Source organism: Phyllobates terribilis, unplaced genomic scaffold (assembly GCF_046119375.1).
Source record: "Phyllobates terribilis strain yellow unplaced genomic scaffold, ASM4611937v1 Scaffold_5__5_contigs__length_657084704, whole genome shotgun sequence".
Lineage (NCBI taxonomy): Eukaryota > Metazoa > Chordata > Amphibia > Anura > Dendrobatidae > Phyllobates > Phyllobates terribilis.
The window spans coordinates 223,090,473-223,162,561 of record NW_027362765.1 but is presented as its reverse complement, the minus strand read 5'-3'; the positions used below and the strand labels follow the sequence as shown (position 1 = coordinate 223,162,561).

The window sequence follows — 72,089 nt, the reverse complement described above, 5'->3', positions numbered from 1 at the left end:
TATTGAGTTTGTAGGACACTGTTTATTTTCACACTTTGGTCTGCCATTCAGTTGCTCAGGCATTGATCAATCTCACACCTTGGTCGGCCACAGGCATTGTTCAATCTCACACCTTGGTCAGCCACAGGCATTGTTCAATCTCACACCTTGGTCGGCCACAAGCATTGTCCAATCTCACACCTTGGTCAGCCACAGGCATTGTTCAATCTCACACCTTGGTTGGCCACAGGCATTGTTCAGTCTCACACCTTGGTCTGCTACAGGCATTGTTTAGTCACACACCTTGGTAGGCCACAGGCATTGTTTAATCTCACACTTTGGTCAGCCACAGGCATTGTTCAATCTCACACCTTGGTCGGCCACAGGCATTGTTCAATCTCACACTTTGGTTGGCCACATGCATTATTCAATTTCACACCTTGCTCAGCCAATATTTACGTTGTACGCATCACTAATTTAATAAAACTGTACTAATCCTAACTGCCATCTCAGGTGACCAAAGCTAGATGGTTTAAACTTGGGAAAATCACAAGATTAAATGGGTTTCACATACTGTTGTATTTGCTTTTTTTCCCACTAAAAACGCAGCAAAATCTGATACCTGTGTTTTTTGCACTACCCATTACTTTCAATCTAATTGACTTTGCTGGTACTGTAAAACACAGCTGAAAATTTGCATGAAAAAAGCATAACTAAACACTGAAAAATGCCTAGTGTGAAAATAGCCGAACAGTTAATTTTATTCTCTTTACAATACTAGTAAATAAGCATTGTCATTACAAACACTCCCGTGCGAACACCTGAATGGTGCAGAACTTCACTCTTTACTCACTTTTGATTGGTTCTCTAAACATAGTCAAGTGACCACAAAGTACTGTAGGGTTCAGGGTTATTTACACACTTTTAGGTCATTTTAATTGTTTTATATTCAAATTTTTTATATTAGATCATCCCAAAAGAGATAGGCACTGAGCGCCGGAAATTACATCTTGCTGAGGTACATGTCCATATACAGTACTATAAAATCCTGGTACTCTTCAGTTCAAATACTCCTGACGAAAATGCAGTGGCAGCTAAGCACATGTTGTCTATTCCTTTATTCATTTTGCTTATATAACGCCATTAATTTCCACTGCTTTTTATAGACCACATCATCCCCATTGGGGCTCACAATCTACATTCCCTATCAGTATGTTTTTGGAGTATGGGAGAAATCCAGAGAACTCGGAGGAAACCCACGTAAACACGTGGGAGAACATACAAACCCCTTGCAGATGTTGTCCTTGGTGGGATATGAACTTGAGGACTCCAGTGCTAACCACAGGAACATCTACTTTATGTCACAGGGTAAGCCTAGTACATAAATAATAAGTGCCCTGTTTTAGAGATCTGTATTATAATGTCAAATTATTTTTATTTTGTGCATCTGACTGTTCATTGGCGATATTGAGCCTATGTGAACTCTGTGTGTTTTTGGATATTGATTGATATCTGGCCCCCTAGATTGCTTTAGATTTTTTTTAGTCTTTTTGTTCTTGTGTTAGGGCATGTGTTGACTGAACGTTTTCTCATTTGTAGCTATATAGAGCGGGTGAAATAAGTATTGAACACGTCACCAATGTTCTAAGTAAATATATTTCTAAAGGAGCTATTGACCTGAAATTTTCATCAGATGTCAGTAACAACCCATCCAATCCACACAGGCAAAGAAATCACACCATAGATGTCCATACATTAAGTTACAGTGGGGAAATAATTATTTAATCCCTTGCTGTTTTTGTAAGTTTGCGCACTGAAAAAGACATGAACAGTCTATAATTTTAAGGGTAGGTTAATTTTAACATTGAGAGATAGAATATCCCAAAAAAAATCAAGAAAATCACATTGTATAAATTAGATAATTTTTCATTGCATTTTGCAGTGAGAAATAAGTATTTGATCCCTCTGGCAAACAACACTTAATACTTGGTGGCAAAACCCTTGTTGGCAAGCAGGGCAGTCAGACTTTTTTTTGTAGTTGATGACGAGGTTTGTGCACATGTCGGGAGGAATATTGGTCCACTCCTCTTTGCAGATCATCTCTAAATCATTAAGATTTTGAGGCTGTCACTTGGCAACTCAGAGCTTCAACTCCCTCCATAAGTTTTCTATGGGATTAAGGTCTGGAGACTGGCTAGGCCACGCCATGACGCTACTGTGCTTCTTTTTGAGCCACTCCTTTGTTGCCTTGGCTGTGTGGTTCGGGTCACTGTCATGCTGGAAGATCCAGCCACGACTCATCTTCAATGCTCTTACTGAGGCAAGGAGGTTGTTGGCCAAAATCTCACGATACATGACCCCATCCATCTTCCCTTCAGTACGGTGCAGTCATCATGTCCTCCTTGCAGAAAAGCACCCCCAAAGTATAATGTTTCCCCCACAATGCTTCACTGTTTGGACAATGTTCTTAGGGATGTACTCATCCTTCTTCTTCCTCCAAACACGACGAGTTTAGTTAATGCCAAAGAGCTCAATTTTTGTCTCATCTGACCACAGCACCTTTTCCCAATAACTCACAGAATCATCCAGGTGTTCATTGACAAACTTGAGACGGGCCTGCACATGTGCCTTCTTGAGCAGGGGGACCTTGCGGGCACTGCAGGATTTTAAACCTTTAAAGGGGTTTTCCCACGAACAAAAGTTCATTTTAAGAATTGGCTGTGTCTGACAATGTACGGAACATACCACATCTCCTGGACAGGGAGGAAGCAAAAGACAATACAGACATTACAGCAGGGGATCGCAGAGGATTCATTTTGTGAGGTAAAACATTCCACTGCCTGTTTTTAAACAATATTTTACCTCACAAAATGAATCCTGTAACATCCCTGGCGGTGTGCTTGCATGGTGCACCACCTCCCACCATGCAAGACCGCAATCTTACCTGTCAGTCCATGCTGCACTCTTTGCTCCAGTACCTGCTGTGTCCATGTCTCTTGTCTGATTGCTTAGGGCGTCGGCGCGGCTTTCTGCTTGTTTCTTATAGCTACTGTGTGCACAGTCCTAATGCGTCCCCAGCCTATTGCTATGAGTCACTGGATACTTAACCCCCCTCCACCCAGTAGGAGGTGCCTGAGCAACACTTTCACTCAGTTTGTCTTTTGCAACTGAGTTGCCAGGTCCTGTCCTGTATCTAGTCTGTTCTGCCACCCTGGGGGCTGAGTACCCAGGGACGCTATCTGTATCTCTGACTTCTAGTCTGTTTCCGCCACCCTGGGGGCTGAGTACCCAGGGCCACTACCTGTATCTCTTACTTCTAGTCTGTTTCTGCCACCCTGGGGGCTGAGTTTCCAGGCTCGTTCCTGTATCTTGTTCCCGGTTCAGTTCCTGTCTGAACAGTGTCCTAGCCCGTTACTTGTTTCTCTCTATGTCCGTGCCTTCCCTTTTCCTGCAGTGTCTGAACCTGCACCTAACTCCAACTCGTTGTCTCTGTACTTCTGTTTGTGAGTTTTGTGTCCACTCGCTACTTCATTGTAAGTAACTTGTGTGCATTTGCTTCTGCTTGTCCCCTTTCCCTGCCTCCGTATCTACCTCCTGTTTTCTAATGATCTTCCTGTATTTTCCAGTCTGTTCCATGTGAACAGAGCCCTGTCCTGTCTGCCTTCACCTTCTGCTCTGTTCTGTTCTGCTTGTTCACCGCTCCGGCGGTTCCGCTCTGCTCCGCTTGTTTACCGCACCTGCGGTTCTGTTCTGCTCTGCTTGTTCACCGCTCCGGCAGTTCCGCTTGTTTACTGCACCTGGGGTTCTGTTCTGCTCTGCTTGTTCACCGCTCCGGCGGTTCCGCTCTGCTCCAGCTTGTTCACCGCACCTGCGGTTTTGCTCCGCTTGTTCACCGCTCCTGCGGTTTTGCTCTGCTCTGCTTGTTCACCGCTCCTGCGGTTTTGCTCTGCTCTGCTTGTTCACCGCACCTGCGGTTTTGCTCCGCTCTGCTTGTTCACCGCACTTGTGGTTTTACTCCGCTCTGCTTGTTCACCGCTCCTGCGGTTTTGCTCTGCTAGTCCATTGCACCTGCGGCTCTGTTCCAGTATCCCAGTCTGTACAGGTCCCTATCCAGCCTGCGTTCATACCTGCCAGTATCTGCCTGTCTGCATTCCAGCCGTGCCTGTCAACACCCGCCTATCTGCATACCAGCCGTGCCTGCCAGTACCCACCTGCCTTCATACCAGCCGTGCCTGCCAGTACCCACCTGCCTTCATACCAGCCGTGCCTGCTAAGTACCCACCTGCCGTCATACCAGCCGTGCCTGCCAGTACCCAACTATCTGAATACCAGCTAACCTGCCTGTTCCTGCATTCCCCGGTGTGGGTCAACAGCTGTGACCGGGGTCTGACCTGGAGTAGCACCTGGTCCCTCTGCTCGGCTCCTCCTTGGTTCACGGAGTCGACTGAACCGCCGTGCGACCTTGGTCGGACCGGGTTGATACTTAGTTACGCCCCTCCAGGCACACCTTGGTTGACTGTCCAGTGGGATCACTAATCACGCTCACGCCAGTCAGTCCGGGCGCGAGCGTAACAGTTTGCTCAGGCCATGGTTCCCGTTGAGCCCCACGGCCCTTCGCTCTCAGACATTTGAATCCTTGTCTGGCGAATACGTGCACCAAGAAAAATTTTTTTCTCAAGCTGAGGTCCAGGCGATTTACGCACCAGCCCAAATGGAGCTATCAGCACTCGTTCCTGCGGATCCACCACGGTACTATGGGGATCCAAAACAAAGCCATGCATTTGTGGAGCAATGTATGCTGCATTTCAAATTCTATGCTCACTATTTTCCCACTGATCGGGTGAAAGTAGCATTCATGATGTCCTGTTTAGCGGGTGATGCCTTGAATTGGATCACCCCCCTATGGGAAGCATGGGATCCTATCGTCTTTGACCTGCAGGCCTTCCTGGTGGCCTTTCTAATGGTCTTCGATGACCCTAGCCCTGAGGCTTCTGCTAAAGCTTCCCTTCCCAGTATTCTGGAGCAGCCCCGATGGGTAATGTGTGTAGGTAGCCTACCAGTTCTCCAACCTGAAGAGACTGCTGCCCACACAGAATCCACACAGGATGACAATGCTCCACAGAATACTTTCCTTCCCAACCTCAAGAGGCAGTCCAGACGTGCACCTAACTCCAACTCGTTGTCTCTGTACTTCTGTTTGTGAGTTTTGTGTCCACTCGCTACTAGTGTTGAGCCACCCCCGTAGTGTTCGAGTTCGGTTCGGTTCGTCGAACACCCGTGTGTTCGCCGAACTGTTCGTCGAACTGTTCGTCGAACACCTTCGAACACCGTTAAAACCAATGGCAGGCAAACAAAAACACATAGAAACACATAGAAAACACCTTCAAAGGTGTCCAAAAGCTGACAAACTGCTCAGAAGACACAACTAACACATGGAAAAGTGACAAGTACATATAGTCATGCGAAAAGAAAAGAGGTGGAGGAGTAAAAGGAGGGGGAGACACAGATATAGGCATGTCATGCCCTTCTAAAATCCAAAAAGTGAGAAGCCGAGACGGCCAGTCCGCTCCTGCCCGTGCCACCTCCGTGTCGCCGGGTTTGTGCCAGAGCCGCGGTGAACCCTGACGGCCAGCCCCCCTCTCCCAATACTGGTGCCTGTCCGCTGGTGGGTCGAGAGAGCCCCCCTGTGGTGGAGGCAGCTCTAAGCTTTTTAATTTAAATTGTCCCTCTAATTTAAATGAATACACTTTAAATCCATTTACAAGGATCTATTGGAGGGCAAGTCTCATGCCAGCAGCCGCGTAATTCCAGCTCCAGTAGCGTCCACTAAAGCTGCTGCAGTTAAAAAGCTTTTATAAGGATCGAGCTCGGCTGTCCACCGCAAGGCATCCTAGTGCCAGTCCCAGCCCCTATGCCTTGGGGTGCCTCCTGATGCTCTTCACTAAGTATCCCGTGGTCCCGAAGCATTTCCTTTGAAAAAATTAAGTGTCCAAACTACAGGTGGTGTAGCTTGCTTAACAGCCGGGATAATCCGCTGACTAGCAGACACTGCTACTAGGCACAAAGTATTTCCTGGGCTAGATGCAGTTAAAAATTTGTAAGTAGATACTCTCGTTGGATGCTGAGAAAGCATTCCATAGAGTCTCCTGGCACGCCATATATGATTCTCTTAAAAACCTTGGGGTAGGGGTCTAGGGGACCCTTTTATAGCCAAAATCACGGCCCTGTATCACAATACGTCACCTAGGCTGAAGATAAATGGAACTGTAGCACTGAGGGCTCGGTTGCTACAGACGTATTGCACCTCACCCAGAGGTGTGATATCTCACTCTCAGATAAGGATGGAGTGTGGATCAGGACCCGACACCTGCATGCATTACACCACATTGCCGTGGGGCAGGGCGACCAATATGCCCCTGAGATGGGCACGACAGTCCCTGTCCCTGGCTGGAGTGGGGGGAGGGAACACTGAGGAAGGGGAACCCTGCAGTGCAGGAGCAGGGAGGAAGCAGTTCCTGGGTGCATTGAGAAGGGAGTATAAAAGGTGGGCACCATCTTAGTTCAGTGCAGAGAAGTCTGAGCAGAAGTGGCAGGGAGCAGGGGCTCTGCATGAGCTCTGCTCCGGAGGCGGGCCTAGTAACAGAGGCCCAGGCCTGCAAGAGGGAGAAGGAAGGAAGAGGAGCGGAGAAGGCTCCAGGAACAAGGAATGAAGGGATCCCAGGGGTGCGGACGGGCGAGTCGCCACCGCACGCCCGAATCCACCTGCGTGGAGGGGTCAGGCCAAAGGGGGAGACCGGTCCCCGAACTAGTGGAGGCAGGAAACGACCCTCAGCTAGAAACCGGAGGCTCTGACATTTTATGTGGCGCAGCCCCTTGCTCCACCCGCTAGGAAGGCACCACATAGGGTCAGGGAAACTGGCGCCAAGTTTACCAAGAGGAGGCCCGAGGCATCCGGACAGAAGTGTTGGTAAGAAAGGCCAGACAAAGGACACACAAAGGGGGTCCTGTGAAGCGCTCCAAAGTTATCTGGGAGTTGTCTGAGCCCCTCACCTGGTGAGCACAGTACGACGTGGGCAGCCGTTACCTGCAGACGTGGTCTGGATAATAAGAACTGTGAGTAAAGGCCCTGAACTGCATCACTGACTCCGTGTCGTTACTGCTGCTGCCCTGCACCATCACCCCCATCCTCCGCATACACTGCCCTGAGGCTATACTCCTCCCGTGGGGAGTTATGCTACGCTCTGCTGCACCCACAACACCAGCCTTAGCGGTCTGCCCTGTAGCGGCGGTTCACTCTGACCGCAATCCACGGGTGGCGTAGTCAGACATTTAAACATCAAAACCACATAAATAGTTCCGCCACTGGTTTGACCGCCCTGAGCCACGGAACCGGATCGCCGCCACGAAGACTACAACCACCAGCATCCACCAAAAAGGGTCCGGCTCCGGGTGTCCCAAGGCCCAGGGGGTGCGTCAGAACATTTTCATCACCTTTCACAATCACCAATGGGACAAGGCAGGGATGTCCTCTGTCCCCTCTCTTATACATCCTAGTGACGGAGCACCTGCTCTCATCAATTCGCCATAACCCCAATATTAGGTGGATTGAGGTGGGAGGCACCGAGTACAAGTGCTCTCTATTTGCTGATGATGTCCTAGTATATATCACTCAATCACATATATCCATCCCTGCTGTTATGGCTGAAATAGATCACTTTGTTACATGGTAAAATTTTAAAATCAATGCAGCGAAGTCTGAGGCCCTCGATGTCTCCCTCCCTAAATCCATATAGGATTCCATCCAGTCCAACTTTCCCTTTGCCTGGCCCTCACAGGGTATCAAATACTTAGGAATTCCTATTCATAGAGACCTCTCCCATCTATGTTATCTTAATTTTGGGCCCTTTATTGAACAATTCCATACAGACCACGGTTGGCAAGTTAGAACTGTAAGATTCACTACGTGAACCACTGGTGTTTTGTGGAAAAGCACATGTACACCGCGTTCCAAATTATTATGCAAAAAGTGTTTAGGAGTGATAAGGGAAGAATTTGTTTGTTTGTCAGTTAAACTCATTGATGGTGATGTGTGTCAGGGCTCTTTATATCACTGTAAGCAATTGCAGACACCTGTGCTAATTAGTTTGGCAGGTGTGTCCAATGAAAGGCAAGACTACTTAAGAAGGCTCTCTCACATTATTAAGCAGCCTACATTTTCTGCCAAAATGGGAAAGAAAAAGGATGTGTCGGCTGCTGAGAAGCAACAAATTGTGGAGTGTTTAGGTCAAGGCATGACTACAATCAACATTGTGCGATGATCAGGATGAAGTGTCTTGGCAATCAAGAAGTATGTAGCTGATTCACAGTACACACGTGTGCGTGCTGATAAGGGCAAATTGAGGACTCTTTCCTACAGGCAATTACGTCAGGTTGAAACAGCAGCGGCAAGAAAGCCTTGTCATAGCAGCAGACAAGTTTTTGAAGCTGCTTGTGCCTCCAACGTCCCCCGAACAACAAGATGCAGGGTCCTTCAGAGGTTTGCAGCTGTGCATATGCCATCCTGTCGACCTCCTCTATCCACTTCACACAAGCAGAAACGGCTCCAGTGGGCCAAACATTACATGAAGACTGATTTCAAAACTGTTTTGTTCACGGATGAGTGCCGTGCAGCGCTCGATGGTCCAGATGAATGGAGTGGAGGATGGCTGGTTGATGGACACCCCACGCAAACACGGCTACAGCGCCAACAAGGAGGAGGTGGAGTAATGTTTTGGGCTGGAATCATGGGGAGAGAGATTGTCGGCCCCTTTAGGATCCCTGAAGGCGCTAAAGATGAACTCCATAATGTATGTGGATTTTCTCAAACAGCACTTCCTGCCATGGTTCAAGAAGAAGAACCGTGTATTTCACAGCAAGATCATTTTTCTGCATGATAATGCACCATCTCATGCTGCACATAAAACATCTGCATCTCTGGCTGATATGGGCATAAAAGGGGACAAACTTATGGTGTGACCCCCATGCTCCCCTGACCTCTACCCCATTCAGAACCTTTGGAGCATCATTAAAAGGAGTGTCTATGATGGCGGGAGGCAGTTCACATCTAAGCAACAGCTCTGGGAGGGTATTCTGTCCTCATGCAAAACAATTGAAGCAGAAACCATCCAAAACCTGACAAATTCAATGGACGAGAGAGTTCAGAAGCTCCTTTCGAACAAGGGGTCCTATGTGAAAATGTAACATCACCTAGAATAAAGTTTTGAGTTGAAAACTGTTTGATTTCAGTTTCTAACAACCTGCTAATGCTTATAATTTCAAAAATGACCATTTTTTTGGTCTTTATTAAAATGAAAAGGTTGATCGAAAAGTTTGGGGGATCTAAGAGTGTGGCAACCCAGTAGTCATGATTACTTCGAATTCTGACAATATGAGGGTCATGCTGCAGGTAGTGCAGCAAGAAGGCACTCATGTGTGTTGCGCATCCAGGAGCACCAAGTCCCTGTTGTGTTGGTGGCGAGGTAGCAATCATGCTTCCTTCCTCTGTCCTCTCCCCCCAACCTCGCACAACAGAAATGTGATCAAGGTCTCCCTCATCTGATGAGTCTTCCATCAGTTCGTCCTCCACTTCTTCCTGGGCTCCTGCACCTTCCTCACTAGTTTGGCTGCTACCATGCGCCCTGGTAAAATCATCTCCCCCACCCTCACATGCCTGCCGCCTTGGTGCTGCCGACCGTCTGGACCTTGCAGATGTTAGCCCTTCCGCATACAACTCCTCCTCCTCTACTTCCTCCACCTCCTCTTGTGCCACCACCTGACTCCGAATTCTGTTTAACATGTGCTCCAGCATGTAAATCACCGGAATAGTCATGCTGATAATGGCATAGTCAGCACTAAACATCTTCGTCGCCATTTCAAAACTGTGCAGAAGGGTGCATAGGTCCCTGATCTGAGACCACTCCTCCAGCGTGATTTGCCCCACCTCTGAATCTCGTTGGCCCAGGCTATACGTCAGAACGTATTGCACCAGGGCTTGTCGGTGCTGCCACAGTCGCTGCAACATGTGCAGAGTTGAATTCCACCGGGTAGGCACATCGCATTTTAGCCGGTGAAGTGGCAGGCCCAACGACTTCTGTAGAGATGTAAGTCGCTGAGCTGCGGGATGCGAACGGCGGAAGTGAGCACACAGCGACCGTGCCCTCTGCAGAAGGCCATCTAGTCTGGGATAGTGGGCTAAAAATTGCTGGACAACCAGGTTCAACACGTGAGCCATACAAGGCACGTGTGTGACATTGCCCCGGCGAAGGGCCGCACCCAGGTTTGCAGCATTGTCGCACACGGCCTTCCCTGGTTTCAGGTCCAGTGGAGACAACCATTCATGAAATTGGTTCTCCAGAGCTGACCACAACTCCTCAGCTGTGTGACTCACATTTCCCAGACATTTCAATGTAAAAACCGCCTGATGACGTTGAGCCCTACTGCCAGCATAGTAAGGAGGTGTGCAGGATCCCTTCTGCGCAGTTAGAAAGCTTGTGGCATGACCAGACAGGCTTTGGGTGCAGGTGGAAGACCGAGAGGAGGTTGAGGAGGCAGAAGCAGTGGAGGAAAAATGACATAAAGAGGATTGACGCACAACTCGTGGGGACGGCAAGACTTGGACAGCAGCCCCTTGTCCTGCTGTCACCATAGTTACCCAGTGCCCAGTCAGCGACATGTAACGCCCCTGTCCATGCCTACTCGTCCAAGTGTCTGTGGTGAAATGCACCCTGTCACACACAGAGTTTCTCAAAGAAGCGGTGATGTTGTGTGCGACATGCTGGTGGAGCGCAGGCACACCTTTCTTTGAGAAGTAGTGCCGACTGGGCATCTGGTACTGGGGCACTGCGACGGACATAAGGTCTCGAAAATCCTCTGTGTCCACCAGGCGGAAAGGCAGCATTTCTGTAGCCAAGAGCTTGCAGATGGTGAAATTCAACCTCTTAGCTTTCTCATGGCTAGGAGGAAATGGTCTTTTACTTGTCCACATCTGAGGGACCGAGGGCTGGCTATTGTGCTTAGACGGGGTTGATAAGGGTGTCCCCGGCAAACTGCCGGTCTGTGAGGAAGATGCAGGCGGACATGTTAGGTTGCCTTGATCCAAAGGTGGTGCTATCGATGTCGGACAGCGCTCAAGACCAGCTGGTGTTACCACCTCCAAAGAAAATGATGACCTGCCAATCACGCTGGCTGTTGCGGGTAAAGAGGTGGCAGGTCTGCGCCCCAAAACAGGTGTGACTGCTGTCCCCCCAGTCACAGAGGATGAAGAGGCCGCGGATGCACAAGATATGGCAGACGGTGGTTGGCCCGGCCGGCTAGACCGCATTGTAGCACACTGAGCTTCCCACTGCAACTTATGCTTCATGTCCATGTGCCGGTTCATGCATGAAGTACTCAAACTATGTATTTTTTGGCCTCTACTTAGCTTTTGCTGACAAATGTTACAGATAACACGAGTTGGGTCATCTTTATCGATCTGAAAAAATGCCCAGGCTATGCAAGGCTTAGCACCCATGCGACCTGAAGAGCCACCACGACTTGTGGTGAGAGGCAGAGTTGTGTTTGAGGATGCAGTTGTTGACGTGCTTCCAGTACTACGTCTCTGTCCAGGAAGGCGCAACCTGACCTCGTCGTCACTAGCATCTTCCTCCACCTCCTCTGCTGACCTCATCTCTTGGCTGACTGTGGGTTGACAGTAAGTGGGATCTCCGACCTCATCATCATCACCCTGTGCGTTATCACACCCGTCGTCCTCAGAGCCAACCTGTTCCTGCCCTGACAAAAAACTAAAGTTGTCGCTCCAATCAGGTATTTGAGTCTTATCATCGTCTTCCTCATTGTCTCCACCAACAGGAGTTACAGTTTGGGAATGAGGGTCTACATTATGGTCAGAACCTTCTGCGTCTGGTCCTGGATCCGACTCATAAAGATTCTGGGCATCAGTGCAGATCATTTCCTCGTCTGGATTCACAGAAGCGCTGGAGTCGACCTCTGATTCCCAGGCTATAGTATGAGTAAACAGCTCTGCAGACTCAACCATCTGTTCTACCTCATACTCAGACGGGCAGCTGGAGATTTGGGAGCTGTGAGGAAGCAAGTGCGATTTGGGTGACACCTTTGAGGACTGGAGTATTTGTGATGTTGAAGTTGATGTGGAGGAGAGCCCACTTAAAGGAGCACTTGATATCCGTTGAAGCACCTGCTGTTTTTGTGCCTCATCTGGAATTTGTAGCGATTGGCGTGGCCGTAAGAAAGGGATCTTATCACATTGTCCGCTAAAAGAAGTAGACATTTTAGTTTGGCTGGAAGATGGTCTTTCTTCTGCACCTACCCCACGGACACAACCTTTTTTCCCCTTCCCAACACGCCTATTCCCCTTTCCACCAGCAGCAGGCCTTTTTCCACTCATTTTGGTGGTTAACTAATTCACAACTCTGGAGTTGTTTGCACAAAAAAACAATGGATGGTAACCGAGCAGAGCTGAGTGGCCAAACTGTGGTATTAGGCCAAAACTATTGGCTGGGTTAGATGCAGAAAAAAATTATTTTTAATTTGCAACCTGATGGAGGTCAGTATAGATGGACTAATAGACCAAGTCCCACACACCGCTAGATCCCAAATATTTTTTCAGAGCTAGATGCAGAAATTTTTTTTATTCAATTTGCAACCTGATGGAGGTCAGTATAGATGGACTAATAGACCAAGTCCCACACACTGCTAGAAGCCCAAATATTTTTTCAGAGCTAGATGCAGAAAAAAATTATTTTTAATTTGCAACCTGATGGAGGTCAGTATAGATGGACTAATAGACCAAGTCCCACACACCGCTAGAAGCCCAAATATTTTTTCAGAGCTAGATGCAGAAATTTTTTTTATCCAATTTGCAACCTGATGGAGGTCAGTATAGATGGACTAATAGACCAAGTCCCACACACTGCTAGAAGCCCAAATATTTTTTCAGAGCTAGATGCAGAAAAAAATTATTTTTAATTTGCAACCTGATGGAGGTCAGTATAGATGGACTAATAGAACAAGTCCCACACGCTGCTAGAAGCCCAAATATTTTTTCAGAGATAAATGAAGAAAAAAATTATTTTTAATTTGCAACCTGATGGAGGTCAGTATAGATGGACTAATAGACCAAGTCCCACACACTGCTAGAAGCCCAAATATTTTTTCAGAGCTAGATGCAGAAAAAAATTATTTTTAATTTGCAACCTGATGGAGGTCAGTATAGATGGACTAATAGAACAAGTCCCACACGCTGCTAGAAGCCCAAATATTTTTTCAGAGATAAATGAAGAAAAAAATTATTTTTAATTTGCAACCTGATGGAGGTCAGTATAGATGGACTAATAGACCAAGTCCCACACACTGCTAGAAGCCCAAATATTTTTTCAGAGCTAGATGCAGAAAAAAATTATTTTTAATTTGCAACCTGATGGAGGTCAGTATAGATGGACTAATAGACCAAGTCCCACACACCGCTAGAAGCCCAAATATTTTTTCAGAGCTAGATGCAGAAAAAAATTATATTCAATTTGCAACCTGCTGGAGGTCAGTATAGAAGGACTAATAGAACAAGTCCCACACACTGCTAGAAGCCCAAATATTTTTTCAGAGCTAAATGAAGAAAAAAATTATTTTTAATTTGCAACCTGATGGAGGTCAGTATAGATGGACTAATAGACCAAGTCCCACACACTGCTAGAAGCCCAAATATTTTTTCAGAGCTAGATGCAGAAAAAAATTATATTCAGTTTGCAACCTGATGGAGGTCAGTATAGATGGACTAATAGAATGATGCTATGCCCAAAAGATTTTACTTCACTAGGTGCAGTAAAAAAATTGGTATTCTATACACAGGTGGTATATCTTGCAACACAGATAGGCTACTCCACTGACTAACACACTCTGCAATAGGCCAAAAAGGATTAGCTTTGCTAGATTCAGCCAAATGCTGTGAAAAAAACTTGCACAGCACTGGCACAGACCTGCCTGGCAAAAACTGATAGGAACTGATGTAACCTAGTCCTGAAAAGGACTCCAATTACAATTAGTCTTTACTCCCACAATCTATCTATTTAAGAGCACAGACCTGCCTGATAAAAGTCGTAGGAAATGCTGTAACCTAGTCCTTAAAAGGACTGCAATCACAACTATTCCCTACTCCCAAGCTATCTGTATATTTGTGCGAAAATTGGCTTGAAATTAACAAGGTATAGCGCACACAGCAACAGCGGTGCCGTCTAACACGCAGCTGCAGCAGTGAGAAAATGGTGGCGACGGGGAAAATGGCTTGGTCTTATAGGGCAAGGACATGTGACATACACTGCCAATGACACATGCCCTTGCTTGTGTGAAAAAATGCACTTCGCTCCGTGTGTGCGCTGCTGATAGGCTGACAGATTGCACCTCCCCACTGCAAATGCGGGAAAGAGAAAAAAAAATGGAGATCTTCATTGTTCCTGCAGAGATCCATCCCCTGCCCCTCCCCCCGCCCCGCTGTACACTCAAACTGCGTATTAACATTAATTTTCATCATTACTGAGAAAAAATCCAGTTATGATTTTGGTGCACGAACAGTTATCGAACATAACCTCGAACAGCCGAATTTTTCTCAAATTGTTCGTGTTCGCCGATCGGCTCGAACACCGCCCAAAACAGCTCGAATTTGAGATTGGCGAACAGTTCGAGTAGAACAACGCTCATCTCTACTCGCTACTTCATTGTAAGTAACTTGTGTGTATTTGCTTCTGCTTGTTCCCTTTCCCTGCCTCCGTATCTACCTCCTGTTTTCTAACCATCTTCCTGTATTTTCCAGTCTGTTCCATGTGAACTGAGCCCTGTCCTGTCTGCCTTCACCTTCTGCTCTGTTCTGCTCTGCTTGTTCACCGCTCCGGCGGTTCCGCTCTGCTCCGCTTGTTCACCACTCCGGCGGTTCCGCTCTGTTCCGCTTGTTTACCGCACCTGAGGTTCTATTCTGCTCTGCTTGTTCACCGCTCCGGCGGTTCCGCTCTGCTCCGTTTGTTCACCGCACCTGCGGTTTTGCTCCGCTTGTTCACCGCACCTGCAGTTTTGCTCTGCTCTGCTTGTTCACCGCACCTGCGGTTTTGCTCCGCTCTGCTTGTTCACCGCACCTGCGGTTTTGCTCCACTCTGCTTGTTCACCGCACCTGCGGTTTTGCTCCGCTCTGCTTGTTCACCGCACCTGCGGTTTTGCTCCGCTCTGCTTGTTCACCGCACCTGCGGTTTTGCTCCGCTCTGCTTGTTCACCGCACCTGCGGTTTTGCTCCTCTCTGCTTGTTCACCGCACCTGCGGTTTTGCTCCGCTCTGCTTGTTCACCGCACCTGCGGTTTTGCTCCGCTCTGCTTGTTCACCGCACCTGCGGTTTTGCTCCGCTCTGCTTGTTCACCGCACCTGCGGTTTTGCTCCGCTCTGCTTGTTCACCGCACCTGTGGTTTTGCTCCGCTCTGCTTGTTCACCGCATCTGCGGTTTTGCTCTGCTCTGCTTGTTCACCGTGCCTGCGGTTTTGCTCTGCTCTGCTTGTTCACCGCACCTGCGGTTTTGCTCCGCTTTGCTTGTTCACCTCACCTGCGGTTTTGTCCGCTCTGCTTGTTCACCGCTCCTGCGGTTTTGCTCTGCTAGTCCACCACACCTGCGTCTCTGTTCCAGTATCCCAGTCTGTACTGGTCCCTATCCAGCCTGCGTTCATACCTGCCAGTATCTGCCTGTCTGCATTCCAGCCGTGCCTGTCAGCACCCGCCTGTCTGCATACCAGCCGTGCCTGCCAGTACCCACCTGCCTTCATACCAGCCGTGCCTGCCAGTACCCACCTGTCTGCATACCAGCTAACTTGCCTGTTCCTGCATTCCCCAGTGTGGGTCAACAGCTGTGACCGGGGTCTGACCTGGAGTAGCACCTGGTCCCTCTGCTCGGTTCCTCCCTGGTTCACGGAGTCGACTGAGCCGCCATGCGACCTTGGTCGGACCGGGTTGATACTTAGTTACGCCCCTCCAGGCACACCTCGGTTCACGGTCCAGTGGGATCACTAATCACGCTCAAGCCAGTCAGTCCGGGCGCGAGCGTAACAAATCCTCTGTGATACCCTACTGTAATGTCTGTATTGTCTTTTGCCCCTTTAAGGCGTAATGTGTTACCAATGATTTTCTTGGTGACTGTGGTCCCAGCTGCCTTGAGATCATTAACAAGTTCCCTCCGTGTAGTTTTAGGCTGATCTCTCACCTTCCTCATGATCCAGGATACCCCACGAGGTGAGATTTTGCATGGTGCCCCAGATCGATGTCGATTGACAGTCATTTTATATTTCTTCCATTTTCTTACTATTGCACCAACAGTTGTCTCCTTCTCACCCAGCGTCTTACTTATGGTTTTGTAGCCCATTCCAGCTTTGTGCAGGTCTATGATCTTGTCTCTGACATCCTTAGAAAGCTCTTTGGTCTTGCCCATGTTGTAGAGGTTAGAGTCTGACTGATGATTGTGGGGGCATACATGGGGCTGGCTGTGGGGACATTACAAGAGGGGCTGGCTTTAAGGATATAAAAAGACGGGCTGCGGGGGACATCATATTATATGGGTGACTGTGGGGAATATTATACTGGGAGCTATGGGTGACATTATATCTTGGCTGTGGGGACATCATACCATTTACGATATGTGGGGGGCATCATACTGTATACGGGGCTGTGGAGGGCATCATACTACATAGGGGGCTGTGGGGAACATCGTAATGTATAGGGGATTGTGGGGGACACTATACTGGAGACTGTGAAGACATCATACTATAAAGGGGGCTGTTGTGACCATATTGTATAGGAGGCTGTGGTGGATATCATGCTCTATATTGGGGGGCTGTGGTGGACATACTGCATGGGGGGCTGTGGTGTACATCATAGTGTATATTGGGGAACTGTTGTGAATATCATACTGTTTTGGCTGCTGTGGTGACCATTATATCATGTAGGGCAGGGGTAGGACATCTTTTTTCTGCTAAGGAACATTTGGGAGAACAGAATGAATATGGAGAGGGGGCAGTGTGAAATGGGGGGCACAGTATGGAAAGATTAGCATGGCAGGGAGACAGTGTGGATATCTAGAGATTGTAAGGGAGAACAGTGGAGAGGGGACAGCCATGGTTTATAACGGCGGACAGTGTGGTGGTTATATCTGATAATGGCAGACAGTGGGGTGGTTATAGCTGATTATGACAGACAGTGTGATGGTTATATCTGATAATAGCAGACAGTGGGGTGTTTATAGATCAGTAAGGCTAACCGTGTGGAGGCCATATACAATTGGAGGCTTATTTAGGGCATAGTATGGACAGATATTTTTATGCAGAGGGCATTTTAGTAACACTCTTATTTTTAAGGGCACCGTGTGGGGTTGTGCTGCAGAAGACTGGAGAATAGGGAATCTGGAGAGAAGTGCTAAGGATGTAAAAAGTCATCATGGCATCAGGACATGATGAAGACGAAGAGAAAGAAACGACTCAATCAAAGAAGATGTTACCTATAAGGTAACTGGATGTAAATGCTTACTTGTTAATACTGACTACATTTTATCACTACTGTGGTTCCTGTATGGTCCGCAGTCTGATAAAAACTGATAACAACAACCCAAGGCATCTTCTTTAGGCTATAGGCTATGTGCCCACGATGCAGATTTCAAGCAGAAATTTCCTGAGCATTTTTTCCTCTCCCTGGCAGAAAAAACACATGCAGATTTTACATGCATTTTTTCTGCCAGGGAGAAGCGTTTTTAAGCGTTTTTACATGCATTTATGCATGTGTTTTTTCAAGCACTTTTCCAAGCGATTTTGAGCATCACTTGGAAAGTGCTTGACAAGTTGGTCACACAATATAAATCCATGCAACTGGCATGGATTTATGTTGTGTGACTGAGATTTCTGCTTAAAATACTGCACTATTGGTAAAAAAAAAATTATAAAGTAAAAAATAAAAAAAAATATTCATACACACCTATCCGGCGGCCCCCGGTCTGCTCCAGGCGGCGTCCTCTCTCCTCGGCGGCCCACGGTAGTACTGGCAGGACCTGCGGTGACGTCATTTAGTCAGCTCATGGTCACGTGACCATCACCTGACTGCTGACGTCAGTGGTCACGTGACCATCAGCTGACTAAATGACGTCACCACAGGTCCTGCCAGTACACCACGGGACACCGAGGAGAGAGGACCACCTGGAGCAGACCTCGGACTGCTGGAGAGGTGTGTTTGAATATTTTTTTTATTTTTTACTTTATAAACTTGCAGGTACCATGGTACCCGGGTTGGAGGAGAGTCTCCTCTTCTCCAGACCCAGGTACCATCCGCGCATTGAACCGCATAACATCCGCATGTATACATGCGGATGTTATACGATTCAATGCAAGTCAATGGCAGCGATTTCGCAGCGATTACGCACAATTAATGGTAGTGCTGCGGATTTTTCCGCAATGATAATCCGCAGTGGAAATTTCCGCAGCATGTGCACAGGACATGCGGATTATCATTGGGAAACATGGCAGACATCTTAACAAGCGATTTTAATGCGTTTCCGCAGCGGAAATACCACCGCAGAAACGCATTAAATCTGCATCGTGGGCACACAGCCTTAAGGACATACTGGAAGTTGTAGGTTTTGAGATACAAATGTACAGTGGTGTGAGAAAGTGTTTGCCCCTTCCTGATTTCTTATGCTTTTGCATGTTTGTCACATTTAAATGTTTCAGATCACAAAACCAATGTAAGGCTATGTGCCCACGATGCAGAAATCCTCAGGGTTTTTTCCTGAGCGTTTCTGCATCTTCCTGGCAGAAAAAAACGCATGCAGATTGTACATGCGTTTTCCTGCCAGGGACATGCGGAAGTGAAGCGTTCTTCACTTGCATTTCCGCATGCGGGTTACCCTCTGATGGCCCGCGCTGTCTTGCTTCACCGTCCCGGCTGCCGGCAGATCGCGTTACACTGAAGGACCTGCCGACGTCAGCGTCGCGTGACCCGTCACATGACTCTGACGTCAGCGCAGGTCCTTCAGTCCATCACGAACTGCCGGCAAGTTAAGAGAAGGAGAGCGGGGGCCGCCAGAAGGTAAGTATTTATTTATTTTTTATTTTATTCTTTTTTTTTACAGTTTTCTATGGTACCCAGGTCCGTAGGAGAGTCTCCTCTCCTCTATACCTTGGTACCATCCGCAAATTAGAACGCATGGAATGTGCATCTACATATACAGTGATGCGTAATCCATGCGGTCTAATGAAAGTCAATGGCGGCGAAAACGCAGCACTTCCGCAAAATAATTGGTAGTGCTGCGTTTTTTTCCGCAGTGATAATCCGCAGCGGAAATTTTCGCAACATGTGCATAGCACATGCGGATTATCATTGGGGAACATGGCAGGCCTTCTACCATGGCAGGCCTTCTACATGGCAGAGCCAAAAGATAGAAAAAGCCGGTAACCCCGGCGAAACGCGCGTCAGGGACGTCTATCTGTTATGATCTGCTACAGGGACTAAGAAAAGACAGGAGAACTGTCCCTACAATAGAACTAAACTAGATCCCTACGATGTAACGGGGAACCTGATCCTGCGATCAGACCCGCTAAAGTCCTCGGCTAGTCTGAACGAAGACCTATAGATGTGAGGGAGGGATCCCTACAAGAACTAGGGACTGGGATAAGTTGGACACCTCCTAGCAGAAATAGTAGCAGTCAAAGACAAACACACAACGAAAAGCATAGAGGTCAGAAGACCTAGCAAAACTAGCAGAGAACGGCAACAGAGCACCAAGCTAGCTCAAGAGTAGTAAATACAATGAAGTCCAGCAAGACCAGGAGGGCGGAGCCGGATTAAATAGGCAAAAATGGTCATGTGACCAGCAAACTAAAAAAAAACTAACAGGAGAGTTCTAACACTATCCTGATTAGATCAATATGTCAGCACACTAAAATCTCATATACTATCTTTTGGCTCTGCCATGTGCCGTTGTCACCTCACTACAAATCTAATCTTGCCGGTTAAAATTATTAAGCGGCACTGACCGCGTGCGTACCACCTGCACACGATCAGAGTGAGAACGCTGTGGGAGAGACAGGGTGATTCATGCATGATATCCACGAGACTGTCTCTGCCGGACAAACCAGCGGCTCTGACCGCGTGTCTACTATCTGCACGCGGCCAGCGTGTGGGTTCTGTGGAGAGACAGGGAGATATATCGCTGTATGTGTCGGTTAATCTCGATACGCATGTAGGGACCTATCTAATATGGGACATTAGCTGCTTAAGTAGATACAATTGTGGCTTATGTTACAACTCCCTGTTATAGGATCACACCGCCATATTGTCATTGACTTACCAGTCATACAGGCACACTTGAGAGGCTAACAGTAAGCTGATCAATGGTGATTATACTGGTCGACTCTTGCATTTAGATTGTATCTAAATTTATGGCACATATACACTGTGTTCCAAATTATTATGCAAATAATATTTTCTCAGATTTTCCCAAGTTACCTATATGAATTGCAGTCATTGTAATTTTCCAGTCAAATAACTAATAGAGTACAATTGAAAGGTTTTTCTACAAACTGCCTATGATAACAGTATATTTTTAAAAAAATAAAAAACTCAAACTACACGCAAAATGCATGTTCCAAATTATTATGCACAGCAGAGTTTTCAACCTTTTCATTTTAATAAAGAACAAAAAATGGTAATTTTTGAAATTATAAGCATTAGCAGGTTATTACAAACTGAAATCAAACAGTTTTCAACTCAAAACTTTATTCTAGGTGTTGTTACATTTGCACATAGGACCCCTTGTTCGAAAGGAGCTTCTGAACTCTCTCGTCCATTGAATTTTTCAGGTTTTGGATGGTTTCTGCTTTAATTGTTTTGCATGAGGACAGAATACCCTCCCAGAGCTGTTGCTTAGATGTGAACTGCCTCCCGCCATCATAGACACTCCTTTTGATGATGCTCCAGAGGTTCTCAATGGGGTTGAGGTCAGGGGAGCATGGGTGCCACACCATAAGTTTGTCCCCTTTTATGCCCATAGCAGCCAGAGATGCAGATGTGTTATGTGCAGCATGAGACGGGGCTGAACACACCCATCTCACATCCCGCCGAGGAGCGCCCTGGAGAGCGGAGGTCCAGACGGCTCTCCCGCCCTCCAGAGCGCTTTAGGCACAGCACCCCGCAGCCTCACAGAAGAAGCTGCCGGCCACAAATTACTCAGTCCCCGCCCCCTCAACACACAGCAGGGGCTGTGGCAGAGCAGAGCTCCGGACAGGAATCCTCTGCCGGGGGCTGTGCTCTGCCTCCCCCCAAACACCCCCCCGCAGACACCCCTATAATAAAAATAAAAGAAAAAGTACCCAAAACAGAACACAAGACACTACACAACCAGGGGACATTGCGACCCCTGTAATCACCGCAGCCCATCTAGCGCCCAGTCACAGTATCAATGCCCCCCTGATGGACACTACGCGCAGCTTAAACCCTTCAGCGCCCATCCTCACCTCCTCCATATATCCTTATAATAGCGCAGCGACGCACGCGCTTGACACCGCTATAGCATCGCAGCGCCCATTTGATCATTTATTAGTTAATGTTCCCCTGCCGCCCTCCAGCTGGCCACAAATAGCACCGACATGTCCCGGCGGGACGATGGTAAATGGCGCAGAACCCCCCATACATCCTAACGGACAGAGAGACAACAGGCGTACTCGCTCCAGGTGAACTCGCTGTAGTTCCTCCGAGGACAGGTTAACACCATCTCACACAAGTCACCGGCGAAGGAAGCGGTCGTCACAAACAAAGCGGAGATCGGCATCCCACAGGAGGGGTCGCAGGTCAATGTCCTCAAGGTGGCGCTCACCATCCTCCATTTCAGAGATGTCGAGCGCATCGTCGAGCCCTAACAGCCGCTTGCAGCGATCCCGTTCTCCGGGGGACAGAAATGATACAATGGCACCCTCCAGAGCTTACAGCCTGCACGATGCATCGATTTCACGCAGGTCTACGAGCAGAGGCACGCCGCTCACCCCGATCAAGACTGGTGCCGGAGTTCCTCCACACATCGGAGACCCTCCCCCAGCCGCAGGAATGGGTGAGTGCAATATAAGTATAACTGAAATGGGAAATAATAACACCAACTTAACAGCGGCCCTTAAGGCCCTGGTTGAACAACTATCCGCCCCACTAAGCGCAATACATAATTCTACGAAACCAACTCCACCATTAGCCAGCGTACACAAGGACGCATTCTTTTGCGGGATTAGCCCATTGGGTTCACACATGGACGAGGAAACAAAAATTAAAATATGGAATAATGACTACATCGACATTTGGTCCTTGGTATCCACGGACCAACATACTATAGACAAAGAGAGAAGGATAGCCGACAGACCATTCGACAGAAACAGACAGAAGGTTGCAAAGACAATGAGTAGCTGGTTACAAGCGTTTTCTGTGCTAGGTTGTATAATGGGCCAAAAGCATCCGGAGCGCTGTTCGGAACTATTCATATACCAGGATACGGTGTATAACTCGTACAAAGCCCACAGCGGTTAAGCATGGTGGCTGTAACATACCTGGCGGCATCCTTGCATAGTGGTCCATCTCCCACTGTGCAAGAGCGCACACTTGATCTCAAGTCCAGTCTGCTAGCCTGGCTTCTCTCCATGCTGTTTGCTTGCCTCTGTTTCTGCTGCTTAAGGGCGGTGCCCGATCACTTCCTGTTTCTTGTACCTGCTGCGGGCACACCCCTTGTGCGTCCTCAGCCTATTGCTGTCTGTCACCTGCTATTTAACCCAGCTCCTCCCAGGAAACCCTGCCTGAGCATTGTGTTTCATTCAGTGTGCTCTTTCACTCTGAATGTGCCAGGTCCCTTTCTATGTTTGCTTGCCTGTCTTTCCTGGAGGCTGTATTTCCAGGCCTGTCTGAACTCACTCCTAGCCTGTTCCTTCCGCCTTCTAGGGGCTGCATACCTAGACTCGCTCCTGTATCTCGTCTGTCCTGTCTGAACACGCTCCTAGCCTGTTCCTTCCGCCTTCTAGGGGCTGCATACCTAGACCCGCTCCTGTATCTTGCTACTGTGTCTGTTCTTGTCTGTATACTATCCTAGCCTGTTCTTTCTGCCTTCTAGGGGCCGCATACCTAGACCCGTTCCTGTATCTTGCCTGTTCCTGTCTGAACACGCTCCTAGCCTGTTCGTTCCGCCTTCTAGGGGCCGCATACCTAGACCCACTCCTGTATCTTGCTGCTGTGTCTGTTCTTGTCTGAATACTCTCCTAGCCTGTTTCCTGTTTTTCTCTATGTCCGTACCTTCCCTTTTTCTGCAGAGTCTGAACTCGTACCTAACTCCTGCTCGTTGTCACTGTACTTCCGTTTGTGAGTTTGTGGTCCACTCGCTATTTCACTGCAAGTACCCTGTGGGTATCTGGTTCTGCCTTTCCCTTCCTGTCTGTTCCGTGTGTACAGAGCCCTGTCCCCCCTGCTCTGCCTTGCTCACCGCTCCGGCAGTTCTAGCCTGCTCAGCCTTGCTCACCGCTCCGGCGGTTCTAGCCTGCTCTGCCTTGCTCACCGCTCCGGCGGTTCTAGCCTGCTCTGCCTTGCTCACCGCTCCGGCGGTTCTAGCCTGCTCTGCCTTTGCTCACCGCTCCGGCAGTTCTGGCCTGCTCTGACCCTTTGCTCACTGCTCCGGCAGTCTCGCTCCGCTCTGACCCTTTGCTCACTGCTCCCGCAATCTCGCTCTGCTCTGACCCTTTGCTCACTGCTCCGGCAGTCTCGCTCCGCTCTGACCCTTTGCTCACTGCTGCGGCAGTTTCGCTCCGCTCTGACCCTTTGCTCACTGCTCCGGCAGTCTCGTTCTGCTTTGACCCTTTGCTCACTGCTCTGGCAGTCTCGCTCTGCTCTGACCCTTTGCTCACTGCTCCGGCAGTCTCGCTCTGCTCTGAACCTTTGCTCACTGCTCCGGCAGTCTCGCTCTGCTCTGAACCTTTGCTCACTGCTCCGGCAGTCTCGCTCTGCTCTGACCCTTTGCTCACTGCTCCGGCAGTCTCGCTCTGCTCTGACTCCTTTGCTCACTGCTCCGGCAGTCTCGCTCTGCTCTGACTCCTTGCTCACTGCTCCGGCAGTCTCGCTCTGCTCTGACCCTTTGCTCACCGCTCCAGGCGCCCTTGTCCTGCTCTACTCTCATACCGCTACTGGCGGTCTCGTCTTGCTCTGCTCTTGCTCGCCGCTCTGGGCGGTCTCACTCTGCTGTGTTTGTCCGCTGCATCTGCGGTTCTGTTCCTGAGTCCCAGTCTGAACTGGGTCCTATCCACTCTGTGTTCCAACCTGTCATACCAGCCAGTACCTCCCTGCCTGCATACCAGTCGTGCTCGCCAGCATCCACCCGTCTGTATTCCAGCCTTGTCTGTCTATACCCACCAGTCTGTGTGCCAGCCTAACCTGCCTGTTCCAGTATTCCCCTGTGTGGGTCAACAGCCGTGTCCGGGGTCTGACCTGGAGTAGCACCTGGTCTCTCTGCCCGGTTCCTCCCTGGTGCACTGGCGTCGTATGCCGTCGTGCGACCTTGGTCAGATCGGGCAGATACTTAGTTACGCCCCTCCAGGCACTCTCCGGTTCATGGCACAGTGGAATCACTACATACACACGCACACGCCACTCAGCCCGGGCGTGTGCATTACAGTGGCGTTACGATGAAGAGTTCCGGAGGCGGTTGGCCCTGCAACCACAGCTGGGCTGGGGGGTAAAAGCTACGGACGTCTGGTTGAGACTAATGCTGTCACAAAAACACCATCCCTTTCCAACAACGGCTACTGGACAACCGGCAACAGCAGGCCAAAATTCAGTGGTCGTACGTAGACCAGGGGCCTGCTGGCAGTTCAGCGAGGGACACTGTCGTTTTTACGCCTTATGCAGATACAAGGATGAATGCTCAGCCTGTGGGGGAGCCCACCCTGCAGCGAGATGTTCTCACCCCGCAAGCAAATTATCAATTAAACTCCCACAGTCAGAATCCAAGGACCCCGGTGAACGTAAACGCGATGGGCCCCTGGCTAGACCAATATCCTAAGCAAGACGCAGCGGGGCAGTTACGTTTTGGTTTCACATACGGTTTTTTCAGCCCATTCAAACTCAATAAATCATCCACCTTTGCAAATAACCTTAAATCTGCAAGAGAGCACCCCAAAATACTTAGGCAAAAAATACAAAAAGAAGTAGCCCTAGGCAGAGTAGCGGGTCCTTTCCCAACGCCACCATTCAGTAACCTAAGAGTTTCCCCTCTGGGAATAATCCCCAAAAAAAGAGCCAGGCTCATTCCGGCTGATCCATCATTTATCTTACCCAAAAGGAGAGTCTGTGAATGACGGTTTTTCGTCTGAAGACGCCTTGGTCTCCTATGCGTCGTTTAACAAAGCAGTAATGTTAGTTCGCAATGCGGGGCCCGAGGCACTGCTCGCTAAATCCGACATAGAATCCGCCTTTTGCCTACTCACGGTGCACCCAGATTGCTACCTCCTGTTGGGATGCCAGGTGGACAATGAATACTTCTATGACACTTGCCTCCCAATGGGTTGTTCAATATCTTGTTACTACTTTGAGCTATTCAGTTCTTTCCTAGAATGGGTGCTGAGGTACGAAACTGGCAATAGGTCCGTCACACATTACCTAGATGACTTTCTATTCGTCGGACCCAAAGATTCAAATCAATGGCAATCATTACTCAACGAATTCACAAACATCTCGCGACGGTTCGGAGTTCCATTATGCCCAACAAAAACCATAGGCCCCACAACAAAGCTGTCGTTCTTAGCCATCAAAATCGACACCACAGCAAGGTTGTTCCGCCTCCCAACAGAAAAAATACAAAAAACACTACACCTCATCGAAGGATTTTGCGCAGCACGAAAAGTAACACTACAACAGATGCAAGTGTTACTAGGGCTCCTCGTGTTTGCGAGACAGGTGATGTCAGTCGGGAGGGTTTTTTCTCGTCGTTTATCCTTTGCAACAAAACGTGCATTAAAACCGAGTCATAGAATCAGAATCACCAGGCAGCTTCGGGCGGACTTAGGGGTGTGGAAAACCTTCTTACAATCATTCAACGGTCACACGTTATTTATGTCAGCTGAGCTGTCCAACATTGAACTAAGATTATTCACCGGGGCGGCAGAATCAGGCGGATATGCAGCGATACTAGATAACCAGTGGTGCACAGGCTTATGGCCTCCGTATTGGACTGAACAAGGGTTGACAAAAAAACACACACTCCTGGAACCATTCCCAATAGTGGTAGCAATAGAAATATGGGGCACACACCTGGTGAACAAAAATATACGCTTCATAACAAACAACGCCAGCCTAGCCCACTGCATTAATAAGATGGCATCATCGTCTCTCCCAATGCTAGGCCTACTACGCCGGCTAGCATTCCTGTGCCTAAAACACAATATATGGGTCCGCGCGAGATACGATGCGGAGGGGTCTAACGCTGCTGCTAACGCTTTATCACAATTCAATTGGCAGGTTTTCAGAGAGCTCCTCCCCAATGCCGACCCGTCGGGCTCCAGTTGCCCCCAATCCCTCTGGGATATAGTGGCAAACAGCTGATGCCATTAATCAGAGCGTCAGTCACCCCGTCGACGTGGCAAGCATACGGTAAGGCATGGGAAGAGTGGACGCGACTAGTAGCAGGCAGACGGGTTGACCAATGTGAACAAGCCAGGTTATAAGTCACCATAGAATTTCTCCACCAGCTAAGGATGAAGGGCATATCAGGGGCATCGGCACAGCGGTGGCTGACCGGAGTAGCATTTCACTTCCAACTACTGAATTGGGGAGATGTGACAAAGAGATTCATCATTAGACAAGCCTTAAAAGAGTGGAAAAGGGCTCAGCCAAGTCAGGAGTGCAGACGTCCCGTGTCACTAAAACTGCTTTCACAAATCATATCCCTAACACCAGTAACATGCCACTCACAATTTGAAACGACACTACTGTCTACTGCATTTACGATCGCCTTCTTCGGGGCACTACGCATAAGCGAATTAGTCCCTCAATCCAAAATCATCCCCAATGGAGGCTTATTACACCTGGACGTAGTCATAGCTGTAGCGCCGGTGTCCCTGCCCTCTGCTAGGCAGGGACGCTGTTCCCCTCACCCCTCTGCTCCGAGCCCGGCGTCCTCCTCCCGCTCTGCTGGCAGCGCGCGCTCCTTCCCGGCCACTGTGCTTAGGGCGCGCGCGCGCTCTAAGCACAGTGGCCGGGAAGGAGCGCGCGCTGCCAGCAGAGCGGGAGGAGGACGCCGGGCTCGGAGCAGAGGGGTGAGGGGAACAGCGTCCCTGCCTAGCAGAGGGCAGGGACGCCGGCGCTACAATAGCCAATAATGCTATACGCATACGCAAATCGAAAATGGATCCAGCGGCTGGGGCACTTGGGTGCTTTTACAACCCACTAACTGTACACTGTGTCCGGTAACAATAGTAAAAACATATATAACCATCAGGCCACAAAGTAATTTCTTCCTATCACACATTGATGGAACGCCATTATCTAGATACCAGTTCCAATCTATATTTAATAAATGCCTAACATAAGCAGGGTACCACCCCAAAGATTACGGGACACACTCATTCCACATAGGCGTAGCCGCGGAAACAGCTAGAGCAGGACTGTCAGAGACGGAAGTGCAGAGGATAGGGAGATGGCGATCCCCGTGTTTTGCGGGATACATAAGACCGGACTTGTTATCCTAACGTGGTTTGTTTCTTTTACAGGTCACACAAAGCCAACAGTGTGGGTGATAGGCCACTCGTAGATATACTGCGCAGAAAAAAGGGCGAAAGTCCGCCCAGGCGGGAGGAATATGGGGTTTCATAACACATATTTCAACTGGAGAGGTATTAAAGGCCTGCGATGGCCACAGGTACTAATGGAGGTGATCGAGATAGGGAGAAAAGCGACAGGTCCAGTCATATTAGTTATACACGCCGGGGGAAACGACCTCGGTCATTACAAGAGCGCAGAACTAATGGCAATAATGAAGCTAGACACTGAGTGCTTCAAAGCATTTTTTAGAAAACTAACGATAGTATGGTCGGAGATTGTGCTGAGAGCGGTATGGCAAGGTGCGCGAGACATCACGGCCATCGAACGGACAAGGCGGCTAATAAATATTCGAATGGTAAAATTTGTAAAAGAAATAGGTGGTGTAGTAATACGACACCAAGAGCTGGAAGGAGATAAAGCAGGCCTCATACGGCCCGGCGGTGTTCACTTAACCGATATTGGACTGGAAATATTCCTGTCAGGACTCCAGGATGGAGTGGAACAAGCGTTAATGATGATAGGTGGGGGTCGGATTCCTGCTTATGAGTACGCAGGATCCTCCGTGGCCTGGAAATAGAAAGGACATGTTGGAGAGTTACACTTGTTGGCCAACTTGCCAGTGTGGAGACACAGGGCATGCTGCAACAAGCTGAATTATCTTGGAAATAAAATGCCTTTCTAATGGAATGAGTATAAAGAGTTAATAAAGCTGTTACCGATCCTCACCCATCCAGTTGTAAGAGTTACATTATTGTATTGTTAAGGAGGGGGGAGCGGTAGGGGGGCTGAGCGTCGGGGTTTGGTTGGTGGTCCTCACAGTCTTATACAACACTCTGGAGGAATTTTGGCCCACTCATCTTTGCAAATTGTTGTAATTCAGCCACATTTGAGGGTTTCCGATCAGGAACCGCCTTTTTAAGGCAGCATCTCAATCGGATTAAGGTCAGGACTTTCACTAGGCCACTGAAAAACTCTTATTTTTGTTTTTCTTAAGCCATTCAGAGGTGGACTTGCTGGTGTGTTTTGGATCATTGTCCTGCTCCATAACTCAAGTGAGCTTCAGCTTGAGGTCTCGAACAGATGGCCGGACGTTCTCCTTCAGGATTTTTTGGTAGACAGCAGAATACATTTACCAAAGCAAGTCTTCCATATACAGAATGGGAGGAATAGAGCTAAGCAACAGTACATGTGAAAAAGACTTAGGTATACTAATAGATCATAGACTGAACATGAGTCAACAGTGTGATGTAGCAGCAAAAAAGGCAAATACAATTCTGGGATGTATTAACAGAAGCATACAGTCTAGATCACGTGAAGTCATTATCGGTCTTTACTCCTCTTTGGTCAGACCTCATCTGGAATACTGTGTACAGTTTTGGGCACCACATTTTAAAAAAGACATAGACAAACTGGAGCAAGTTCAGAGAAGAGCGACCAGAATGGTGACTGGTCTGCAAACCATGTCCTATGAGGAACGGTTGCAGGATTTGGGAATGTTTAGCTTGCAAAAAAGAAGACTGAGAGGAGACTTAATAGCTGTCTACAAATATGTCAAGGGCTGTCACACTGTAGAGGGATCATCTTTATTCTCATTTGCACAAGGAAAGACTAGAAGCAATGGGATGAAACTAAATGGGAGGAGACACAGATTAGATATTAGAAAAAACTTTTTGACAGTTAGGGTGATTAATGAGTGGAACAGGCTGCCACGAGAGGTGGTGAGTTCCCCTTCAATGGACGTCTTCAAACAGAGGCTGGACAGACATCTGTCTGAGATGATTTAGTGAATCCTGCTTTGAGCAGGGGGTTGGACCAGATGACCCAGGAGGTCCCTTCCAACTCTACCATTCTATGATTCTATGATTCCAGGTCCTGAAGCTGCAAAACAGCCCCAGACCGTCACACTACCAACCCCATATTTTCCTGTTGAAAAAGATCGCAGGTCTGCACTGCCCCATAGTATAACACTGGGCCGAGTGCTATCCGATACAACATCAGAAAGCACTCGGCCGTGTTATAAACTAGTTTGAGCGAGCCCTTAAGCTAGTCATCTACATAATAACCCAATTTTATGTCATTCTCCAATTGTACAATGCACTGAGTGATCACTGCCTGCTCCTTGCTTACTCAACTGCCATTCTGTCTGAATTTGACCTCTGCCATCATTGACAAGTAAGCTAAATGACAAGTAGAAGTCAATCTATCATATTGTATCGACCCTAAATACAGCCATAGATTAAGACAGTGTTGAGTCAAGGAATGATGACACTCACATGTATAACTTTTTAAGGCCGGGGTCCCACAAGTGTATCAAATCAGATGTGAGAGCATCGGATGCGATATGCTAATGATACTCTGCTTCTGCTCTGCTTCGAGCGTGAGCCGAGTGTCAGTGCTCTGTTCTCCGATCCTCTCGCATGAGAAGATCGCAGCACAGCTGTGGAGGAGACGGAGAGAGTAATTTCTCCATCTCCTCTGTTGCTGGCGTCAGCAGGAATCGCACTGCACTCGGGTGATATCTGAGTGCGGTGCGATGTTTCACACTCACCGCACTCATAGACTTATATGGGTGCATGCGATCCGATTCAGGGATGCCATTGCAGCATGCTGTGATTGTTTTCACATTCCGAATCAGCTTGAGTAAATAGTAGCAGATGTGAGCTGCCCCATAGGGTAACATTGGAGTGAGTGCAATCCGATTTTTTTATTGGATTACACTCGTCCGATTGCATCGCAAGTGAGAGCACGCCTTAAGAAAAAAAACAGAACTCAATTATTCACGTATAATTAACCCGACATTTGCAGTATATATATATCATGGTCGGGACAGACTTCCCGACTAATAAGTATATATACGTCATGGTGATCGCCATCGGGTGTCAGCTGATTCTGATCACAGCATTTAGCTTGCAGACAGAGGGAAGAAAACCCCTTTACCCTTGGATTGGAGACCCCGCAACGTCATCGCAGGGCCCGATCGTTGCCATGGTGACCCGATGTCATCATGACGACATCCGGGTCACCAGAGCAATCAGGCTGCAAAAAGTGAAAGTCCCATAGTGTGAAAAATTTAGAAAAGGGGAATTTAAAAAATATTTATATAACACCCCCCCCCCGAAATAATAAAAATAATAAGTCTAATAATACAATAAAAAATCTAAATATATATATATTGTACCTATAAATAAATATTTTTCTGAAAAAAAAAATAACCTGGCCTATAAAACTGTTCCACAAGTTAACCCCTTCAGTGAACACCGTAAAAAAAAAAAAAGAGGCAAAAAACTATGCTTTAACATGATACCACCAAACAAAAAGTGGGATAAAACGCGATCAAAAAGCAGAGTGAAAAAGAAATGGTATCTCTGAAAACGTCATCTTGTCCCTCAAAAAACAAGCTGCCATAAAGCTTCATTAGTGGAAAAATAAAAAAGTTATAGTTCTCAGAAAAGAGCGATGCAAAAATAATTTTTTTTTTAGAAAACATAGAAAAATGATATAAATTTGGTATCACTGTAATCATAATGACCTGAAGAATAAAGCTGCCTTATCAATTTTACCACACGAGGGATGGCATAAAAAAACCTCAAAAAAACAATACCTGAAGTACTGGTGTTTATTCATTCTGCCTACCAAAAATCAGAATAGAAAGCGATCTAAAAATGTCACATGCCCGAAAATGGTACCAATAAAAACGTCAAACCGTCCCGCAAAAACAAGTCCTCACATGACTCTGTAGGCCGAATTATGGAAAAATTATAGCTGTCAAAATATGGAGATGGAAAACTAGTTTTTGCAATAAACACAAAAACCCGATATAAATCTGTTATCTTTGTAATCGCACCAACCCGAAGAATAAAGTCATCTAATCACTTACACCAATACGAAGAACAGCATGAAAAGTAAAAAAAGCTAATTCTTCACCTGCTGTTGATTTGTTCATTCTGCCTCCCAAAGATCGCAGTAAGTCTCAGCTCACATTTATCCTGCGCTCTACGATGTGCTCTTACACCTGGGTTTCCATGTAAATCTCTGAAATACGCGATTCAGACAGAACCCCCGGCGGAAGATTCCCTATAATGAGGCAGATGGAGGCACTGTCTGGCCTGTGATCCGGTGGTGTACGTCTTTTTAGGCAAACATAAAAGTGCCATCTGCCACAGTTTTGTGCACTTCTGAAAAGGACAACGGTGAACAGAGGCCAGATGGAGTCCAGAGTATCTCTGCTGCCTCATTATAGTGAATTAATCCCTTGGGGGTTTCATCTGAATCACATCATTCGGAGAATTAGATGGAACCGTAAAGATAAATGTGATCCTAAATATTATGTAAAATGTTCCCAATATAATCTTCAACTCAATCCACAAAAAAAGCAAGTCCCCACTCAGGTCCGTCATCTGTCAGTGGAAATAAAGGGGCTTCCATGTTACTGGTAGCACAAAGGCTCTGGAAAAGCGCTATGGCTCCTTGCCCCCCAAAAGAAATTCAGCAAATTCTGCAATCCCAAATCCAAATGTCCCCCTCCCTTCTGGTCTGCAGTGTGCATACACCACAGTTAGCATCCACATGTTTGGCATTTCTGTAGTAATGAGAGCCTGTCTATTTTTCAGGTGCATGTCTCCAGAAGCATGAGCTGGGCACAACGTACTGGTCACTACAATGTACTGGTCACTACAACATACCAGTCACTACAATGGCAGTTTGCAATTTTCACTCAGCAACATCCGCTGCTGCTTGTTTCTAGAAAAGACCCATGGAGTCAAAATCGTCACTACACCTGTAGATAAGTTCCCAAAGGGGTATCATTTGCAAAATGGGATCACTTGAGGGGGGATTCTGCTATTCTAGCACTTAGGGGCTCTGTATATGGAGTCTGCATACTATTCTAGAAAAATCTGTGCTCCAGGAGGCAAATAGCGCTCTGTCCCTCCTGAGTCTCGCTGAGTGGCTACTCAGTACTGTACAGCCACATATGGGGTATTTCTACATTCAGCAGAAATTGTGGGACACATTTTGGTGCCATTTTACCCATTTCCCAGTGTAAAAATGTAAAATCTGAGGCTAAAACAAAATTTTGGTGGTAAAAATGTAATTATTTTTTTCTTCACTGCCCAGTGGTATAAAATTCTGTGACCCACCTGCTGTGTCAATATGATCATTGCACGCCTATATGAATTCATTGAGAGGTGTAATTTGTAAAATGGGGTCTCTTATGGGGGGTCTGCTGTTCTGGCACCTCCTTGGCTCTGTGACATTTGACATGGCACCCTCACACCAGTCCAGCAAAATCTGAACTCCAATATGGTGATTATTCCCTTCTGAGCTTTGCACTGTACCTAAAAAGTAGTTTTCGACCACATATGGGGAATCGGCGTACACAGGAAAAATTGCACAACAAATTTTGGGGTCCATTTTCTCCTGCTATCCTTGTGAAAATGAAACAATTTAGGGCTAAACAACATTTTTGTGAGAAAAATATATATTTTTCATTTTTACAGATCCACGTTGTAAAATTTTGTGACGCACCTGTGGATTCAAGGTGTTCAATAGACATCTAAATAAATTCCTTGAGGGGTCTAGTGTCCAAAATGGGGTCACTTGTGGGGGTTTTCCACTGTTTAGGCACATCAGGGGCTCTCCAAGCACAATATGACAGAGCACTCCATCAAAGTCTGCGTTACAAAATGTCACTCTCTCCCTTTCTGAGCCCTGCTGTGCGCCCAAGCAATAGTTTTCCTCCACATATGGTGTATCTGCGTGTTCAGGAGAAATTGCAGAACAAATTTTGGGGTCCAATTTCTATGGTAACCCCTTTGAAAATAAAAAATTAGGGGCTAAAAGAACTTATTGTAAGAAAAATGGGATTTTTCTTTTTTCACGGTTCTACGTTGGGGGTTCAAAGTGCTCACCTCACATCTAGATAAATTCCCTGAGGGGTCTAGTTTCAAAAATGCTGTCACTTTTTATGAGTTTCCACTGCTTAGGCACATCAGGGGCTCTCCAAACGCGACATGGCGTCCGCTAATTATTCAAGCAAACTTTACATTCAAAAAGTCAAATGGCGCTCCTTCCCTTCAGAGCGCTGCCATGTGCACAAACAGTGGTTTTTCCCCACAAATGTGGTATCGGCTTACTCAGGAGCAATTGTACAACAAATTGTATGGTTCAATTTCTCCTGTTACCCTTATGAAAATGCAAAATTTGTGGTGAAAACATTTTTCTGTGACAAATGTGAAAATTTTATTTTATGGCTCAATGTTATAAACTTTTGTGAAGCACCTGGGTCAAAGTGCTCACCACTCATCTAGATAAGTTCCCTGAGGGGTCTAGTTTCCAAAATGGTGTCACTTGTGGGGGGTTTCCACTGTTTAGGCATATCAGGGGCTCTCCAAATGCGACATGGAGTTCTCTATCGTTTCCAGCCAAATTTGCATTCCAAAAGTCAAATGTCGCTCCTTCTCTTCCGAACCCTGCCGTGCACCCAAACAGTGGTTTTCTCCCACATATGGGGTATCGGCTTACTCAGGAGAAATTGCACATTTTGGGGTCCATTTTTTCCTGTTACCCTTGCGCAAATAAAAAAATTTGGGCCTAAAATAAACTTTTTGTGAAAAAAAGGTTAAATGTTCATTGTTTTCTTCCGCATTCCAAAAATTCCGGTGAAGCACCTGAAGGGTTAATAAAGTTCTTGAATGTGGTTTTGAGCACCTTGAGGGGTGCAGTTTTTAGAATGGTGTAATTTTGGGGTATTTTCTGTCATAAAGGCCCCTCAAAGTCACTTCAAGTCACTGTGATGTGCTCCCTAAAAAAATGGCTTTGTAAATTTTGTTGTAAAAATGAGAAATCACTGGTCAACTTTTAACCCTTATAACTTCCTAACAAAAAAAAAATTTGGTTCCAAAGTTGTGCTGATGTAAAGTAGACATGTGGGAAATGTTATTTATTAACTATATTGTGTGACATATCTCTCCGATTTTAGGGCATAAAATTTCAAAGTTTGAAAATTGCTAAATTTTCAAAATTGTTGCCAAATTTCCGATTTTTTTTAACAAATAAATCCCAGTGTCATATCAAATAAATTTTACCACTATCATGAAGTACAATATGTCACGAAAAAAGCAATCTCAGATTCAGTGGGATCCATTGAAGCGTTCCAGAGTTATTACCTCATAAAGTGACAGTGGTCAGAATTGTAAAATTTGTCCTGGTCATGAAGGTGAAAACAGGTTCGGGGATACCTACTATAAAAGCTACAGATCTCTCCATTCTTGTAGGTGTGAAAACTTGCAAAATCAGCAGTGTATCAAATACTTATTTTCCCCACAGTACATCTGATTGCTGTTGGTAACAATGGATTGGTGGGAGTTCCTGGTGTCAGACCCCCTCTCATGTGATATTGATATCAGGAGAACAGACACCATCCTTCTCTATAGCATTTATAGCATAAAGCTGAGAGTAAGTTCAGTTACTTTCCATAGACTAAAAATGAATGTATTGCGTTTTTTCCATATCACTGCTGTGGATTAATGGGAATTCTCAGACTATATGCATATTGTACTCAGAGCTTTCACATTGACAAAGCTATACTTACTTAATGCTATTGTGCAAAGTAAAGGGAAAAGTATTTTTACCTTGTTCGTGATCTAATGATGATGAGACTATCTCTGGGTATTGATCATGATAAATTGTATCTTCACCTTTCACAGTAACGTCTCACGTGACCGAGGTTTGTGCAAGTGGATAATAACCCTATAGACGTCACCCCCTCTGTTTGATCTCCCTCTTCTAAGCACCCCATTCTCCTCCTACCGGGGGGCTCTGGGTATATAAGAATGTGGTTTTAACTTGGAGTAGATATAGTCAAGCACATCTGCTGCCACATATAGCTGGTGCGGTGAATAACTAAGCAGCCTAAGTACCCAGAGAATAAGAAGAAGAGAGGAAATCACTGCTGCTGAGAATGTAAGTAACACTTCAGATGTCCCTTACTATGGCATTATTTGGAGCTACATCCTTACGATACATGGCATACATCACTTACCTACAGTCTGGTTATTGATAATCTAGATTACATTTGAAAACTAAATTGGGACTTCATAATCCTTACCAGATATGGGAGGAATGGGAAATGTCTGAAAGTAGCACTTTTTGTTCAAATGTGAATGGCTGCATTGTAGTAGAATACGATGAAGAAAACTAAACATGTCATTTTCGATCCGGATTGATGAATCTGTACTAATTTGGGATTGTTACCATAAATGCTTCTATAGAGTAGCATTTAATTTGAAGTCCAGTGAAGCTTTCCTTTTATGTCTGTTACAGATGATACATTAAATCCCTGACCTTATCACATCAGATATACCTGATGAGCTACACTTAAAGGAGCATTAAATCTATTTTCCATCATATCTCTCTATACTACAGTCGTGTAAAGAAATTGTCTCCCAATTGTCTTACATATGTTTTTTGTCAGTTTACTACCAGAAAATCTAGAAAAACTGTTGTTCCTCATGAATATTACTTTATCTCACATATCTTCAGCCCTGAGATCCCCTCGATGATATTAACAGTCTGACAATTTCAGGTTTCATACAGATTTACCATTTGTAACCATCCAGGAAAGAAAGAGTGCACAAGATATTAAATGAAGGTTTCAGTGTGGAACTCACATTCATGGCTACATATAAGACCCTGGGTCTTCAGATATGAATAATGACAAGACAAGGGTTAACAACGACGCTAATTTTGAGACCCTTTCTCCCTCAAGTTCGAGCAAACAGACTATAGCATTTCACTTTATTGTTCACATTCCACGAACACATAGCTGGTTGATATCACTCACACAATATTAGTCACTAGATCGGAGCTTTTGCAATTATTTGGTAATTATTCCAACAATCTCTTTGAGTGTCTCCCACACATCTGCTTTTGTTTCTCAGGGTGATGCACAGATTCCTGTATCTTGTGTTGCTGCAATTTGGGTTTTACGTTCACTGCTATTTGATGCATCCAAACTACAGGTAGGTAATTACCAGTCATTGGGTACTGATATCACTGCCGTGACTTTCTCTAAATGGATATATCTTCTTCTCAATCTTGTGTCTGAGATCATGAAATGATAAGGCTGGATCAGATGTTTCACTGCGCATGGTGTGGTAGGAGCAAATCATAATCATGTTTGATTGATAATGCTGAATGACGAGACATAAAATGGACATTTACATAAGATGTTTATTCATATAGTGGAGAAAATAAGTGTTTAATAAACTGCGAATTTTGGAAGTTTTCCCACCTATAAAGAATGGAGAGGTCTGTAATTTTTATCATAGATACACTTCAACTGTGAGAGACAGAATAAAAAAAATTCATAATATCACATTGTATGATTTTTATATAATTAGTGTGCATTTTATTGCATGAAATAAATATTTGATACAATAGAAAAACAGAACTTAATATTTGGTATTGAAACCTTTGTTTGCAATTACAGAGGTCAGACCTTTCCTGTAGTTCTTCACCAAATACACACACTGCAGCAGGAGTCTTGGCCCACTCCTCCATACAGATCTTCTCCAGATCATTCAGGTTTCAGGGCTGTCGCTGGGCAACATTGAGTTTCAGCTTCCTCCAAAGATTTTCTATTGGGTTTAGGTCTAGAGACTGGTTAAGCGACTCCAGGACCTTGAAATGGTTCTTACGGAGCCACTCCTTAGTTGCCCTGGCTGTGTGTTTCGGGTCAATGTCATGCTGGAAGACCCAGCCATGACCCTTCTTCAATGCTCTTACTGAGGGAAGGAAGTTGTTGGCCAAAATCTCACAATACATGACCCCATCCGTCCTCCCTTCAATACAGTGCAGTCGTCCTGTCCCCTTTGCAGAAAAGCAACCCCAAAGTATGATGTTTTCCCCACCATGCTTCACAATTGGGACGGTGTTCTTGAGGTTGAACTGATCCATCTTCTTCCTCCAAACACAGCGAGTGGAGTTGATACCAAAAAGTTCTATTTTGGTCTCATCCGACCCCATGACCTTCTCCCATGCCTCCTCTGGATCACCCAGATGGTCATTGGCAAACTTCAAAAGGGCCTGGATATTAGCTGGTGTGAGCAGGGGGACTTTATATGCCCTGCAGTATTTTATTGCATGACGACGTAGTTTGTTACTAACTGTAATGTTTGAAACTGTGGTCCCAGCTCTCTTCAGGTCATTGACCAGGTCCTCCCATGTAGTTCTGAGCTGATTTCTGACCTTTCTCAGAATCATCCTTACCCCATGATGCGAGATCTTGAAAGAGCCCCAGAGGAAGATTGACAGTCACCTTTCTTCCATTTTAATAATTGTGCCAACAGTTGTTTCCTTTTCACCAAGCTGCTTGCCTATCGTCCTGTAGCCCATCCCAGCCTTGTGCAGGTCTACAATTTTGTCCTTGGTGTCCTTAGCTCTTTGGTCTTGGCCATGGTGGAGAGGTTGGAGTGTGATTGAGTGTGTGGACAGGTGCCTTTTACACAGGTAATGGGTTCAAACAGGTGCAATTAATACAAATAATGAGTGCAGAGTAGGAGGGCTTCTTAAAGAAAAGCTAACAGGTCTTTGAGAGCCAGAATTCTTGTTGGTTGGTAGGTGATCAAATACTTATTTCATGCAATAAAATGCAATTTAATTATTTAAAAATCATACAATGTGATTGTCTGTTTTTTATTTTTAGATCCTGTCTCTCACAGTTGAAGTAAGCAAACTTGCAAAATCAGCAGTGTATCAAATACTTATTTTCCCTACTGTAGCTAGTCTTACCCTCACCCAGGGCAAAAGTTCGATCACTGCCTTATCCCCTGTTTGTAAATGCCTGGCTAATGCCGACTGGTTGGCGCCCCTGCAAAATTGTCGATTCACTTCATAGTGCATGAAACACATTTAATTCTAAAGAAAAACAACACACCCCCATAGAGCAATTCTATTAACGTGGGAGTTCTCATTATCTTTGCAACTCCCATACAATACAAATGAGAGACATACTTCCATCTTGTAGTGTCTAAGCAGTCAAGTTTAACATTACAGAGGGGAACATGGAAACTTTATTGTCCCAATACATAGGAGCCACACCTTTGAGGCATTTATAGGTCCTCCTATGGTTTGCCATAAATGCAATTTATTGGAATATCCGTTAAACTGCTTAACAATTCTAGCCCACCAGCCAGAGGTGTATCTGGTGATTTACCACAGGGCAAAACACACCTGATTGGGTCCTCAACCCAGGTAACTCATGGGTACAACTACAAAGGTGCTCCCTAATTGTAGTGGGTATAGTGGGCACCACAACAAATGACCATGCTGTTAATAAAAAGCACTATGCTAAACACCAATATGACAGCTATGTAGTGGTAGATACTAGTTCTGCAGACCATATACACTGATCGTTGAGCAAAAGGGTAATACTGTTTTGAACTTTTGACTTTCAGGCCCCATATCTCACCATCAACTACTGCTTTGAACATGAGACAACCATCATTTTATAGGCAATTATCTTGGCTAGCTCATAAATAAATTGGACTGTTTTGCTCCGGGTGGTGGAAAAATCTTCTTCCTGTAGACTACAAATTACAACCTGTTCTCACATTCCCTAATAGCTCAGTGTGTTATTAGGTTGATTCCCAAGCGAAATGTCACCGTTTCAAATCAAGGAGCAGCCACGAAGAAGATTTACCAAAAAGAGAGAAACAGCGACATAGAGCTCATGGATAGCTGTCTCTCGGCCAAGAAAATTGCCAAATTGCATCATGTGAGTGCCATGACAGTTGGAAGAATATGAAATGAAGTCCGTCCATCCATTCAAAAGCCAAGAGGTGGACATCCAGGCAAAATATCAGAGTCAACAAGTCAGCTCATCGCAAGGTCTATCAGTTCTGGCGTGACAAACACAGTGGAGGTGGCTGGTATGCTTCTTAATAGTGAGATCACAGATATCCGTGCAAGCGCTCTGCGACTCATGTTACACAAGTCTGAAATGGTGGCTCGAAAAAAAAGTAAAGAAGCCTCGATTTCAATATCGCCATAAGAAGCATAGGCTCGAATTTTCAAAAAAGTACAAAAAGTGGAAAAATAAGATTGGAAACAGGTGATTTGGAGCGATGAGACAAAAGTCAATAGACTAGGCTCTGATTGGTGCAAATGGGTCTGGAAGAAACACGGGAAAAATGAGGCTAACGGATTGGAATTGAAGGAACTGTGCAGGAATCCTGATGATATGGGACTGTTTCATAGCCAAAGGAGTTGGATACTGGACCAAGATTGATGTCTCAATGCTGAGCTATATGTATCCTACAAATGAGTTACTTTGTACACTCGAGTACTATAAGTATGAAAAGACGACATAGTGTTCCAGTAGGACAACGACCAGAAGCATAAGTCAAGATTTGTTTAATGACAATGACGTAAAGGTGCTTGATTGGCCCCCACAGTCCCAAAACCTCAAACCAATCAAACACTTGTGGGTAGAGTTGAAGAAAAAGCTGTATACATACCCAAATGAGTCGACCAATATGCACCAACTTTGGGAACGTGTAGATCAGATTTCAGTCGAGACATGCTTGAATCTGATCGAGAGCATGTCCAGAAAGATTCAGGCAGTGTTGAAAGCCAAAAGGTGGATTTACAAAATACTGACAAAATAATAATTACAATTTAGATTTTTAGGAGCAAAACAGTAACAATTCAGTGACATGACAAGAATCTGCATAACTAATCATGTACGAAATAGTTGCAAGTCAAATTTATGTACAAGATAGCCAAAGATGATTGTCTATAAAGTGATGGTGGTTTCAAGTTCGAAGCAGTAGTGGATGGTGAGATATGGAGCCTGAAAGTCTTAAAAGTTCAAAACATTGTTACCCTTTTGCTCATCAGTGTAAGACATTACTGTACAGCTAAATCCAGTTAACTTCCTTTCACCTTTCCCATTGTTTCCATCTGGTCGAGACCACTACGGCAACTTCTTTCAGCTACGACTTGTATGTAGTGAAAAATGTACAGACACATTTCACTTATCACATTTTCAGCACCCTTCTTTCCATTTCCAACCTACGCAAACTTGCTATTCTGCTAATTCCACTCCTATATTGTACCTTCTGCTGCCCCAATTTTTCCGATCACTGCACAAGCTGTATTATGAGGTAACCGAAATACCATATTTCAGAAATATTGATGTCATTACTAATACCTAACTTCGAAAAAAAATGCCACACAGACAGCAGCCCAGCACAATAATGTCAGAGAGTGGCAAATATATTGTGCCCTAGATAGTAATAGTGCACAATGAAGTAAAAGTGTTAAATAAAAGTAGTGTTCTTCTTAGTTCCCCCAAACAGTATTAGGCCTCATTCACACATCAGTATTTTTGCATTAGTGTTTGTAAGCCAAAGCCAGGAGTAGAATTTACAGAGAAAACTATAATGGAAAGATTAACACCTGTGCTGTGTTTTGGAGACGCTCCTGGTTTTGGCATACAAATATTGATCAAAACTATTGATGTGTGAGTGAGGCTTTAGTGCGCCTGTTAGTGCCCCACATAGTAAGAATAATTACCATTGCACCCCTAAGTAATAATGTCTCCTATTTGCATCCTAGAAAGTAATAGTTCCTCTATCTTTGTCCCCTTATAAAGTAATAATGCCCATTTGGGCCCATTCCCGAAGTACACCATATAAAGTAGTAGTGCTGCAAGTGCCCCTTATTAAGTAATAATTCCCAAGTTTCCGCTTATAAAGTAAAGATAAAATTCCCCAAATTCCCCTTCTAAAATAGTAATGACTCTTGAGAGCCCTTATGGCACTTAAGCTTACTTTAACAAGTAACAATGTCTTCTTAGTGACCTCAAAAATATTAATACCTTAAGTGTTCCCTTATCATATAATAATGTTTTCGGAGTGCCTCCTTCCACAAAAAAATAATCATGCCACAACCGGCTACTTCATAAGGATCATTGCACCAAGAAAAAAAATTGTTACTTACCTAACAATCCCCACAAGCCCATCAGCCAAGTTCTCTCCTACACAGCTAATGCCTAATCACAGTCATCAAAGCAGTCATCAAAGGAAAAGGTGGCTACTTTGAAGAACCTAGAATATAAGACATATTGTCAGTTGTTTCACACTTTTTTGTTAAGTATATAATTCCACATGTGTTAATTCATAGTTTTGATGCCTTCAGTGTGAATGTACAATTTTCATAGTCATGAAAATACAGAAAAATCTTTAAATGAGAAGGTGTGTCCAAACTTTTGGTCTGAACTGTATGTGCGGATGGTACCCAAGTCTGGAGGAGAGGAGACTCTCATCCAGAACTGGGTACCATAGAAACTGTAAAAAAAAGAATTTAAAATAAAAAATAAAGTTTATACTCACCTTCTGATGTCCTCCCGGTGTTTTGTCTGCTCCGTCCGGTCTATTGCAATGCTCCCGCTGTTGTGAAGGACCTGCCATGACGTCACTGAGTCATGTGACCCATCACATGGCTCAATGACGTCACCGCAGGTCCTTTACACCACCGCGAGCCGTCCAACACACCGGACGCGGCAGAGAGAACACCGGGAGGACACCGGAAGGTGAGTATAAACTTTATTTTTTTATTTTTTACCATTCTATTCTTTTTTTTAAACTAACTTGGTCACACTACTATAAATCCATGCCGGTTGCATGGATTTATATAGTGTGAACAAGTTGTCAAGCACTTTTCCAAGTGATGCTAAAATCGCTTGGAAAAGCGCTTGATAACCCGCATACAGAAATGAAATGCATGCAAAGACGCTTGACAAACGCTACTACCTGGCGGGAAAAACGCAAATAAAAAATGCATGCGTATTTCCTGCCATGGAGAAACGTAAAAAATATGCAGCATTTCTGCATTGTGGGCACATAGCCTTAGTGCAGGGAACCCATACCACTGCTTTTATCTTTATTGGTGTCATCACTCCCACTACCTCCATTAAGCATAGTGCAATCATCCCTTTAAACTCCATAGACCACTACTGATGCAAAAAATTATCTTGTCACGGGGATGAGAATTTTTTTAAGCTGCTATGATTTATCTGAATTTTGAATGAATGTTTATGTGGACACTGGCAAATTATTTCTGCCTCTTGGGTGTTATATAGGAATACAGTGGGGAAAAAAAGTATTTAGTCTGCCACCAATTGTGCAAGTTCTCCCACTTAAAAAGATGAGAGAGGTCTGTAATTGACATCATAGGTAGACCTCAACTATGAGAGACAAAATGAGAAAACAAATCCTGAAAATCACATTGTCTGATTTGGAAAGAATTTTTTTTTCAAATTTTGGTGGAAAATAAGTATTTGGTCAATTACAAAAGTTCATCTCAATACTTTGTTATTTATCCTTTGTTGGCAATGACAGAGGTCAAACTTTTTCTGTAAGTCTTCACAAGGTTGGCACACACTGTTGTTGGTATGTTGGCCCATTCCTCCATGCAGATCTCCTCTAGAGCAGTGATGTTTTGGGGCTGTCGCTGGGCAGCACGGACTTTCAACTCCCTCCAAAGGTTTTCTATAGGGTTTAGATCTGGAGACTGGCTAGGCCATTCCAGGACCTTGAAATGCTTCTTACGAAGCCAATCCTTCGTTGCCCTGGCGGTGTGCTTTGGATCATTGTCATGCTGAAAGACTCAGCCACGTTTCATCTTCAATGCCCTTGCTGATGGAAGGAGGTTTGCACTCAAAATCTCACGATACATGGCCCCATACATTCTTTCATGTACACGGATCAGTCGTCCTGGTCCCCTGACAGAGAAACAGCCCCAAAGCATGATGTTGCCACCCCCATGCTTCACAGTAGGTATGGTGTTTTTTGGATGCAACTCAGCATTCTTTCTCCTCCAAACATGACGAGTTGTGTTTCTACCAAACAGTTCTACTTTGGTTTCATCTGACCATATGACATTCTCCCAATAGTCTTCTGGATCATCCAAATGATATCTAGCAAACTTCAGACGGGCCTAGACATGTAATAGCTTAAGCAGGCGGACACATCTGGCACTGCAGGATCTGAGTCACTGGTGGCATACTGTGTTACTGATGGTAGGCTGTGTAACGTAGGTCCCAGCTCTCTGCAGGTCATTCACTAGGTCCCCCTGTGTGGTTCTGGGATTTTTGCTCACCGTTCTTGAGATCATTTTGACCCCACAGGGTGAGATCTTGTGTGGAGCCCCAGATTGAGGGAGATTATCAGTGGTCTTGTATGTCTTCCATTTTCTAATTATTGCTCCCACAGTTGATTTCTTCACACCAAGCTGCTGGCCTATTGCAGATTTAGTCTTCCCAGCCTGGTGCAGGACTACAATTTTGTTTCTGGTGTCCTTCGACAGCTCTTTGGTCTTCGCCATAGTGGAGTTTGGAGTTTAACTGTTTGAGGTTGCGGACAGGTGTCTTTTATACTGCTAACAAGTTCAAACAGGTGCCAGTACTACAGGTAATGAGTGGAGGACAGAGAAGCCTCTTAAAGAAGAAGTTACCGGTCTGTGAGAGCCAGAAATCTTGCTTGTTTGTAATTGACCAAATACTTATTTTCCACCAAAATTTGAAAAAAAATTCTTTCAAAATCAGACAATGTGATTTTCAGGATTTGTTTTCTAACTTTGTCTCTCATAGTTGAGGTCTACCTATGATGTCAGTTACAGGCCTCTCTCATCTTTTTAAGTAGGAGAACTTGCACAATTGGTGGCAGACTAGATGCTTTTTTTCCCCACTGTAGTTAACTGTTGATGTTTAGATTGCCCAACTCTAGTTATCTGGTACCTAGCTGACCCACTTACTAATCACAAACTAGAAGGAACATAAATAACAACTACTCTGGTTCTCTAATGTCTAGAAGGGATTGTCATCTTTGTAATTTTTGCCTGTGTAAGAGGCTGTGGGCCCAATTCATCAAAGCTTCTACGCCAAACTCCTGACATAAAAATGGGCAGCACGGTGGCTCAATGGTTAGCATTGCAGCCTTTCAGCGCTGGGGTCCTGGTTTCAATCCCACCAAGGACAACATCTGCAAGGAGTTTGTATGTTCTCCCCGTGTTTGCGCGGGTTTCCTCTGGGTTCTCCGGGTTCCTCTCACACTCCAAAGACATACTGATAGGGAATGTAGATTGTGAGCCCCAATGGGGACAGTGCCAATAATGTCTGTAAATTGTCTGAATTGTAAAGCGCTGCAGAATATGTTGGCGCTTTTGAAAAGTTACAAAATTTTGATGCAACTCGACGCTGCGCAATTTTTTTTTTGACTTTTGGCATACTCACGCCATACTCAAAGTGGGCGGAACTGGGTCGGGGTGGGGGTGTGTCGATTGCTACTCATCAAATGCATAACGAGTGGCGGCATTCGCTATACCACAAATCTTACTCCAGCAGCTAATAGAATAAGATTTGTGGCAAGGTGCATGCGACTCATCAGATGCTGCTAATTCATTAAAAGGCATGCGCTTCTCAATGAATCAGAAGCCTCTCATTTCACCCTGGCCCCCTCATCAAGACCAGTGTGAAGATCGTAAGTCTCGATGAATCATGGCCTGTTTCTAAATGATTTAATAAAATAATGAGAGACTTTAAATGAAAGCTGAAAACGTTATCACCATATTTTTCACGGATATGTAATTTTATAGCGATTATATTAGCAATTTTGTCAACAAGTTGGAAGATGTTTTCAGTTGGTCACATAATATTATTATTTATTTTTAGAGCACCATTCATTCCATAGTTCTGTACATGAGAAGGTGTTACATACATAATACAAATATAAAAGATGGTGAACAAACTCAATGACAGACTGATACAAAGGAGAGGGTCCTACTCTTGCGGGTTTACAGTCTATAGGATAATGGGTAAGGAGACAGTAGGGGGATGCGGCAGCTTCAGTGGTGGTAAAATGGCATGAGGGTCGTTGCAGGGTGTAAGTATTCCTGAAGAAGTGAGTTTTCAAGTTCCGTCTGAAGGTTCCGATTGTGGCGGATAGTCTGATGTGTTGAGGCACAAAATTCCCGACAATGAGGGACAATCACAAGAAGTCTTGGAGGCCATTGAGTGAGGAACTTATGAGAGAAGGAGGTCTTGGGAGGACCGGAGGTTTTGTGTTGTAAGATATCAGGAGATTAGTTCGGAGATATACAGAGGAAACAGAATATGGACATCTTTTTAGGACAGTCTTAGTTTGACCGGGATACGTTGGTGAATTGGGAGCCAATGAACGGATTTACAGAGGGGTGAAGCAGAGGAGTAGCATGGATTATTCAAGCAGAAGAGTTAATGACAGACTGGAAAGGTGCAAGAGTGTTAGCAGGGAGGCCACAAATGAGGATATTACAGTAGTCGAGGCGGGAGATGATGAGGGCATGTACTAACATTTTAGTAGATTCAGGGTTGAGGAAAGGACAGATTCTGGAAATATTATATAAATATTTATACAACATGAGTTGGAGGTGGCAGGCGGTGGCAAGAGCTTGGATGTGCGGTTTAAAGGACAGGGCAGAGTCAAGGGTAACTCCAAGGCAGCGGACGTCTGGTACTGCGGGAAAGGGTGGTGTCGTTAATTGTGATAGATTGGGTAGGAGGGTTAGTTGAGATAGAGGAAAGATGATAAGTTCCGTTTTGTCTACGTCGAGTTTTAGGAAGCGAGAGGAGAAGGAGGATATGACTGATAGACACTCTGGCATTCTGGACAGAAGAGAGGTGACATCTGGGCCAGAGAGGTAGATCTGAGTGTCATCAGCGTATAGGTGGTAATGGAAGACATGGAGCTTTATGAGCTCTCCTAGGCCAAAGGTGTAGATTGAGAAAAGTAGGGTCCCAGAACAGTGCCTTGAGGGACACCAACAGAGAGGGTAGGTTGAGGAGGTAGTATTGAAATAGGAGACACTAAATGTACAGTTAGAAAGGTATGAGGAGATCCAGGAGAGGGCAAAGTCCTTGACACCAAGGGAAGAAAAAAATTGTAGTTGGAGGGAGTGGTTGACTGTGTCCAAGGCATTGGACAGGCCTAGAAGGAGGAGTATAAAGAATTATCTGTTAGCTTTGGTGTTAAGTAAGGTGTTAGTAATTTTGGTCAGGGCAGTTTCAGTGGAGAGGTGGGGACGGAAGTCGGACTATAGGTCGTCAAAGAATGAGTTAGATGCGAGGTGGGAGGAAAGTTCAGCATGGGCATGCTGTTCAAGGACCAGAGATATGGGTTGAGGTATCGTTTCTTCAGGACAGGTGTGATTGTGGGGTGTTTAAAAGCAGAAGGGAAGGTACCAGAAATTAATGATAGGTTAAAGAGATCAGTTAGGACTGGGACAAGCGTGAAGGTGAGGTTGGAGAGGCGGTGGGATGGCATGGGGTCAAGTGTAATAGTGGTGAAGTGGGATTTAGAAAGGAAATGAGAAAGTTATCCTTTAGTTATGGTGGGGAGGAAGGTTATGGGAGAGTGGCAGTGGTCTGCTATATGTAGGAGTCGTGGTGGTTGTGCAGTAAAGACTTGTCTTGTTTAGTCAATCTTATTTTTGAAATATGTGGCAAAGTCTTCTGCAGAGATGAGGGAGATTGGAGGGGGCGGTGGTGGGCGGAGAAGGGAGTTAAAGGTGTTTTATAGATGTTTGGGGTTGTGGGATAAAGCAGATACAATGGTGGTAAAATAGTCTAGTTTAGCAGAGGTGAGGGCCGACTTGAATGTGAGAGTTGCTTTTTTTGAATGCGGTGAAGTCTTCTTGTGAGTGCGTTTTCTTCCAGGGCTGCTACGCAACCCTGGACACTTTCCTATGCTTTTTAATGAGGTTGTTGTGCCCCGATAGTCTATTGATTTTTCACCCTTGCCATGCATGAGACGGGGGGCCGAGTCAATAGCTGATGTGAGTGTGGCATTGTAGAAAACAATGGCTGTCTGTGTCATGGAGTGAAGGTATAGTGAAGCCAGGTGGAGAAGTGGTCAATAAAGGCAGTGGCCATGCCACTGATCGGTATATGACAGCCACTTGGAGGGAGAGTAGATACGGGCAGAATGCACTTCAAACGAAAGGATGAGGGAGGGTAGAGGTGGGATTGGGTTGTAGGTGCAGTTGTTAGAAAGAAGAAGATGCACTCCTCCACCATGTCTATTGCCAGAGCGAGGAGTGTGGATAATGTGAAGGCCACCATAACACAGCACAGCGGACGAGGACATGTCGGGGGGCATCAGTCATGTTTCAGTGAAGCCCAGGAAGGTTAAGTAAAGGATAGCCCAGGATACGAAAGGTAAAATGGTCGTGGATGGCGTGGAGCTTATTGTAGATTGAACAGGCGTTCCAAAGCGCTCCGGTAAAAGAGAGAGCCGGAGTGGGGGGGCAAAGGAAAGAGTTTTATGTTGCCGAGATTGTGATATTTTCTGGCAGGTGGTGGGTGATAAGAGGGAGAATTAATGAGGAGTAACAGCTGTGGAGGTCCCGGATTGGGAGATATATCGCCAGCAGAGAGAAGATGAGAGGAGAATGGCTGGCTTGTTTTGTGTTTTAGTAGAAGGGATCTGAGGTTAAGGATTAGGTCTGCTGTAGAGGTCAGGTGGGGAGGTAAGAGGGACGGTGAGATAAACATTTGTTTGGAGAGTGCTGAGGTTTGGGGGTAGTGAAGGAGAGTAAGGATTAGTGGAACAGAAACTGTAAGGGCATAAGGTAGCATGATTAAAAGTAAAGGTATATTCACATGTCCAGTAATCATCTGTTGAAACAGATCCAACAGCAATCCGTTAACAAAATAGTTGTGCAGACACTACTTTTTTTGTCCAGCTAAAAAAAACTGATTTCTACTGTATCCGTTTTTTTAACATTGAAGTCTATGGAAAACTGATTTGTTAAATAGCCTTCCATTTTTTCTTTCATTTGAAAATGATCCGTTTTTTGCTTACTGGTTCAGTTTCAAATGGAACAAAACTGATGGCTATTTAACTGATCAGTTTTCCATAGTTTTCAATGTTAAAAAAATGATCCAGGTGAAATCTATTATTTTTAGCCGGACAAAAAAAGTTGTACTTGCATATAACTGGCAAGCTGATGTCTGCTGCTGGCCTCTGATTGGCTTGGCAGTGTGAATTGCAGCGCAGGTTGCTGGCGGGTCTCTGCACTGCAAAACATTTTAGCTGAATGTGCATCTTAGGAAGCACAACCTGGTGATATTGGCGTCAGCAGGCCCTCATCCCACACAGGCCTGATCATGATCACACTCTCTGTGACCGCGATCGTTACACCCATGTTCATACACTTTAGATGGCTATCGGACGAATGGTGGCCCCCATATATAGGAGCACTCAAATGACTGAGCACTCCTATGTTCTCTATGAGACAGCTGCTGCCAAACATCTCCGGCATTGGCTTATCTTTCTGAGAGCAAAAGGTTCAGCAGTCTGAAATCAGACATACCGGATCCTTCTGTCCCCAATATTATCTGTTTGGGAAAAGTCGGAAGGCCTGCATATACATTAGACTGTCATGTGAACCCCTCAGAGTTGCTGATATCACTACTAGGGCGCAGTCAGTTGGCCATATAACACAGTCGCAATCCTTGGTCTGGCCGTCGGCTCTCTTGACTCAAGTGTGACAGCCTGTATTTCAATGCAGTTGTCACGCTCATGTCAGGAGAGCCGACGGCCAGTCCGAGCACTGGGATGCGATCGTTGTCCTTATTATACAGCCGTATGACTGTGCCTTTAGGCTTTACTTACGTGGCTTACTTTACACTTAACAAAAATGACTGGTGACATCATAAGTTGGATAGCAGTGTGGAGGCTGCTCTATTATTAACAGTTTCTTGGCATACCTTATCTACATAATTTCTTAGGGTAGATGTACATTATAGATTGGTGTTCTTCACCTGTAAGAGTGACTCCTGTTTAGCGGACTCAAGCCATCTTCAGGTTTCAAGGAAGCTCACATCTTCATGTTTCAAAAAAGCTCATTTATCTAAATGATCACCATGTTATACTGCCTGGCTGGCTGCTGATTCCTGTAGCTAAATCAGGTGATTGCCCTTGGGGCTGCACTCTGAAACGGGTAGTCAACCCCTTTAACTGAACAGCAAGCTTTTTAAGTGGTAAATTTTGCATAAAAGGCAAAAGCGACAACAAAAGACATTGAATTTTCAACCACTGAGCTCTTTAGATTGGTCAGCCTTGACTTTTTCTTTTTACTGTATTATACAAAAGGAAATAGTTAAAAAAACACACAAAGAAACAAAAACCATACTCAGTATGAGCTGATTATAGAACTGAGAAATATAGAGAAAAGAGTGCATTTATACCGGCCTATTACCAGGAAACAGGCATCTCTAGGAATGCTCGTTCTCTAAACAAGGTTGCCAATTGCCCAACAAATGAGGAAAACGCCGGTTAAAAGGATATTTAAGCATGTTTAAAAATCACTGTTCTCTACAGCACATCCTCCTGTGTAAAGAGTACAAGTGCTGCTGAGAACAATGATATTACAGATCGGTCATATTAATGATTGTTTAGATGTACATGGAATTGCGGTCGGCCTGTTTAAAGAGTAACCGTCATTTAAATTTTTATTTCATAAATCAATAGTACACATTGAAAATAAGCAACTTTGAAATATAAAATTCTGAGAGAAATCTGCTTCTTTCTTCTCCTGGACTAATAATTTATTCTCCATTCTTAGCTAAAATCTGTATTCAGTGGACGTATCATTAGTGCAACCTGTGCGGCCACACAGGGGCCCAAGAGGTAAGGGGGCCCATTTATACCTCCAAAGCAGATGCAATTTTGCATTTTTAGGCACTTTTGGGCTGCAAAGCGCCCATGTATTGTTCTTGCACAGGAGCCCATTTCTGTCTGTGTCCGCCAGTGGCAAGTCTAAATGCCAAATAGCTCACGTCTTTTCAATCAATCAGATGCAGGACATGGTGGTAGAATCTGGCTTGTTTACTTTTCCTCATAGAACCCCTTCCACGTAGACATTCATGAAGGCAAGAAATTGAGTTTTTCTTTAGTCATCACTAACCCCAGTATTACGATTATATCAGAACAGATGGGGCAAAGGTGAACCTGGATTATTTTATTACATTTGTGCAATTCTCCAGGATCTGTCTTTGATGGCACTTCGAGCTAAGTGCATCCTCATGATGCAGGTCAAGGTGTCCTCACCTAGTCCCTCTATTCTTTTTTGACTATTGTCTACTCCTTTCATCATCTGTGCTAAACTTCAGAAAGGGCAAGCCAATCAAATATTATTATGTGAAGATCTGGCTAGTTATTCATCATATCACTGAACTCAACAGCATTTCCATGGAGCAATAATAGGAAATATAGATGTGGCTCAACCAGGGCAGTAGGTGAAGGTAGCTCTTTGGTGTAGCTTGGTATCTGAAGTACTTTGATGTATATACACTATAGGGCCAGGAACCCGTCAGCTATCCTTTTATCTCCACTATGAAGAATACTTACTTTGGTTCTGCGCACATCTGGAAATGTATCAATAATGAACAGAGTTCAGAAACAAAGCAGTTTTTAAAGAACACTACCAGAACATGGACACCCAGGCTAACAGCTTCTTCCATTGCAGAATGCTTATGGTGGAGGTAGTCGTGTATTCCTGCAGCCTAAAGCCTCATTTAGATGTCTGCTTTTTAGGTGTGTGTTCTATCCATGGTCTTTACGGATAAAACACGTACCCATTATAGTTTATCTGTTTGTGTTTTTTTGCGGACCATTTTTTTAGTGGCATCACAGATTAAAATCACCCCTACAACTCTTGGGTGCCATGAAAATCATGTAAAGCGCACGTATTGCATCATGTCTATGATTAACACTGTAATGAGAAAAAAATTATAAAATGTAACAAACTAAATAAAAAAAATTCAAAATAAAATGTTCATAAATAATTAAATGCTAAATCAAGTAAAGCACAGCTTATAATAGAAGCTATTATAATTCATGCATTGCTCGCACTCTCAATGTAAGTAAATTTTCCTGGAAGGTTGATATTATTGCCCATGTGAAAGAATATGTGGTTTCAATAGGAACAGTCCTCCCATTAATGAAAGTTTACCTTGATAATCCTTTACTAATGACCTTACTCGACACAACAATAAGCCTTTTATATTTGCTCTGCAGTTATGACCAGACATCTAAATCCAGCAGAAATGTAAATCTTCCAGTGCTGAAGAGCAGCCCCATGCAAGACTGGTCCCTGGATGAGGCGCAGGGATTTGTTCGAGGTCTTTCAGAGAAAAGGTGAATTAATTGAACCATGGACAATGTGAATGCATGTGCTATATCTCATGTATTTTATATATGTACTTTGGTGTCTTACCCATAGAATGGAGAGACACGTAGATGCTATATTCACCAACACCTACAGAAAATTCCTGGGACAGATTTCAGCCAGGAGATACCTACAGAACATGATGGGGAAACGACTGGGGTAGGTATAATAGGCTAGAAGTTCAGAATATCTGTTCAATGGCAAAGATTTCTAATATTCTTCAAAATCTACAGACAGGATGACTTAGGAGCATTATACCCAAGTGATGGCGAGATAGGTCAGAGGACCCTGAGGGATACACTTGCATCAGTGTTGACGAGCTTGTAAGTATTTACCATTGTCTTACCAACTCTAATCACATATTGATTAAAAACGTCTTATGGATTTACTAGGAAATAGCGACTTTCATTCTTGGTCTTAGATTCAAATTGCATCGAAAAATAAAAAGACCACACTTACCAATACCTGGTCACAATACCAATGTACTGTATAGTGCAACTGGCACTGTTATGAAAAGGCAATCATGTTGCTGTTGTCTGACAACCCGGGACCAGAGGCTCCTACCCTGTCCTAACACTAGGGGCGCCCTATCTATCCATGTTCCCCAGGTTACTTCAGATGGCAAAGATGCTGGGCCCACATAGCGTGCTGTTCTCTTGAATCAGCCCTTATCTGTCCCTTCCCCCACCCAGGGAAGTGGGGAGGAATAGTGTTTATATATATATATATATATATATATATATATATATATATATATATATATATATATATATATATATATATACACACAAACCAGACAAACAAGGAAGGACGTACAGGGACAAATGAAAATACCAACACACACAAAATATGCACTCACAGAAAACAGAGAGGCACACCGAAGGAATGAGGAAGGTAAGCAAAAATAGAAGAGGATTGTACTATGCACACAACCAAAACTCCAAGCAACAGTCACAGAAAAACTAAATGCCTCTACCAAACACCAACATCTCCACTCCACTCCACTTCACTACTCACCAGGCTTTACAAGACATAACACTGGCAATCCCAGATAGCCAGAGCAGAGACTATATAGGAGAGGGGAGTGGCTGATGCTGCACAGCTGAGAACTTCCAAGTAGAAGCTACAGAGACTCAAAGCTGAGCAGATTAACTCCTGCACTGCTGAAAGGAACTAGCACCATTTAATACAAGGGAGAAGTGCTTCTATTCAATGCAAGAGTATGTGAACTCAGACCCTCAGTCTTCTGTCTCCTGTCTGTTGCCGTAAATACGTGACAGTACCCCCCCCCCATCTATGAGGGACCTCCGGAAGCTCAGAGTCGGGTTTATCAGGATGTGCCATATGAAAGGACCAGACCAACGTAACTGCATGGACGTCAGATGATGGTACCCACATCCTCTCTTCAGGACCATAACTATATACCAAATACTGAAGGGACCGACAAACCAAGCGTGAATCCATGATCTTAGCTATCTGAAACTCCAAAGTTCCATCAACCAAGACCGGAGATGGAGACAGTGGTGATAGTTCAGAGGACGCAACGTATTTTTTGAGCAACGACCGGTAAAACACATTATGAATCCTAAAAGCAGGTGGCAATGCAAGGTGAAATGCTACAGGATTGATGACGGCCACAATCTTGTAAGGACTGATTAACTTGGGACCCAGTTTCCAAGAGGGAACCTTCAATTTAATGTTTCTAGAGGACAACCACACCAAGTCACCAACACACAGATCCGGACCCACTACACTTCTTCGATCAGCCACTCTCTTATATTTGGACCCCATCTTCAAATTTTTAAGAACCCCTTGCCACACAGACGTAATACAGTGGTGGCCAAAAGTATTGGCACCCCTGCAATTCTGTCAGATAATACTCAGTTTCTTCCTGAAAATGATTGCAATCACAAATTCTTTGGTATTATTATCTTCATTTAATTTGTCTTCAATGAAAAAACACAAAAAGAATTGTCCTAAAGCCAATTGGATATAATTCCACACCAAACCTAAAAAAGGGGGTGGACAAAAGTATTGGCACTGTTTGAAAAATCATGTGATGCTTCTCTAATTCGTGTAACAGCACCTGTAACTTACCTGTGGCACCTAACAGGTGTTGGCAATAACTAAATCACACTTGCAGCCAGTTAACATGGATTAAAGTTGACTCAACCTCTGTCCTGTGTCCTTGTGTGTACCACATTGAGCATGGAGAAAAGAAAGAAGACCAAAGAACTGTCTGAGGACTTGAGAAACCAAATTGTGAGGAAGCATGAGCAATCTCAAGGCTACAAGTCCATCTCCAAAGACCTGAATGTTCCTGTGTCTTCCGTGCGCAGTGTCATCAAGAAGTTTAAAGCCCATGGCACTGTGGCTAACCTCCCTAGATGTGGACGGAAAAGAAAAATTGACGAGAGATTTCAACGCAAGATTGTGCGGATGGTGGATAAAGAACCTCGACTAACATCCAAACAAGTTCAAGCTGCCCTGCAGTCCGAGGGTACAACAGTGTCAACCCGTACTATCCGTCGGCGTCTGAATGAAAAGGGACTGTATGGTAGGATACCCAGGAAGACCCCACTTCTTACCCCGAGACATAAAAAAGCCAGGCTGGAGTTTGCCAAAACTTACCTGAGAAAGCCTAAAACATTTTGGAAGAATGTTCTCTGGTCAGATGAGACAAAAGTAGAGCTTTTTGGGAAAAAGCATCAACATAGAGTGTACAGGAAAAAAAAAGAGGCATTCAAAGAAAAGAACACGGTCCCTACAGTCAAACATGGCGGAGGTTCCCTGATGTTTTGGGGTTGCTTTGCAGCCTCTGGCACTGGACTGCTTGACCGTGTGCATGGCATTATGAAGTCTGAAGACTACCAACAAATTTTGCAGCATAATGTAGGGCCCAGTGTTAGAAAGCTGGGTCTCCCTCAGAGGTCATGGGTCTTCCAGCAGGACAATGACCCAAAACACACTTCCAAAAGCACTATAAAATGGTTTGAGAGAAAGCACTGGAGACTTCTAAGGTGGCCAGCAATGAGTCCAGACCTGAATCCCATAGAACACCTGTGGAGAGATCTCAAAATGGCAGTTTGGAGAAGGCACCCTTCAAATATCAGGGACCTGGAGCAGTTTGCCAAAGAAGAATGGTCTACAATTCCAGCAGAGCATTGTAAGAAACTCATTGATGGTTACTGGAAGCGGTTGTTCGCAGTTATTTTGGCTAAAGGTTGTGCAACCAAGTATTAGGCTGAGGGTGCCAATACTTTTGTCTGGCCCATTTTTGGAGTTTTGTGTGAAATGATCAATGATTTGATTTTTGCTTCATTCTCTTTTGTGTTTTTTCCTTGCAAGCAAATTAAAAGAAGATAATAATACCAAAGAATTTGTGATTGCAATAATTTTCAGGAAGAAACTGAGTATTATCTGACAGAATTGCAGGGGTGCCAATACTTTTGGCCACCACTGTAGATGATGAAAAATTTTCATTTTCCTCTTCAGGTATTCTTGAGGAGCGATTCCTATTAAACGAGCAAAACTGAGGATGAAAACCATAGGCCCCGAAGAACGGGGACTTACCCGTAGACTCATCACAATGGTTATTTACCGTAAATTCAGCTAGAGGTAAATAAGTAACACAATCCTCCTGATTCACAGACACGAAACACCTAAGATAAATCTCAAGATTCTGGTCAACGTATTCAGACTGCCCATTATACTGTGGATGAAAAGCCGAAGAAAACGACGGATCCCTAACCGAGTGCAAAACACTATCCAAAACTTGGAAATAAATTGCACCTCCCAGTTAGAAACAATATTGGTAGGAATCCCATGTAATCTTACGATTTCCTTGATGAAAATTTGCTCCATGGTTTTGGCGTTGGGTAAGGCGGATAACGCAATGAAATTAGATATCTTGCTGAACCTGTCCACCACTACTAAAATAACTGTATTATATACAGATACTGGTAAATCAGTAATGAAGTCTACTGATAAATGATTCCAAGGTCTATTGGGAATTGCCAATGGTTGGAGACCCAGACGAAAGAGTATGAGGGGTCTTAGAACGTGCACACACACTACAGGCCGTGACATACTCCCAAACATCCTGATGGGCCCCTAGGCCACCAAAAACACCGGGTAAGGAGATCTGTGGTGTCATTACTTCCAGGGTGTCCGGCTAAGACCGAATCATGATGTTCACTTATAATCTTAAGACGTAGATTCACAGTTTACCTAAAGGACAGGCAGCCGGGGTGTCCCCCAGAGTCTCTATAACCCCTTTCTCGAGGTCAGAACTTATAGCAGCAATAACTACTCTTTTCTTTAGTACAGGTAACGGCTCACAATTACCGTATTTTTCGGACTATAAGACGCACTTTTTTCCTCCAAAATTTTTGAGGAAAGTGGGGGGTGCATCTTATAGTCCGATATACATAAATACTTTGGCTGTGGGTGGTGGGGGAAGTAGGGAGAGTGACAGCAGCGGAGTAGCGAGGCACAGGAGGCAGCAGCCGCCTTCTGCAGCCTACACTGTGCCTGCTACTAAAGAAAATGAATATTCACTGCTCCCCACGCCCATTAATTTTCCTTAATAGCCTGCACACTGTGCCTGCAGCGTGGCTCCTGGCAAGTATGGCACCATTCATCCCTGTATGTATGGCCCCCCTCATACCTATTCCTGGTTGGTATCCACCCATCATCCCTGTATGTATGCCCTCCCCTCATCCTGGTATGCTTGGCCCCTCTAATCCTGGTATGCTTGGCACCCCTCCATCCTGGTATGCTTGGCACCCCTCCATCCTGGTATGCTTGTCCCCTTCCCCCCCCTCGCCCCGATCCCCATCACGCTGCACACAAAAAAAATAAACAATCATACTCACCTCCTCTCTCCTCCAGCGCTGTGTCCCCCTGCTGCCGACAGGGTACACACTGTGTGAGCCATGCATGGCGTAACTGCCATGCACCCTCAAACAGTGATCTGCTGTGCCGGAATAGTCACTGCTCCCCACGCCGGGACTGTGTGCGTGGGTAGCAGTGACCATTCATTCTCCCTAATAGCGCGCACACTGTAGCCGTAGCGCGGCTCCTGCTGCCGCTCTGCAGTCATGTGTGACCGCTATTAAACTCCATGAATATTCACCACTCCCATGGGAGTGGATTGTAGTGAATATTCATACATGTCACACTTGACCGCAGAGCAGCGGCTACAGTGTGCATGCTATTAGGGAGAATGAATGGTCACTGCTCCCCACGCACACAGTGCCGGCGTGGGGAGCAGTGATTATTCCAGCACAGCAGATCACTGTGAGAGGGCGCATGGCAGTCACGCCATGCGCGGCTCACACAGTGTGAACCCTGTCGGCAGCAGAGCGGGACGCAGCGCTGTAGGAGACAGGAGGTGAGTATGATTGTTTATTTTTTCTTGTGCAGCGGGACGGGGATCAGGGGGGGGGTCAAGCATACCAGGATGAGGGGGGCCATACATACAGGGATGAAGGGTGCCAAGTAGTGATGAGCGAGTATATTTTGTTAACCCTTTCACCGAGTATACTTGGGCGAGCACCGAGTAGTTACAGCTGCTCGGTAATATGTTTGAATCACTCCCGTGTGCATGATTTGTGACTCTTTGATAGATTTAATACATGTGAGGAATGTGTAAGAAGCAGACATTCCTCACATGTATTAAAACTGTCAAACAGTCGCAAATCATGCACACGGGAGTGATTCAAACATATCACCGAGCATGCTGTAAATACTTGGTGCTCGCCCGAGTATACTCGGCGAAAGGGTTAACAAAACATACTCGCTCATCACTAGTGCCAAGCATACCAGGATGAAGGGGGGAGCAATACATACAGGGATGAAGGGTGCCATACATACCAGGAATAGGTATGAGGGGGGCCATACATACAGAGATGAAGGGTGCCATACATACCAGGGTGAGGGGGGCCATACCTACAGGGATGAAGGGTGCCATACATACCAGGATGAGGGGGGCCATATATACCGGGATGAAGGGTGCCATACATACCAGGATGAGGGAGGCCATACATATCGGGATGAAGGGTGCCATACATACCAGGATGAGGGGGGCAATACATGCAGGGATGAAGGGTGTCATACATACCAGGATGAAGGGGGCCATACATAGAGGGATGAAGGGTGCCATAATACCAGGAAGAGGGATGAAGGTGCCATACATACCAGGATGGGGATGAGGGGGGCCATGCATACCAGGATGGGGGATTGGGGTGCCATGTATACCAGGATGGTGGATTGGGGTGCCATGCATAACAGGATGGGGATTAGGGCCACGTATTACAGGAAGCAGGGGGCCATATATACCAGGATGGGGGATATTAACAGAATTGGGGGGACATTACCCCAATACCAGTGTCAGCAGCAGACCTCCACCCCCTTAACAGGGCATCATGATCACATTTTTTGCTTAAATTTTCTTTTTCTATTTTCCTCCTCTAGAACCTAGGTGCGTCTTATGGTCCAGTGCGTCTTATAGTCCGAAAAATACGGTATCTCCTCCCCCAGGAAAACAACGGGATAAGGCATCCGCCTTAACATTCTTATCCCCTGGCCTATACGTCACGAAAAAGTTGAATCTGGCGGAGAATAGAGACCACCTTGCCTGTCTAGGTGTCAGACGCTTAGCAGATTATAAATACAATAGATTTTTATGATCAGTGATTACCATGACTAGATGAACTGCCCCTTCCAGAAAATGACACCACTCTTCAAAATCCCATTTAATTGACAAAAGTTCCCTGTTACTGATGTCATAATTTTCTCAGCAGATGATAGTTTCTTCGAAAAATATGCACACAGTTGCCATTTGCTAGGAGATGCACCCTGCGGCAACACAGCCCCCATCCCCACTTCACACGCATCAACTTCAACAATAAATGGCTAAGTGACGTCAGGCTGTATAAGCATTGGCACAGAAGAAAAATGTTTTTTCAAGGTATCAAAAGCCTCCCGGGCCACACTGGACCAATTGGAAAAGTCCACTCCTTTTCTGGTCATATCCGTCAAAGGTTTGGCCACCACCGAAAAAACCTTTTATGAATTTTCGGTAGTAATTGGCGAAACCCAAAAACCTTTGTAAGTCTTTTAGGTTGTCAGGACGATCCCAATCCAGTACCGCCCGAACTTTCACAGGATCCATGCGAAAGCCGGTGGACGACAAAATATAACCCAGAAAAGGGATCTCCTGAACCGAGAGCATGCATTTCTCCGGTTTGACAAATAATTTATTGTCCCTGAGTATCTGAAGGATCTGCCTGACATGAAACTAATGTGACTCAAGGTCAGATGAATCAATTAAAATGTCATCAAGGTAGATCACAACAAACCGATTAAGTTTGCAAAAGTCTAAATAAGGGCGTAACCCTCTGTAACTTTCTTGAGAAAGAAATAATACCCTACAGCCACGGGAGATGAAGACGGTCTAATATGACCGTTTGCCAGACTTTCAATGATATAGTCCTTCATGGCCTGCCTCTCTGCACCAGAGATAATGTATAACCTGCTGTTTGGCAACTTAGCCCCGGAAATAAGGTTAACGGCGCAATCATAAGGATCGTGTGAAGGAAGTTCCTGACACCCCTGTTTTGAAAACACATCCCCGAAGTCAGACAAGTATTCAGGCCGAGATTGGGTATCCACCCTGGCTAGCCGGGTGCCCAAGCAGTGTACCTGGCAATAGTCGCTCCATTTAACCACCTCCCGAGTCTGCCTGTCTACCACAGGGTTGTGTAACGTAAGCAAGGGTAATCCTAGAGCCACAGGAGAGGGCAGGCTCTCTAGCACATAACAGTCTATAAGTTCAGAGTGCATGGCCCCTACCTGTAGATGCATCATCTGAACCAACTGAGTAAAATACCCCTGGGTCAAGGGTGCAGTGTCAATAACAATAATGGGTATTGGTTTAGATAACACTTGTAGTTTGAGGCCGTTGGCCTGGACGAACAAGGCGTCGATCAAATTAACCCCCGCCCCACTGTCCAGAAAAGCAGAAATGACCACCTTCTCTTTTCTGAAATGGAACTCGTCCGGTAGAAAAAATTTGAGATCTACCAAAGGAGGAAATAAGTATACCCGCTTGCAAACCTCTCCACAACTCAGGCTCCTTAGTTTTCTGGCTGCTGTTTACGGGGGGATATGGAAAGACACGTACCCACAAAATGACCCCTTCCACCACAGAAAAAGCACACTCCACCTTTACTCCGAACTACCATTGCACCTACAGAATGTGCCCCCCCCAACTGTATAGGTTCCATGATAGACTGTGTCCCAGATTCCCTTGACTCTAAAGTGTCTCCTTACGTCTCTTGACAAAACTGGTGGTCTACCCTGATGGCAAGGGACATGCCGGCGCCACTGAGACCGGGGACTCATGTAGGGCAAAAGGATCCTTTACCCTTACTGATAACCGTTGAATGAACTCGCTACAGAGTGCGGGGTCATTCCACTTAGTGTCTGCGGACCACCTCCGAAACTCGGAGCAATACTCCTCTGCCAGCCGGTCTCCCTGCCGAAGCTGACGTAGTGTCTTGGCCAGGGAGACACAATCAGGGTCATTGTATATGTGACCTAACGCCTGAAAAAATTCCTCAACTGTCCGTAGCGACAGAGTCGTCTGGAAGAGAAAATGCCCAGGCTTGTGGGTCACCCTGGAAGAGCAAAATTATGATCCCCACCCATTGCTCCTCAGTACCAGAGGAGTGAGGCTGCAACTTAAAGTATAGTTTACGGGCTTCTCTGAAGACCACAAACTTACCACGCCCCCCAGAGAAACTGTCAGGCATAGCGACCTTGGGCTCCACTAGAGATTGATTGTGAGTTGCGGTCCCCAAACCGGACATGTTCGGTTGCTGCAAAACAGCAGAGCAAACATCTGCCACCTCTAGACTGAACTGCTGCAGTTGCCCAGCCAGAGCAGTAATAGGATACATGATGGATCAAAAAATAGTATGGGCCAGTGTTACTGTCATGTTGCTGTTGTCTGACAACCCAGGACATACCCTGTCCCTAACATTAGGGACGCCCTATCTATCCCTGTTCCCCGGGTTACTTCAGATGGTGAAGATGTTGGGGCCACGTACCTTGCTGTTTTCCTGAATCAGCCCTTATCTGTCCTCTCCCCCACCCAGGAAAGTGGGGAGGAATAGTGTATGTATATATACAAACAAGACAAACAAGGAAGGACATACAGGGACAAATAAAAATACCAAACACACGAAATATGCACTCACAGACAACAATGGGAAACACCGAAGGGATTAGGAAGGTAAACAAAAATAGAAGAGGATAGGGCTATGCACACAACCAAAACTCCAAGCAACAGTCACAGAAAAACTCTCCTTAAACGCCTCTACTGAACACCAACACCTTCACTCCACTCCACATCCGGCTGTACAATACATAACACTGGCAATCCCAGATTGCCAGAGCCGAGACTATATAGGAGAGGGGAGTGGCTGATGTTGCACAGCTGAGACCTTCCATATAGAAGCTACAGAGACTCAAAGCTGAGCAGATTAACTCCTGCACTGCTGAAAGAAACTAGCACCATGTAATACAAGGGAGAAGTGCTTCTATTCAATGCAGGCGTATGTGAACTCAGATGTTGCGGTCTTCTGACTCCTGTCTGTCGCTGTAATTCCGTGCCAGGCGGGAGCAGTACAGGCCCAAATCCTGATGAACAACCACTCACATCATCAATCAGGCGGGTGGTGGCTTAGTATTACAGATTCCGACAGATGAGGTTTGTATGAAGTGGCAGTTATAGATACGTGTAGTGCACCATGCCGATTTATAGCCTATTAGTGACACCTATACTAAAAGATCAGTCGGCTGCCCCACACTATATTTGATTTAAATTGTTTCTGCCCCACTGAAATAGACGTGAGAATTTTCCATAGCATAAAATATGTAATTAAAGTTTAATAACTGTATTGTTTGTTTTCAGGATCTCTGATTGTTATCTGTACATTTTCAGGGAACATTCTAGTTTAACTATAGAGGCTAAAATCCTGACCTGATCTTGTCCAACAAAGGCTGTGTTTTCACAACATTTACAAACTACGTTCAGTGCGTGCCCTGAACATTTCCATAGAGTCCAATTCACCTTTTTTTGTTATACGCCGGATCGGTATGGAATGGCATTGAGTAGTACACTATGGTAATCTATGCAGAGGGATGCAGTAAAAATCTATATTATTATTGAATTGGCATCCTTTCACATAATGTACAGATTTTCTGTTTAAATTGGTAAAATGAAATGTATACCTCTGAAGAAAGGCTCAAACTTGATGTGAAAGGAGCCTAAGATGGCTGCATTGCTCATTTATATAAATAATAAATAAATGTAACATGTGACTCTAAGGCCTCATTCAGACATCAGTGATATTTGATCAGTGTTTGTATGCCAAAACCAGGAATGTCTCCAAAACACAGAACAGATGTCAATCTTTCAATTATAGTTTTTCTCTATATGTTACACTCCTGGTTTTGATGAAATACTGATGAGGGTGGGCATTAGACCTACCGGTAATGGGGTGTCCAGGAGTCCCTCATGACAGCACCCTCAGGAGGACGTCCTTCATATCTCTGATAGGGACAGGAAACACAGAGGAGTTTAAAAGGCCCCCCCCCCTCACCCATACCTTCAGTGATTTTCCAAGTACCACACCAGGATGGATGCAACGCTATTTTATTTAGCTTCCTTCTATCTATGTTAAGAATGGAATATAAGGGAGGGAATATAATAGGTCCTGTCATGAGGGACTCCTGGAAACCCCATTACCGGCAGGTCTAATGCCCACCTTCCAGGACGTCCCTCCTGACAGCACCCTCAGGAGATTACCAGAGTATATATTCAGGGAGGGATTATAGCTTGGAGGACCTTCCTTCTGAAAGCCATTTTCTGGTTAGACAGAATGTCCAGCTTATAGTGTCTGCAAAAGGTGTTTAAACTTGTCCATGTTGCAGCTTTACATATTTGGTCCATAGATGCACCTGCTCGTTCTGCCCATGATGTGGCCATTGCACGGGTAGAATGGGCTCTGATATTACCTGCAGATGTTTTCCCCTCTGAAGAATAGGCTAGATGTATCACGGATGTGACCCATCTTGCCAGAGTCATTTTTGAAGCCTTTTTCCCTTTGTTTTTACCTGCAAACTGTACAAACAGGTTAGAGTCAATTCGCCAGTCTTTTGTTGTTTCTAGATACTGAAGAACTACCCTCCTGACATCTAGGGAATGAAAGGCTAGTTCTTGCTCATTTCTATAGTCCTGACAGAACGAGGGTAAAACTATTTCTTGATTCATGTGGAAAGGTGTTACTACCTTTGGCAAGAATGCTGGATCCAGTCTGAGGATGATACAGTCGTCCAGAATCCTTAGGTAGGGATCTTTTATTGAGAATGCTTGTATCTCCCCAATGCGTCTTGCTGTGGTTATAGCCACTAGAAAAACTGTTTTGAAGGAGAGAATTTTTCACTTGCCTCTCCGAGGGGGTTCATAAGGATGTTCGCACAGATTACTTAAGACTGCATTCAAATCCCAAGGGGGGATATGAGTTTTTACTGTCGGTCTCATTCTCATTGTGGCTTTCATGAATCTCTCAATCCAAGGATGATGTGCTAGGGGGAAGTCCATAAAAGTACTTAAAGCTGCAACTGCACCTTTAGAGTGCTAAGTCTTAGACCTTTGTCAAAACCAGCCTGCAGAAATTCTAATACCTCTGGGATGTTAGGACTTGAATTTTCCATTGCAGACTCCCCGTATAGTGTACAAATCTTCTTCCATACTTTTGTGTAGATTGCTGATGTTACAGGTTTTCTACTATTTTTCATTGTTGAGATTACCGCGTCTGAGAGTCCTTTGGACCTTAGGATCTTCCTTTCAGGATCCAGGCTGAAAGTTCTAGAAATTTTACCTTGGGGTGGTATAACGGTCCTTGGAAGAGTAGATCCTGTCTTTCTGGTAGAATAATTGGATCCTCCAGGGCCATCCTCTTCAGTAAAGGAAACCAGCTCCTCTTGGGCCAGAAGGGTAAGATTATTATTACCCTGGACCGATCTTCCTGTATCTTTCTTAACACTAGTGGAATTAAGGGTAGAGGAGGAAAAGCGTAAGTCAGGTCCATGTCCCACTTCTGGGACAGAGCATCTACTCTGGCTGGTCTGTCTCCTGGGTTTCGGGAGAATTTTTTTTCTGTTTTTGCGTTTTTCCGGGTGGCAAATAGATCGACTTGAGGGGAACCCCATCTGAGTTCTATGCGATGGAACTCCTCCCAATTCAGCTCCCATTCTGTTTGTTGTAAGGTTTTTCGACTGAGGAAGTCGGCCACCGAGTTCTGAGACCCTTTCAGATGTATCACTGTTATTGAAAGTACTGTTTTTTCTGCCCACTGAAAAATCTTGTTCGTTAAGGCTTGCAGCTGGTGATGTCTTGCCCCCCCCCTGATGTTTGAGGAAGGCCACGGTTGTCATATTGTCTGACAGGACTCTGACATGTTGATGTTTCAGATCCGTCTGACTTGCCTTCAAGGTTTTCCAGACTGCTAGGAGCTCTTTTAGGTTCGATGATCCAGGAAGGTATTGTGCGTGCCAGGTACCTTGTAGGTACTGATCTTCCACATGTGCTCCCCAGCCTCTGCTGCTTGCGTCGGTGGTAAGGGTGATGAAGGGGATCAACTTCCACATAACTCCCTTTTCCAGGTTGGTTCTTGAACTCCACCACTTCAGAGATTTCTTTGCTGTTCCTGACAAGGTTATCTTCTTGTCCAGACTCTCTAGCTTCCTGTTCCAGGATCCTAGGATCTGATGTTGAAGGTGCCTTGAATGAAATTGGCTCCACCGAACCGCAGGTATGGAGGCTGTCATCAGACCCAGGATCTTCATGCACTCTCTGATTATCACCTTCGAGTTTTTCCTGAAAACGATGATTCTGTCTTTGAGATCTGTTCGTTTTTTTTCTGGAAGAAAAGACATCTGTCGTTCTGAGTCAAGAAGAATCCCTAGAAACATCTTTCTTGTTCCCGGTAACAAATCTGATTTCTCCCAGTTTATAATTCAACCTAGATTCTTCAGAAATAAGGTGGGTGAGGATAAACTGGCTCTTAATTGCTGAGGAGAGTCTGCGATTAGTAGGAAATCGTCCAGGTATTGGACAATTAGAATTCCTTGTTCTCTTAGAAACGCCATAATCTCGGCTACAAGTTTGGTGAAAATGCGTGGGGCCGAGGAGAGACCAAACGGGAGGCAGCTGAACTGATAATGTTATATGTTCTGCCCGTCCTTCAATGCGAATCTTAGATATTTCTGGCTGTGAGGATGAATGGGTACATGACAGTAAGCCTCTTTGAGGTCTAACGTGCACATCACCATGTTCTCTCTGACCAGGGGAATCGTGGATCTGATGGATTCCATTTTGAATTTTTTGTACACCACTGATTTGTTTAATGACTTTAGATTTATAATTGTGCGGTAATCGCCTCCTGGCTTTTTTATCGAGAACAGGTTTAAATAGTACCCCGAAAACTGTTCGGCCACTGGCACCGTTATTACTATGCCTGCAAGTAACAGCTTCCCGACATCTGTCCGTAATCTCTGCTGGACTAGTGGAGACTGAGCAGTCGTTAGATGGAATCTCTCTTGGGGAACTTTTACCATCTCTATTTTGTACCCATCTGCAATTAACTGGAGTATCCATGGCTTGCTGGATACCCCCGACCATGCTCCCAGAAAATGTTGGAGTCTCCCTCCTACTCTCATGGCGTCATTGTCTACGCGAGCTATTTCCTGTACCAGAAAAGGTATTCCTACTTCTACCCGATTTTCCCTTTCCAGTGTATTCTGATCTCTGTTGGGGACGTGGTCTCCGAAAGGATGTTATTTTCCTGGGTTTTTCCTCTGGAAATCCCTTCTTTTTGTCCAAGGCCTTTTCCAGCATATCATCTCGAACAGGACCGAACACTCGGAGGCCAGAAAAGGGGATGGAGCACAATTTGTTTTTGGACTGGTTATCTCCAGACCAGGTTTTCAGCCTGGCTGCAGTAGATAATGCGTCATTTCTCGCAGCAAACCTAATTGATTCGGCTGAGGCGTCGGCCATAGACTCTGTTGTCATTCTTAAAGGGATGGAGTCTCTGATCTCCTCTCTGGAAGTTTTGTTCCTCAGATGGTCTTCCAACTGTTCCAACCAAATGATCATGGATCTTGCTACCGAGGTTGCTGCGATGTTTGTTTTAATTACCGCAGCTGCAGTTTCCCAAGTTTTCTTAAGGAGGTTGTCTGCCTTCCTGTCCATAGGGTCCTTTAAGCATGACGAGTCCTCAAAGGGGATCGATGTCTTTTTTGCTACTCTAGCTATTGGAATATCAATCTTTGGGATCTCCTTCCACAGCTTGATTTCCTCTGGCTCAAAAGGCAAACGGGATCTGAAACTTCTGGGAATTACTAGTTTTTTCTCTACCTCCTCCCATTCCTCTAAAATCATGGCTTTAATGTGATTATTGACAGGGAATACTATGTTCATACGAGTTCTCAACCCTCCGAACATTTTATCTTGTACTGAGGAGGGTTGAAGGGTGTCTTCCACTTTCATAGTGTTCCTTACTGCCGATAAAAGTGGTTCAGTGTTTTCCCAAGAAAAGAGATATTTCTTCCTTTCTTCTGAGGAAACTGAAATAGATCCCTCCCTTTCATCCTGTTCAGGATCGGAGTAAACTGATAGTTCTTCCTCCTCCTCTGAGCTAGATTCTATCTCCCACCGGGGTCTCTTCTTCCCGGGTTGGGAAGTTTGTGTGGGGATCATATTTGCGACTGAACTTTGAACCTCCTCTCTTATTATGGATCTTATGTCCGACATGAAGGAGGAATGTTCATCCCTGACTACTCGGGCAATGCAGTCGGTACATAATTGCTTCCCATATGTGTCCGTTAGCTTCAGATTACAGATGGCGCATCTTTTCCCTTTTTTCTTAGGGGTTGATGACGTTGTGGGTTTTTTAGAGCCCTCCTTGTCCTAAAACAACAAGAGATCATATAGTAATAACCTACAGATAGTAGTAGGTAACTTAGACCAAGAAACTCCCATTAACTCACATGTACCGGGGTTTCTGCTGGCATATCAGGGCGACCAGTGGTTAATCCTTCCCTCGCTGGTGTCCAGACACAGTGATACCTCAGATGCAGCCCCACAGTTAGATAGCCTGTCTCACCTGTCTTCCATCTGCTTCGTCAAAATGTAGGCGTTTCTCCTTTAATTTCAGGTTGGAGTCCTTTTTTTCAAACGTAGACCAGAACCGGAAGTGCGTTCTCAAATAATTGCTAATAGGGTCCAAAAACAGCAAAGAGTTGGAAATGATGGCACAATACTGATACAGTAGTGTTCAAAATAATAGCAGTCCAATATGACTAACCAGATTAATCACTGTTCTTGGTATAAATTATATTACCACATGTCAAACAATTTACCAGTTGGTGCAGTAGATTCTAAGAAAACCAACAGACTCAGCATTCATGATCTGCATGTTTTTGAGTCTGTGTATTTTAATAATTAATTGTAAGGGGGTGTGTTCAAAATAATAGCAGTGTGGAGTTCAATTAGTGAGGTCAATCATTCTGTGAAGAAACAGGTGTGAACCAGGTGGCGCTTATTTAAGGGTGAAGCCAGCACATGTTGTACATGCATTTCTCCTTGAAAGCCTGAGAAATATGGGTCGTTCGAGACCTTGTTCAGAAGAACAGCGTACTTTGATTAAAAAGTTGATTGAAGACGGTAAAACGTATAAACAAGTGCAGGAAATGATAGGCTGTTCAGCTAAAATGATCTCCAATGTTTTAAAATGGAAAGCAAAACCAGAGATATGTGGAAGAAAACGGAAGACTAACATTCGAATGGATCGAAGAATAGCCAGAATGGCAAAGGCTCAGCCAATGATCAGCTCCAGGATGATCAAAGACAGTCTCAAGTTAGAAGATGCCTGTGTGAAGCTAATCTCTTATCAAGAAGTCACCGCAAAGTCCCACTGTTAAAAAACAGACATGTACTGAAGTGGCTACAATTTGCCAAAGACCACATAAACTGGCCTAAAGAGAAATGGAGTAACATTTTGTGGACTGATGAAAGTAAAATTGTTCTTTTTGGGTTCAAGGGCCACAGACAGTTCGTCAGACGACCCCCAAACTCTTCATTCAAGCCATAGTACACTCTGAAGACAGTGAAGCATGGTGGTGCAAGCATCATGATATGGGCATGTTTCTCTTACTATGGTGCCGAACCTATTTACCGCATTCCAGCGATCATGGGACAGTTTGCATATATTAAAATACTTGACGAGGTCATGTTGCCTTAGGATAGGGTATAAATGGAAAAGTAGTGGACAACTTCTTTAACTTGTGTTTTTGAACACACTGCTTTTATTTTGAACACTACTGTATATGCACAACAAATTAATGTGGGGACCTAAAGAGAGTCCTTCTGGAGCAAGGATGTCAATCTCAAACACACAGAGGGCCGACCATTCAGAATAATGGGCACCATATAGTCCTCTATACAGAATAATTGGCACCACATAGTCCTCCATACAGAATAATGGGCCCCACATAGTCCTCCATACAGAATAATGGGCCCCACATAGTCCTCAATACAGATTTATGGGCACCACATAGTCCTCCATACAGAATAATGGGCCCCACATAGTCCTCAATACGGATTTATGGGCCCCACATGGTCCTCCATAAAGAATAATGGCCCCACATAGGTTCTGGTGTCGCTGGCCAAATAAAACCTCCCAGCGGGCCAGATTTGGCCCACGGGCCAAAGTTTGACACGTATGTTCTAGAGGATCCCCTCTACGAAAAAATCTTATGGTAAATGTTGTGATTAATGTATAATAAATGGTATTTTTAACTTGTCGTATCAACAGAAAAAAACCTGAATGGGGAGCAGATGAGCCTCAGCCATTATAGTGGTCGGTGTGGATTGTGTTCCTTCAGCACTACAGCCCGTCTAAGAAGATAACGGTCATTAACGTGGCAGAATCTTATACAATGCTTGTCTGAAGCAAGTGTTACGCTTCCTGTGCTGCTCTCATCATCCACTTTTTCCACTGGGTTTTGTTTCACGTGTAAATTAATTTATTTGTTAAATAAAAGAAAATGCTTTATGAAAATGTCTGACCTTGGCATTTATGATTATAAGAGTTATAATGTCTTTTTTGATAGATACAGGTGCATCTCACTAAATTAGAATATCATCAAAAAGTTAATTTATTTCAGTTCTTCAATACAAAAAGTGGAACTCATATATTATATAGAGTCATTACAAACAGAGTGATCTATTTCAAGTGTTTATTTCTGTTAATGTTGATTATTATGGCTTACAGCCAATGAAAACACAAAAATCATTATCTCAATAAGTTTGAATAATTAACAAAAAACACCTGCAAAGGCTTCCTAAGCGTTTAAAAAGGTCTGCTAGTCTGTTTCAGTAGGCTCCACAATCATGGGGAAGACTGCTGACTTGACAGATGTCAAAGAAGGCAGTCATTAACACTAAGTAAATGCAAAGTAAATTTTGAATTTCATTTGAAAATCAAGGTCCAAGAGTCTGGCGGAAGAGTGGAGAGGCACACAATCCAAGCTGCTTGAGGTCTAGTGTGAAGTTTCCACAATCAGTGATGGTTTGGGGAGCCATGTCATCTGCTGGTGTAGGTCTACTGTGTTTTATCAAGACCAAAGTCAGCACAGCCGTTTACAAGAAAATTTTAGAGCACTTCATGCTTCCCTCTGCCGGCAAGCTTTTTGGAGATTTCATTCTCCAGCAGGACTTGGCACCTGTCCAAAAGTACCAATAGAGGAGAGTAAATTCAGCTCACCTGATTGCTGTAGGCTTTGGAAGGAAGCACGGGTACGTGTGGCCTCACGTGTTTGCATGAAAAAAGGTTGAAGAAACCAGCTTCCAAAAGTGCAAATATTTATTGAAACAAATCCATGCAGTTTAAAAATTTCCAAATTACATCGGGGAATCTCACATAGAAAAAACGCAACGCGTTTCGAACACAGAGCTGTGTTCTTTGTCAAGTTGATGCTGCAGCTCTCTGGAGGTGGTCTGAGGATTGTCCTTGACTGATCTCACCATTCTTCTTCTCTGCCTTTCTGATGTTTTTCTTGGCCTGCCATTTCTGGCCTTAACAAGAACTGTCCCTGTGTTCTTCCATTTCCTTATTATGTTCCTCACAGTGGAAACTGACAGGTTAAATCTTTGAGACAGCTTTTTGTATCCTTCCCCTGAACAACTATGTTGAATAATCTTTGTTTTCAGATCATTTGACAGTTGTTTTGAGGAGCCCATGATGCCACTCTTCAGAGGAGATTCAAACAGGAGAACAACTTGCAAGTGGCCACTTTAAGTAGCTTTTCTCATGATTGCATACACCTGGCTATGAAGTTCAAAGCTCAATGAGGTTACAAAACCAAAAAAAGTGCTTTAGTACGTCAGTAAAAAGTAGGTAGGAGTATTTAAAACAAGAAAATGATAAGGGTGCCCATACTTATGCACCTGTCAAATTTTGTTTGAATGCAGATTGCACATTTTCTGTTAGTACAATAAACCTCATTTCAAGGCAGAAACATTACTGTGTCCAACAGTTATTATTACATATATCAAACTGAAATAGCTGTTGCAAAAAAAACAATTTTTATAAAACAATAAGCTTAAGATTAATAGGGGTGCCCAAACTTTTTCATACAACTGTATGTTTGAGAAATAAACGGATCGTGGACACAGTGACCTGTCCAAGATGCATGTCCCCATTGACTTTTCCCTTCCCAGTTAGCTAGACTAAAAGGTCTCTACCTATACACACAGAGACATCTAGCTCAGGGATGGGAAACCTCTGGCCCGCAATGTCACTTACTTCAGCACCCTTGCAAATTACCAGGAACCACAGTACTTGGGCCGCTGGCCCTATAATTCTTCCTTAGGCTGATACTACTGATTGCTAGGGTACATGCAGTGCTGGATTACGTCCCGGCGCTGGCCAGTGCCAGTGTCAGGACTTTATATGTGGGCGGAGTTAGCCATCTCAGCATGTCCTATGTGATGTATATACACAATTCCCAGTGTACCCTATATGTTATCATTGGGAGGTTTGTACAATAAAATGTGATGTATTCTCCAACAGTTGATAATTTGAACATTATTTTGAGTCATTTGCATCGACCATTTAGGAAAATTAGAAACAATAGCATTTTTATAATAATATTTTAGAGAACGGTGTATATACAGCAGTCTCAGTATCCATGTTATGTATACTGCAGACTTCCTCTGGATGTGTTCTATAAATGTTACACGAGCAATGCTGAATCCCACTGAGGAGACATGTAGTGTAACATATATCTATCCTCGGTACGACGTACTGCTGCAATCAGTACTTTACAAAACTTATCACAGAGACGACCACGCTCCAGACTGACGCAGATCTGGAAAATCAGTTTCAAATAGCACAACATCACCTAACATCGTCGTACCAAAGAGAAGCAGTTCCAGCCATCACATTAGAGGTGAGTTACTTAAATGTTTGACCAAATATAGCAGGGTAATTTTTAAGTTGATAATTTTGATCGGCCCAAGAAGGATGGTGTAAATATCCAAGTGGCCCCTGGCAGATAAAAGGTTCCCCACCCCTGGTCGAGGGATATACCTCTAGTCACCTCATCCATGGCCACACTTCCAACTATTTTTTTTTTCTGTGAAACGCCACAGCGTTCCAGAATACATGCATAACGTAAAACCTGTATACTCAAGCACGACTACACATTTATGGCGCATGTTTGAGAAAGAACATTTCACACCAAAGTTAAGACATTTCAGGGAAACAAAATTCCTAAAATTTGCTACTTGAAGTCTATTAAAGCAAATC

General features: G+C 44.9%; 1 protein-coding gene across 1 annotated transcript; it reads left to right on the top strand.

Annotated features, from left to right (window-relative positions):
• The first annotated feature begins 35,610 nt into the window (after positions 1–35,610).
• GHRH (growth hormone releasing hormone) lies at positions 35,611–69,279 on the top strand. Its single transcript, XM_073681167.1, has 6 exons — positions 35,611–35,829; positions 36,807–36,887; positions 51,990–52,109; positions 52,195–52,299; positions 52,374–52,463; positions 69,093–69,279. Coding segments are annotated over exons 1-6 (441 nt in total). The 5' UTR covers positions 35,611–35,827; the 3' UTR covers positions 69,136–69,279.
• The last annotated feature ends 2,810 nt before the right edge of the window (positions 69,280–72,089 follow it).

What these genes read in the sequence shown, in the direction of transcription:
- GHRH (XM_073681167.1), top strand. An exon ending in ATGATGGGGAAACGACTGGG is followed by an intron (nt 52,300 to 52,373) that starts GTAGGTATAATA and finishes CAAAATCTACAG; the next exon opens with ACAGGATGACTTAGGAGCAT. An exon ending in GCATCAGTGTTGACGAGCTT is followed by an intron (nt 52,464 to 69,092) that starts GTAAGTATTTAC and finishes TCGTATCAACAG; the next exon opens with AAAAAAACCTGAATGGGGAG.